The following is a 72,089-nucleotide window of genomic DNA, read 5'->3' on the forward strand; positions in this document are numbered from 1 at the left end:
TTTAAAAAAAATATTTGAAAAGTCTTTGTAAGAAAGGAGGAAAGATGATGGTAACTGCAGGAGGCCAGCATTTCACAGAATTATAGGTTTGGTTGGTTCTTAGGCACACCAGAATACCCCAGACTTTTCATAGGGTTCGTTACTTTAAATTGCAATTCTACATGTTACTCAGAGTGGGGTCCATGGACCAGCAGCATGTGCATGTTATCTAGGATCTTGTTAGAAATACAGTCTTGGCCTGGCCCACACACTGAAGGTTTAATTCCTGGTCAAGGGTACGTGCCTGGGCTGCAGGTTTGATTTCTGGCCCTTGGGGTGCATGCAGGAGGCATCAATTGATGTGTTTCTCTCACTCTCTGTTTCTCTTTCAGTATGTGTGTGTGTGTGCATGTCTCCCCCTTCCTCCCACCCTTCTACCCTTCCTTCCACTCTCTAAAAATCAGTGGAAAAAATATCCTCAGGTGAGAATTAAAAAAAAAATAAAAGAAATGTTATCTCAGGCCCCACCCTAGACCTACTGAATCAGAACTTGCATTTTGACAAGATCCTTGGGTGATTCATGCACACATTAAAGTTTGAGAAGCATTTCTTTTTCTATCTCTTCAGTTGTCTTTTTCATTCTTACATTTCCTGTACTGAACACAGAGCCTAGTGGATAATTGGAAATTTATTAGTTAAAAAATTTTTTTTCTTTATTGATTTTAGAGAGAGGAAGGGAGAGGGGGAGAGAGATAGAGACATTGATGAGGGAGAACATGGATTGGCCATCTCTTGCATGCCCCTCACTGGGGATTGGGCCCACAACCTGGGCTTGTACCCTGACCTGAAATCGAACTGGCAATCCTTGGTGCATGGGTCAACGCTCAATCACTGAGCCACACTGGCTGGGAGAACTTTATGAATATTTGACTGATAAATTGGTTGTCAGTGCTTGGAGATCTAGTCTAATGGCCTCATTTAGAAATGCTAGGAAGCCTAAGAGGTACAGCTAACTAAATGTAGAACTTCATCTACTCAAGGGATCCTCAACATGCACTATACATTGGAAATATCTGGGAAGATTTATAAAAATACACTGATACCTGGTTGACGCCCTCCTATAGAAACTTTAATTTAGTATAGGTTGTGAACTGGCATTAGACATTTAAAATCTCCCCAGGTAATTTACTATGGAGCCAATGTTGAGGACTGTTGCCCTAAAAATGGTCTCCCAAAAAGCTTTTGAATAATCGAATTACTAGATACCAGGACAGAAAAATATTGAAACCAATCATGAGTATAAACATTAGTTTGTATCATTAGGACCTAATGAATCAGAACATAGTAGTACTGAGACTGAGTTTGCATGTTCAGGTTACTTTGGAATATTTGATATTTGTAGTAAGCAAATACGTTTATATATATATATATATATATATATATATATATATATATATATATATATATATCTCCTCGCCTGAAGACATTTTTCCATTTTTTTTCAGATAGAGTGGGAGGGAGAGAGAGAGAGAGAGAGAGAGAGAGAGAGAGAGAGAGAAAGAAAGAGGAACATCGATGTGGAAGGGACACATTGAGTGGCTGCCTCTCACACAACCCGACCAGGGCCGGGGACAAATTGCAACTGAGGTACGTGCCCTTAGCGGGAACTGAACCTGGGCCTCTCTGTACCGCAGGGCGATACTCTAACTGCTGAGCCAAACTGACCAGGGCTTTGATCAAGAGAAGGAAGAGTGATAATGATAAGTCTTGGGAGAAACTGCAACTTTAAAAAAAAAATGGTGCAGCCACTATGGAGTTTCCTCAAAAAATTAAAAACAGAACTGCCTTCTGACCCAGTGATCCCACTTCTGGGAATATATTCTAAGAAGCCTGAAACACCAATCAGGAAGAATATATATATCCCTATGTTCATAGCAACACTATTTAGCTAAGATCTGGAAACAGCCCAAGTGTCCATCAGTAGATGAATGGATAAAAAAGCGGTGGTACATATACACAATGGAGTACTATGCAGCTGTAAGAAAGAAAGATCCCTTATCCTTTGAGATGACATGGAGGGACCTGGAAAGTATTATCCTAAATGAAATAAACTAAACAGAGAAAGACAAGTATTATATGATCTCACTTATTTGTGGAATATAATAAACATAATACACTTACGAGAAAAATAGGTCCAGAGGCATGGATTCATGGAACAGACTGACAGATCTCAGAGGGGAGAGGGGTGGGAGAAACTGGATAAAAGAAAGTGAAGGGATTACCCAAAGGACATATATGCATAGCTCATGGACATAGACAACAGTGTGGTGAAGACTAGGGGAGAGCTAGCAGGGGCTGGGTGGAGATGGGCAAAGGGGTGGGGGGATGGGGGACATCTGTAATAGAGTCAACAGTAAAAAATCCCAAAACACAAAGTATTTTTATGTTTCATCAAACTGATTTGGTCATTTTATTCTGTTGGATGAGAGATCATTACACAATTTATCCATTTTAAAGATATTACTCATAAATAGAACAGTTTTAAACTGTACCCTTACTTTACATAAGAGTACTGTACCTGCTGGATATAGTTCACATATCTTTCTTTGCTGCTTTCTCCTCTTGTGAACTAAAAGTCTTCTGATCTAGGTTAGGAATCCATTCTATTTATGAGCATCTCTCTCCTCTTCCCTCCTTGGACAATCCATCTTGATCAGTCTAGCCTTCCACTCAGATGCAGGCGTTCAGTGACAAAAATTACATCATTTCAGATGATGTCAATGTTATCATGTGGCTAATTTGGTTGAACTGGCATTATGAGCACATTCGAGATTCGCTTGATCAAGTAGAAGTACATTTCCATTTTGTTTTCTTAGCTCCTCGGTAATTGAAAGCAAGCCTGAGGTCGGTACGCAGAGGCTGAAGTCCCTGCAAAGGGCTTCATGCATCCCTCAGCATGTTAAAGCTCGTGAGATTTGGAGATAACCCTGAGGACACTATTGAAGAGTGAAGTCGTGATGTCAGTGAGATCGGGGTCTCAGAGCTGATGACATCATCATTGTGTTGATGTGACATTTGCTTAGAGGCTCACCCTATAGTGATGTTATATCTTGACCTGCTACCTTGGGGTTGAAGATTTCTTTTGTTATTCTTTGATGATTGTATTAGGGCAAAAGAGTGTATATTTGGGTAAAAGAAAAGTGGCGACAACAAAGAGAACACAATACAGTGGCAGGACATTCCTGTTCTACCTCAACATTCAGGGACCTTTCATGTCATTGCTCTTCAGTTTCCTAAAACATGCTTCGGGTATCTGTGTGGTTGAAGCTGGAGTCTGGAACATCCATGTTCCTGATTTTAGAAAGGCTGAAAGAAAAGGAGAACTTGTGAGAACTTGTCACATAGCCACACTTGTCTACAAGGGAGACTGGGAAATGTCAACTTTATCTGGGCAGTCATGTGTGTGCGTGACTATCAGTACAGAACATACTTCTTGGGTTGTATAACTTGGAGTTAAGAGATCAGGGGTGTTTATGCACAAACTCCTGACAGTTGTTGATTAAAGCTGTACCTGGTGGAGTTTTAATTCTTTGGTACTTAAAAAAATTTGTTTTCTTTATTGATTTTACAGAGAGGAAGGGGGAGGGAGAGAGAGATAGAAACATCGATGAGAGAGAACATCGATTGGCCACTTCCTACATGCCCCCCGCTAGAAATCAGGCCCACAACCTGGGCTTGTGCCCTGACTGGCAATAGAACTGGCGACCTTTGGTGCATGGGTCGACACTCAACCACTGAGCCACACCAGCCGGGCTCCTTGGAACTTTTGACCTGCTTTGTGCATGTGGAAAGAGTGGGCTTTGGAGACCAGAAAATGTTTTCAGGCAAAGAAATGTAGATGTTGGTAGCTGGAAGTCTGCTTTCAGGAACTGATAAGGGCGAGGGATATGGGTGGGACACTGACAATATCTGGTATAGCATTTTCTTCCCAAGTTATTGGCATACCATTAATTTCACAACTTTCCTCCTCTCAACTACCAGTTATTTAGTCACCAAACCCTAAATATTAAACACTGAAGAAACACATATATATTCTGCCCTTAAACAACCTAGAGCCATAAAAACTCTTGGTTTTAAAATGAAGGTGACCAGTTGTATAATCATTATTATTATTTATAATATTGGGATCTGGGTTCCTGTGCTTTACATAAGTATGGTGAAAATTATATAGTGCTGGCAGATTTAATTATGAGTCATTTAGAAGGAATTATCAGAGGATTGAGTGGTTAAAAATTATCTTAGTTTTAATATTTGTTGGTTCTTTAATTCTTTAAATTAAAGTAACTAATTGCTGACTCATTTAGCTTGAGCTCATAAAAATGTAGTTTGGTAAAGCTAAAACTGTTTTAGTCAGAAATATTTTTAAACAAGTTTTGGTATGACCAATTGATTCTGAATGTTTTTCTAAGAATCATAGTTAATAGCAATACCTGCTCAATGGCATTGTATGCGTGGGCTAGTTTGAAAACCAAAATTTGCCTTTATGTAAAAGTTCTCATGAGCATTTTTTCTTTCTTATTGCTTTTATGTGAATGTAGCCATAAACAGTCATTGCATGAAGACAGAGAAAAGGAATAAAAATGCAGCATGTTTCTGTTTGAAATCACATTCTGAAAGGAGAGACACCTAAATCAATTACCAAAATCTGAGGTCAATATTGGGATATTTTTTCCTTTTGTAGAATTGGAGGAAATGTACATTCCTACCATGATTCCTTAACAATAAATACTAAAATAACTTAGAAGGTTTATGCATTTTTTTCCCATTTCAGTTGAAGTTAAGAGTTCTGCCAACAACCTAGTTGGGGGAAAAAAAAGCTCTTTGAAAAGAGAATTTAATTCTAGTTTCAAATAGATTGACATGCAAACCTAGCTTATTCACAAATTTCTGAAATGTGCTCAATAGAGCCTTTAAATAGAGCTCTTATAATATGAAGGAATTTCACCAGAGTGAGGCAAAGCATATTTTAGACTGAAGCAACCTCAATACCCCCAAGTTATAATGTGATTCTACTGAGTTTTGGAACACCCTGTAGAAGGAACTGCTGGAACCTGACTTGGGACCCTCATTCAGTCTTCCAGCAGAGATTCTGTTGCTAGTATTTTTCAGGTTTGAGATTTCTACTCCGCTGTTTCCACCCTTTCCAAACAGGCCTTCAGAGAAGAGCCCTGTCATCTCCAATTCCCAAACATTACAAATAACTGATACGAAGGCCTTTTATTTTTGTCAACTGAAAATTCCGTGATCCTGAAATGTCCCCCAGCCAATCTGATTTCTCAGGAAATTTGGTAGATCCCAAATACGTATTTCTAAGAACCAGATAAAAATAGGATTAGCTTGTTGCTTTATAAAAACCGTGATAAAATACACATAACACAAAATTAGTATTTTAACTATTTTTAAAAATAATTTTTTTATTGATATTAGAGAGAGAGGAAGTGAGAGGGAGAGAGAGATAGAAACATCGATTGGCCGCCTCCTGCATGCCCCCCACTGGGGACTGGGCTCACAACCTGGGCATGTATCCCGACCAGGAATCAAACTGGCAACCTCCTGGTGCATAGGTCGATGCTCAACCACTGAACCACACCGGCCAGACAGCATTGTAACTATTTTAAGGTGAATAATCCAGTGGCATCTAGTGCATTCATAGTGTTGTGCAACCATCACCTCTGTCTAGTTCCAATACATTTCATCACCCCAAAAGGTGACCCTGCACTTGTTCAGCAGTCACTCCCCATTCTTCCTCCCCCTGGCCCTTAGCAAACTCTATTCTGCTTCTATGGATTTACCTATTGTGGACATTTGATATAAATGAAATTGTGCAATACGTGACTTTTTGTGTCTGCCTCTGTCACTTAGCATAATGTTTTTGAGGTTCATCCATGATGTAGCCTGTGTTAATATTTCATCCCTTTTTAAAGCTGAGTAATATCCCACTGTATGTATATATTCAATTTTGTTTATCCATTGATCCATTGATGGATAGTTGGATTGTTTCCACCTTTTAGCTATTATGAATAGTGCTGCTATGAACATTTGTGTACAAGTATTTGTTTGAGCCCCTGTCTGAAATTCTTTGGGGTATATACCTAGGAGTGAAATTGCTGGGTAGTATGGTAATTCTATGTTTAACTTTTTGAGGAATCAAGTCTATTGCTTTTAACTCACAGATTAGTGATACAATAACCTATTAAGGATGCCTTGCCTAAGTATGAACTTAAAGTATTCATACTTATTGTTCTCTCCTGGCAATGGAAACATTAATTTTAAATGAAGAAAGGCTGAATCACACGATGCAAACACTTTGTTTAACATTCACCAGTTCTTACACATGTGACACCGTAACAGTAAGAAAGATGAAATAACCATGATTTGGAGAATTGTTGCAATGTGTACCAGGGGTTCCATTTGACTGCTAGCAACATAGACCTGAAATAACAGAGGTTTTTATTCTTCAATGCAAGCCTGTCAACCTCAGAGTTTTGGGTTGATGATTTTTGGTATTGGGGACTGTAGAAGGTTTAGCCTTATCCTTGACCTCTGTCTACCCACTACATGCCAGTAATACCCCTCCCCCAAACTGTAACAATAAAAACATTGCTACATGTTAGCAGACATTGCTACTAAACGTCCCTTGGGAGGCCACGTAAAGGAAGTTCGTGTTGCTTTGGTGGCTCCACAGTGTCACTGATATCCAGGTTCCTTCTACATTTTTACCCTGTCATCCTTGATGTGCGGCTTTTATTCTTATGGTCACCTCATAGAAAGATGGCTGCTGCAGCTCCAGCCATATGTCCCAAGCAAGAAGGAGTTGAGTCAGGTCTCTGTTTCAACATCTCTGCTTCAGCATCTCTACTGAAAGACTTGTGTCTACATCTCATTGGCAACCCTGATCTGAAATGAAAGCTTGGACAAAGATGTTATTGCTGGGCCTATTTCTACACCTAACAAAATAATTGTTTTGTTACCAAAGAAAAGGAGACAATATATATTGATGGCATAACCAACTCACAGTCTCAGTCACAAAATCACAGATTCAATTTTTGACTGTTGAGGCCATGGGACAATATCACCTTCTAATGAAAGTATAGCTGCTTTTCAGTGCAATTGATGTTCACAGTGTCTGTCTCCTTGGAAAAAAGTTTAATCTTCAGCCCGGCCAGTGTGGTTCAGTGGTTTAGCACCGACCCATGCACCAAGAGGTCGCCGGTTCGATTCCTGGTAAGGGCACATGCCCAGGTTGTGGGCCCAATCCCCAGTGGGGGGCATGCAGGAGGTGGCCAATCGATGTTCTCTCTCATCGATGTTTCTATCTCTCTCTCCCTCTCCCTTCCTCTCTCTCTAAAATTAAAAACAAAAGAAAAAAAGTTTTATCTTCGATAAGGAAAGGAGGTGGGTTATTCTTGTGTATAAATGAGACTTAAATTGGCCTAGACTCCAAAACATAAAGGGGACAGGTGCAATTTTAGTGCTGTAAATTCAGGTCCCTTGGACATAGGGAAATAGAACCAAGTTGGTTAACCCTTTGCCTCTATTTGTTACTGAAGGCAAAGGTAGTAGTAGCAGTATGCCCAAAAGGATTTGGCCAAGCAGAAATTTTGGAGCCTCCAGGCTCAAATGGATGCACCTGAACTTCAGTTACATCAATAGTATCCCCAGACTTGAGGCTAGAATGGGAATCGGTAGCAATCACCAGCACAGGTAGCTATATGCGATAGAGTGGTGTTCCCACAAGGATCAGAACCCAAGGTAACCCTATGGCAACAAGATGGGAAAGCCAGAGCAGAACTAAAGGGAGGCCTTTTTTTTTTGTAGTACTTTGTCTTCTAGAATACAAAGATCTCAGGGACACTTGGGTTAGAAGCTCAAGACAGGTCTGTGGGAAGCAGCGATGATTACACTTGGAATATAAAAAGAGCTGGAACTTTGTCATCACTGGGAAGGCTGGTATTGTTGGTTGAATGGTGCCTGTGAATGTGACCTTGGTAGGAAATACGGTCTTTGCAGATGTAATCAAGTTAAGATGGTCCTAATCCATTAGAGTGGGCTCTGATCCAATATGATTTGTGTCCTTGTAAGAAGAGCAAACAGACACAGATACAGAGACACAGGGGAGAATGCCACGTGAAGACAGTGGTGGAGGTGGGAATGATTAATCTGTAAACCAAGGAAGGCTGAGGATTGCTGGCAACCACCAGAAGCTAAGAGACAGGCATGAAATAGACTCTTCCCCAGAGCCTCCAGGAGGAACCGACATTGATGACACCTTGTTTTAAGATTTCTAGCCTCTAGAACGTTGAAAGAAATACATTTCTGTTTTAAGCTACCCAGTTTGTTGTACTTTGTCGCAGCAGCCCCATGAATCTAATATAGTTGGGAATATATGTCTGACACACACAAAATCAAAACTTGCAGTTACTCAGTATCTGTCTATTCACATTTGCCTTTGATTTATTGTCTAACGTGCACCATTGTGATGGGTAGTACAGATCCCATCTCATTAGCTCATCCCTGAAATACCCTAAATTATTTCACTTGTGGGGGCTTCTAACAAATGTTTTTTTTTTTGTTTTTTTTTTTAATGGTAACATTTATTGAATAAGCTTCAACCTCTGGGATTTTCCATGAGATGATGCACATGAAAGCACCTTATCGATGATAAAATGCCATACAATTGTTAGTTCCAATTGTGTTGTCAGTAGAGTTTTATAATTGTGCACCTGAAAAATAAGTGGTTGAAGGAATGTCAACAAATGTAATTAGATTTTGAGCCTGTGTGATTCCAGGGGGTAAAGCAAATAATGGTGAGAAATGAACATCTAAGCACGTCCTTTCAAGAAACAGTCAGCTGTTATAATTGCATCTTGTTATAAAACTCATCGGTCAAATAAAATGGTCAGAAAAACATCTGGAGTGGCAGGATGCTAAACAGAGCACGCTGGGGCTTTCCTTCTCTGTGATGTTGAAACAGTCAAAGCCTGACATTCCATGTGCTTGACAGATCATTTCAGAGCCACCTCAGGCTACCAGGAATGCATGGGCTGCCCTTTCCTCTAATGGGAAGGTGCTGCTGCTTTCTCTCCCAGAAATAGTCTGGTGAGCAGATACATGTTTAGGCAAAAGACTCATAATCTCAGCCTTGAGACAATGTTCTCCTTAAGTGTGTTGTTAAATAAAATAAAATAAAACAAAATAAAATGGAAGAAAACAAAGGGTACGTTTTAAGTCCCCAAATTCAGGCTCAGACATGTTTATGCCCTGAGCTGAAAGGCCCCAGTGGCATCGGCTCTAATAATATGGTCTAATGACTTGGAAAAATGATGGCTTGGTTGTTGGTTTGCTGAACCCTATGGCTGACAACCCAGGCAGAGCCCTAGCCAGTGGAGTATTCGGAAAGATCTATAAAACAGGCAGAACAGAATCATGATGGAAGAGCTCCTTTAATAAAAAAAAAAAAAAAAAGTGAGTGATGTTTTATTTTTCATGGTTTGGTTACTTTCTACAGGCTATCTAAATCTATTTTAACCTTTCTGGAGTCCTTTAAAAATTCAAAAGGGTCACTGCAAATTAATTAGCAAATTCTCTAAGAGGTTGATCATATACACTCTTCCTATTATTTATATTAATGATATAAACATTTATTGTGCATCTGTTACATGTCAGAGGTTATGCAAAGAGCTTTATATACATTATTTCAATTAATACTCAAACACATATGATAGGTATGTTTTTTCAGCTTTATTGAGAGATTACTGACAAATAAAAACTACATATATTTAAGGTGTACAATGTGATGATTTGATATATGTGTCCATTGTAAAATGGCTACCACAACCAGGCCAATAAACACATCTATTACCTCACACAGTTACTAGTTTATTTTCTTGTGGTGAGAACACTTAAGATCTAATTTCTTTTATTAACAAAATTCAAGTATACAATCCAGTACTGTTAGCTGTAGTCACCAGGTTGTACATTAGGTCCCCAGAACTTATTCATCTTATAACTGGAAGTTTGTACTCTTTGGCCAACATCTCCCCATTTTTCTCACCCCCATTTTTATTTTCTGATGAGAAAATCAAGGCATAAATACTGGAAGAAAATCCAAGTTCTTTACAACATCTCTCCTCGGCTTGATTACTTTTGGAGAGCTCACTAACTCACTGGGAACCATTTATGGACAGCTCTGACTCACTATTACAAAAGTCTTCCTGCTCTGGCCGGTTTGGCTCAGCAGTTAGGGCATTGGTCCCAGGACCAAAGAGTCTCGGGTTCGATAAGGTCAAGGGCATGTATCTCGGTTGCAGTTTGGTCCTCGTCCCTCGTTGGGGTTGTATGGAAGGCAACCAATCTATGTGTCTCTCTCACATTAATGTTTCTTCTCCCCACCCCCACCCCCCGCTCCCTACCACTCTATCTGAAGATAAAAATGGAAAAAAAGTATCCTGGGGTGAGGATTTAAAAAAAATCTTCCTTATGCTGTTTAGAAATGAATTATTCTATAACCAATGGCTTATTATTCTTCCTTTCACATGATGGTCCTCCAAGTATTGGGAGACTTTGCTCATGCAGATCCTTAAATACTCTTTTCCATATTAAATGTCCCTTGATGCTTCTACTATTCCTCATGTAAAAAAAAATTCTGACCTCTCACTATCCTGGCCCACTCACCCCTGAGCTCTAACTGATCAGATCCCCAACCCCCTGCAGTATACTTTCCATGATACTGTATAAGTCTCCACATTGGGATGATTCTCTTCCTTGTTCTGGATGCTAGATATTTTTCAGCGTAGGTTGATTTTGAATGTTGGCTACTTTGGAAATTTAGTCACTTTTTTTGAGTAATATGGAGCTTACATTATACTCAACTGAGACCTTTGAGTATTTCATATGTGGGTTTCTATGTTAGATCTACTGAAATTGTTTGACTGATTTTTAAAAATAAACTTTTAATTTGAGAGAATGGTACTTTCACATGCAGTTGTGGAAATAGTACAAACAGATCCCACGTACTGTTCACCCAATTTCCCCTGATGGTGACGTCTTGCAAGATTATGGTACAACATCACAACCAGGATAAATTGATACAGTCAAAATACAGAACATTCCTATCATCACAAGGATCCCTCACTTTGCTTTTTTTTTTTAGCCATACCCACCTCCCTATTGTCCCACACCCTCCTTAACCTCTGGCAGTAGCTAATCTGTTCTGCAGTTGTGTAATTTTGTAATTTCAGTAATACTTTATAAATTGTAGGTTTAATGTTAGTTTCAGTCCTGGTATCCTGCTTAATTGACATTTATATTTCTGTTGTCACAAAGTCCTCCTCCTCAGCTGTATGTAATATTAAGCATTTTCTTGGTCTTTATAAGCAGTACTGATGAGAATGAAATAGAAGGAGACTAAGTAGAGAGTGATGTGGTCCAGATGTAGGGACCTCCCTGTATGGTGACAACAACAAATTCATGTAGATTCAGTTCCATATGATTTATTATTACATAGTATACAGTTTTCCAATTTTCTCAAAGGAATTTTATTCCAATTCAGAAAATACTTATTGAATAGAATAGGGGTTAGCAAAGTACTGCCAATTTCAACCAGCTTCCTGTTTTTGAAAATAAAGTGGGATTGGAATCCAGCCATGCTCATTTATTTACATGTTGTCTAGGGCTGCTTTTGTGGGCTACAGTGGAGTATTATGGTCCATGAAGTGTAAAATATTTACTAATTGGGTCCTTTACAGAAAAAGTTTGACCTATGAAATAGAAGGACTTCATTTCTGCAACTGTCTTTATTTCTGCATAATCAGTTTTCTCATCATTATCAATAGCATGTTATAGTATCTTCCACCTTAAAAAAACACACTTATTTTTCCCGGCCAGTGTGGCTCAGTGGTTGGGCATTGACTCATGCACCAAGAGGTCGCCAGTTTGGTTCCCAATTAAGGCATGTGCTCAGGTTGTGGGTCCGATCCCCAGTGGGGGACATGTGGGAGGCGGCCAATCAGTGTTCTCTCTCATCAATGTTTCTATCTCTCCCTCTCCCTTCCTCTCTCTCTGAAATCAATAAAGAAAACACACTTATATTGCTCGCTCTCCTTCCAGGTATAATCCCCCTACCATTTTTCTATTACCCTTTAAAAAATAAACAAACTTGTGTTCTTTCTATCCTTCCTTTCTCCCCTCATTCTCACTTGAACATTCGAATGTGGCATTCATCTTTAACCACTCCTCTGAAATGACTTTTTTCAAGTTCCCTGAGTGACTTCCACAGTGGCAGCCTGAGAATGAAACATTCTCAGTTCTCATCTTACTTGACCTATCATGTCCTTTCAGGTGCGGTGGAGTCTTTCTTAAATTACTTCCTCCCCTTGGCCTTCAGGACATGGCTTTCTCTCCCTTGCCTTTGTGTTCTTTTTATCTTGCTACTTTTAAACATTGGAGTGCCCTAGGGCTCCACCATTAGATCTCTTCTTTTCTCCAACTTCATTCACTCCCTAGGTGCTCTCCTTGCATTTCACAGTTTTAAAGACAGTCTCTATATGCGACGACTCCCCAATTATATCTTTAGACTGATTCTATGGACTGAAGGCTGATGCCAAGCAGACATCCCCACTTGGATGACTAATATGCTTCTCAGACTTAGAATATTATAAAGCAAAGTCTTGAGTTCTCTTAAGCCAGCGGTTCTCAACCTGTGGGTTGCGACCCCTTTGGGGGTCGAACGACCCTTTCACAGGGGTCGCCTAAGACATAACAGTAGCAAAATTACAGTTATGAAGTAGCAACAAAAATAGTTTTATGGTTGGGGGTCACCACAACATGAGGAACTGTATTAAAGGGTCGTGGCATTAGGAAGGTTGAGAACCACTGCAAGCAAACCAGTTCCTCTTATAATCATCCTCATTTTAGTAAATGTCAATCCCATGTGTTCATTTTTCATATCAAGCACATAGGATTGTTTCTTTTGTCTCTTGTATTCCATATCAATTCATCAGCAAGTCCAGCCAGTTCTAACTTTTAAAATATGCCCTACCCAATTTAGACTATTTCTCATCTTCTCTGCTGCTGCTGCTGCACTGATATAAACTACCATCATCTCACATTTGAATTGTTTCAAAAGTCTCCCGAGAAGTTTATCTACTTCTACCCTTGACCCATGCCCTATTCCAGCTCCATAATCTTTTCTAAACATGGCTGTCACATTGATAATATTAAAATATAAGGCAGGTCCTGTATGTTCTTTGTTCAGAGCCCTCCAATAGTTTTCCTTCTTATTCAGAATGAATTCTCAAATCATCCTGTAGCCTACAAATGCTTACCTGATCTAACCCCTTTCCTTTCTGATGTTATCTCCAGCACTTTATTTATTTCTTTTTAAAATATGTCTTATAATTTTCTAGAGAGAGAGAGGAAGGGAGAGATAGAAACATCCATTGGCTGCCTCCTGCACGCCCCTTGCTGGTTCTCGAGCCCACAACCCGGGCATGTACCCTGACTGGGACTCAAACCAGGACCTCTCAGTCCATGGGACTATAAATCCATTGAGCCACACTGGCTGGGTGATCTCCAGCACTTTATGAGTTGCTCATTCCTCTGCATCCACACAGCCCTTATTGTTGGTTTGCAAACAAACCAAGTGTGTTCTAGTAGTCACTTATGCTTTTCTCTACCTGAAACACTCACTCCTGCATATTCACATGTCTTCTATGCTCACCTTATTCAAATCTATGCTCAAAATTCACCTTAGCAAGAAGGCTTCCCAAAACACACCTCCATGACTTTTATTTATTTATTTATTTATTTATTTATTTATTTATTTATTTATTTATATCTTTATTGTTGAATGTAGAATGTATTACAGATGTTCCTCATTTCCCCCCCATTGACCCCTCCTCCCCACTCCCGCCCCCCTCCCGCCTTTTCCCACACTATTGTCTGTGTCCATTGGTTATGCATATAAGTTCTTTGGTTTATTTCTTCCCACCCCGCAAACCCTTTCCCTTTGAGGTTTGTCAGTCTAGCAATGAATTTGTGCTTCTTAATCCCTTCACCTTTTTCACCCATTCCCCCACCCCCCGCATCTGGTAACCAACAAAATGTTCTCTGTATCTATGAGAATGTTTCTGTTCTACCTGTTCATTTTGTTTGTAGATTCCATTGTTGATAGATATATATTCATTGCCATTTTGTTTGTTGATATATTTTATCTTTTTCTTCAAAAAGACCCTTCATCATTTCATATAATAACGGTTTGGTGGTGATGAACTTCTTTAACTTTTTCTTGTCTGGGAAACTTTATATGACCATCGATTCTAAATGACAGCTTTGCAGGATAGAGTAATCTTGGTTGTAGGTTCTTGCTTTTCATCACTCTGAATATTTCTTGCCACTCCCTTCTGGCCTTCAAAGTTTCTTTTGAGAAATCAGCTGATAGCCTTATGGGAACCCCCTTGTAGGTAACTAGCTGTTTTTCTCTTGCTGCATTTAAGATTCTCTCTTTGTCTTGAACCTTTTGAATTTTGATGATGATGTGTCTTGGTGTGGACCTCTTGGGGTTCATCTTATTTGGGACTTTTTGTGCTTCCTGAACTTGTATGTCTGTTTCCTTCACCAAGTTAGGAAAGTTTTCTGCCATTATTGTTTCAAACAGGTTTTCAATTTCTTGTTCTCGCTCTTCTCCTTCTGGCACCCCCAAGATGCGAATGTTGGCACGCTTGAAGTTGTCCCAGAGGCTCCTTACACTATCCTCATTTTTTTGGATTCTTTTTTCTTTTTGCTGTTCTGATTGGGTGTTTTTTGCTTCCTTATATTCCAAATCAATGGTTTGCTTCTTGGATTTACGTACTCTACTATTGAATCTGTGTAAATTATTCTTTATTTCAGTTAATGCCTCCTTCATTTCTGACTGTGCATCCATCATTTCTGACTGGTCCTATGTTATGCTCTTGAGGCCCTTATTAAGTTCACTCTCACTAAGTTCATTGAGCATCCTTATAAGCAGTATTTTGAACTCAGCATCTGTTAGGTTGCTTATCTCCATTTCGCTTAGTTCTTTTTGGGGGGTTTTGTTCTGTTCTTTCATTTGGGACCTGTTTCTTTGTCTCCTCATTTTGGCTGCCTCTCTGTGTTTGTTTCTGTGTATTACTTAATGAGAGGTATGGGGCTCTCTGAGACCAGATGCTGCTTGTTTGAAAGAATTTAGGAAAATCTGAAGCAGGATCCAAGACAGGCCAATCCTATGGTTAAGCAAGTGGCAACAGCTTGGGTGGGCCTGAAAGTTGGGCGGGGCGGGGCCTCAGGGAGTCACCAGGGTGGGGCTACCAGTGTGAGCCAGGTTGCTGGAGTCCCAGATATGGAGACTGTCTACTGCCCCAGGGAAGGGCTCACGAAAGGAACAAAGGCCTCTGACAGCACGTTTGTCCCAGAGAAAGCCCCCTCTCCAGCCCTCGCTCCAGTGCCAAACAGCTCAGTTCTTCCCTGTATGTCTCTGGTGCCCCTCGCGCTGCCTCCTCTCCAAGCTTAGAGGGAGAGAGTCCGATAAGTCAGTGCGCGGGCCCTTTAAGGAGCTGCCTGGGGCTCCAGCCGCATCAGCTTCCCTGAGCCTTAGTTCCTGCTGGTTTTTCCAGCCAGAATTATGAGGGCTTCTCTTCCTGGCACTGGAACCCTGAGCGGGGCACCTGGTGTGGGACGGGGACCCCTCAGTCCTCAGGATGGACCTTCCCAGCCAAGGTGTCCTCCTGATTTTTATCCGCCACACTTGGGTGTGGGACCAGCTCGTCCTGCCTCCGCTCCTCCTACCAGTCTGGATGTGGCTGTTGCTTATTTTCATTGTAGGACTTCCACATATTTGTAGGACTTCCATTCAGCTTGATTTCAGGTGGTTTTGAATGATGATTGTTCTGTAGTTTAGTTGTAACTTTGATGTAGTTGTGAGAGGACACGATACCTTGTTTACCTACGCCGCCGTCTTGACCGGTCCATGACTTTCTATATGCTTAGCCTGCCTTATGTCCATAGCACATATTATTTCTATATTTTATAAGTATTTTTTCTTTATTAATTTTAAAGAGAGAGATACACACATCAGTGAGAGACATTGATTGGCTGCCTCCTGCATGCCCCCAACTGGGGATTTGGCCCACAACCTGGGCCTGTGTGCTGACCGAGAATCGAACCAGTGACCTCTTGGTGCTGGGGTCAATGCTCAGGTAGTGAGTTACACTCACTGGCCGGGCTATAGTGAGTGAGTGTGTGTGTGTGTGTGTGTGTGTGTGTGTGTATCACACCAAGAGTTTGAAACAAAAGGCTTAGTAAGGGAAGATCATTACATAAAGATAAACTGTTCAATTCATCAGGAATATGTAACCAGCCTCAATATATGCAATTAATAACATGGCCTCAATACAGCAAAAGTGGGTAGAAATGCAATAAAAATTTAACAGATTTTAACAATAAAATACTCTGATAGTAATTGATAGATAAAACAGGCAAAAACTATTAACAATGGAGAATTTTAATATCTCAGTAAATATTAATGTGGTCTAATAAACATATAAAATCATACACTCAACCATTGTAGAATGTAGTCCTGCAGAATACAATTTAAACAAAACATATCCACTTGCTAATTGATAAATCACGCTTCACTACAAGGCCATTAAGTTAAGAATTAATAAAAAGATCACAATTTTAAAAAGTTCTTCAGAGTCATTGTGTTTACAATGAAAGGAATGTGATGCCAAATCATCACGCATACCTAGTTTTTGTCCACTCAAGATCTTTGGGTTGATTGTGCTAACTACAGCAAAGCTGGTTTTTCAAGAATCATACAGGAAATTGAAGAATGATGTAGTTGTTAGCAGCATAGTGTTATTTTGAGGTTCCCATACCTTCCCAAAGAGAAGAAACCAAGTAGATGCCTGTGGTTCTATATGTTCTGAGAATGGGACCATCAATCTACGAGTTTAATGGATGACTTTTTGTTGTTGTTTTTATCCTCACCTGAGGACATTTTTCCATTGTTTGTTCAGGTAGAGTGGGAGGGAGAAAGAGGAAGAGAGAGAGAGAGAGAGAAGCATCGACGTGAAAGGGACACATCGAGTGGCTGCCACCCGCACGACCAACCAGGGCCGGGGACAAACTGCAACTGAGGTATATGCCCTTAGCGGGAACCGAACCTGGCTCTCTCTGGACCACAGGCCGATGCTCTAACTGCTGAGCCAAACTGGCCAGGGCTTTTGTTGTTTTTTAATACTCACTCGAGGACATTTTTTCTTTTATCTTTAGACAGATTAGGAGGGAGGGAGAGAGGGAGAGAGAGACAGAGACAGAGACAGAGACAGAGACATTGATGTAAGAGAGACACATTGATTGGTTGCTACCTGCACGACCCTGACCAGGACCGAGGATGAACTGCAACCAAGGTACGACATACCCTTGGCCGGAATCAAACTTGGGTCTCATTGGTCCGCAGGCTCATGCTCTAACCGCTGAGCCAAACCAGCCAGGGCTGGATGACTTTTTATTATTAAAAGATAGCTGTACATATATAGGTTCATAGTCACTAATGTCATCATATTCTGATCTCATTTTTGTATTTTATTGTAAATTTGCTTTCTATAATATTTTATCAATCTATAATTTCAAACTTTAGATCACTTTATGCCTCCAAATATTTAAGCTAAGGTGGGCACCATGGTCTGGAATCAATGAAGGTGAAAGATCTGAATTCAGCTCCTCTATTTATTCATCACTGCCTTTAGCTAAATCTCAACTTCGTTGGGTTTCAGTTTTGAAATATATACAATGATAATATCACCTGCCCTACCTTTCCCACATTATAGTTGTAAGGATGGAAGAAATATATGTGGAAGAGTTTATTAGCAGTAAAGTGTTAAACAAGTAGAAAGTTTCCCCATTGACTGATGTAGCAGACAGGATTTCACTTCTATCTCTGTGATTTAAAGGACTTCACAGTCAGTCACATGTTTGAGAAGAAAATGCTAGGCATGTTTTATGGTCCTTGCCCTCAGGGTGGTTTTGTCCCAGCTCAAGAATCAGGTAGTCAGAAGATAAAGTTTCAGAAGATCAGTGGTGTACTTCATTGGCATGGTGACCTAATTCTTGGCATGAAGAAAACATTACCATCTGTACTCCAAAATAGGCATACATTTATATATAATGCAATATACCTATTCCATTCAACAAAGTAGTTTGAAGCTCTCTGAGATGTTTTCTAAATATAGAGAATTATTAAAAATAACTATTTCTGGTTTTAGTAAGAACAGTTCTAGTGTATTTTTCAAATAAAATAAACTTCAATTGAATAGTGACCATGATTATATCTACATTTCTGAATCATTATTTGCTTTATTATTCTTGGAAAATTTTATGCCATGTGTTTTAGGAAAGCACCAATAAAGCTTCTATGTAGATACTAGGAAAAAAAAACACTTCCTTATATTTGAAATTTTGAATACCCTTCTAAGTAATTAATAGGTTAAAAATGAATTATGGATGACTTTTACTTAGAAATGAAATGTAATAAAATTGAATAAATCAAAACATGTAGGATGCAGTTGAATAGGTATTAAGAAGACAGTTTGTAGCCTCAAATGCTTATATTAGAAAAAGAAGAAAGACTGAACATCAATGAAGTAAGCATTTGAAGACAATAGAATATTTTTTTAAAAGAGAATAATCTTATAAAAAGTAGAATGAAGGAAAGAGTATAAAGATAATCCCATAATTTAATGAAAGAGAAAACAAGACATTAGGGAATGAAGAAAAACTCAAAATTAGTTCTTTGAAAAAATAGATACATAAACTTCAAATAAGACTGACAAAAAACAAAAAGAAAAATATCCATTATATTAGGAATGAAAAAGAAGATATGACATAATATTGACATTAAATAAAAATATACTTGAGTTGCTTTATGTCAGTAAATTTGTATATTAGACAAAATGAACAATTTAAAAAATGTTTGCAAAAACTGACTGAGGATGAAATATAAACCTGAATAGACTTGTCAGTATAAAAAATTTAAATAGTAGTCAGAAATAGACATGCTCAGGCTGGTTTTGCAAGTGCAGATACTTTTTTTTTTTTAAAGATAAATACGTTGAGTATTCTATTTTTTCAAAAGCAAGTTCTAATGGAATTCCATGTGCACAGAGGTGATAAAGACCAAGAGTAGGGTCTCTTGGGATATATAAAATATATAGCTTTAAATTGATGATGGAGTGAGAATTTAGGCTGGTGTTACCCTCAATTATTCCATGCAATTAAAAAAATTTTTTCCTTTGTTGATTTTAGAGAGAAAGGAAGGGAGAGGGAGAGAGAGATAGAAACATCGATGAGAGAGAACATCGATTGGCTGCCTCCTGCATGTCCCCCCGTCAGGATTGGGCCCACAACCTGGGCATGTGCCCTGAGTGGGAATCAAACCGGCAACCTCTTGGTGCGTTGGTTGATGCTCAACCATGGAGCCAGACTGGCTGGGCTATTTCATGCAATTGTTGTCACATTTCCTTACATCATATGATCCTTAAGCTTTGGGAAGATGAAACATATGTGAAGTTTCATCTTTGTATTGTTCATCAATTCACCTTCCAAAAGAAGTATGGGTGAGTGTGTCTGTGCTTCTGTGTGAAACATTTTTTTTACACTAAATTTAGAGCTATGCACAATCTAATTTTATATTCTATTCTCTTTCTGTGAAAAAAAAATCTAGTTGTACTACCAAGTGCTGAGTTTTAAAATAGAGCAGAAAAGCTGACAATTGGATCGGAAGACCTGCTGTTGTTTGATTGAAGTAACTTCTCATCTCTACATATACAAGCACCAAAATAGAGTGATTGGAAATTTATATGTGAATCTTGCCTAGAGATTGTATAGGAAAATGGAATGTAAAAAAATTAGGCTTATGTTCTAATAATGATAATCCCATGAAACCTGGAGTGAAAGTAGTGGCATTGTGATCTAGAAAATCTGAGACTCCATTTCATTATACATTTTTAAATGTCAGGTTGATATTCACAGCTATTGAATGTTGTTGAGGAGGAAGTGCTAAGACCCGTCCCTTCTGCTCTTGGAGGCCTGTCAGTGAAAGTGGACAGAACGGCAGCCAGCTACTGATGTGTGTTTGAACATGAAGTTTAATGGTCACTCTTACTTCCACCCTGAATCTGGACTTAGCCGTGAAGAGATCTGGATCGGTAGAGCAATTTTAAAGGCCATTGGAAGGGCCACAGGTCTGTTCCACGCATTATAACCAGCAGGACAGTGAGTGACAATGGTCAATCAACTCCCTTACCTAAACACAGAAGGGACCCAGCTGGTGTGGCTCAGTGGTTGAGCGTGGACCCATGCACCAAGAGGTTGCTGGTTTAAATCCCAATCAGGGCACATGCTCAAGTTGGGAGCCTGATCCCCAGTGGGGGCATGCAGGAGGTGGCCAATCGATGTTTTCTTTCATTGATATTTCCATCTCTCTCTCCCTCTCTCTTCCTCTCTCTCTAAAACCAATAAAGGAAAAAAAACAAAACACAGAAGGGTCTGCCATAAGGAATTAGGGGGCAGAAGCGGAGGAGGGCTTGTTTCACTTGAGAGCATGAGCAGCAATCGACCACCTTTAACCTTCTTTTCCCCATGGCCAGAAAATGTAACCCAACAAAGGTCAAACTTTTACCAATCAGGGTAGCTATGCCTATTCTCTTGGGATGGAATGACTAAGGGATAAAAGAGGGGTGAAAGTTTCTTCTCTAGGGACTTTCCAAAAGTGTGAAAATCTTGGTAGAGGCTCTTTTCTGAATAGGAATATGGAATTTTTCTTATTCTGGTGTTCCTTCTATGCATTGATTAACTTTTGCTGTGTGACAACATACCCCCAGACTTATGAACTTCAAAAATGACTACTTCTTTAGTTCATGATTTTGTGGGTCAGTAATTTGGGCTGATCTCAACTGAATTTTCTTATGTGCCTGTGGTTAGCTGTTGGACCATCTGGGTGCTTGATGGCTGGTTTGGGATTTCCTCAGCTACAACATCTTGTCTCTGCTCCATGAAGTCACTCAACCCCCGTTAGTATAGCCTGGGCTTGCTCAAATGGCAGCCACTTCCAAGACAGCAGAGCCCAGGCTCAGTCCTGACACCGTGTCACTTCTGCAACATTCTGTTTGCCAGATCAAGTCACAGGGACAACCCAGATTCAAAGGCATAGGGAAATAGGCAACACCTCTCGATTGGAGGAGTTTTCAAACCATACTGCAAAGGATGTGAAAGAGTAAAGGGCAGGAATTTGGGACCATTCTATAAGCAGTCTACCATATCCAAGCAGCTCTGCTCATGCTCAGTGAGTATGCTACTACCCTGAAACTACATTTACTTTCATCAAAATCAATTACATTAGTATTTATTGAGTAGTCATTGTATACTTAGGACTATATTAGGAGCCACAAATAGTCCCACAAGGCATATATATATATATGTATATATGTGTGTATATATATATATGTATATGTGTGCTTATATGTATATATATAAATAATGGTTATATATGTACGTGTATATATAGTGGTTTTATATATATGCATATATAATGGTTTTTTATATATGTATGTATATAAAATGGTTTTTATATATGTATAAATAATGTTTTTTTATATACATATGTATATATATAATGGTTTTTTATATACGTGTGTATATATAATGGTTTTTTATATACATGTGTATATATAATGTTTTTTTTTTAAACCTCACCCGAGGACATTATTTTATTTTTTGTTCAGATAGAGTGGGAGGGAGAGAGAGGAAGAGAGAGAGAGAGAGAAACATCGACGTGAAAGGGACACATCGAGTGGCTGCCACCTGCATGACCCAACCAGGGCCGGGGACAAACTGCAACCAAGGTAAGCGCCCTTAGCGGGAACCGAACCCGGGTCTCTCTGGACCACAAGCTCATGCTCTAACCGCTGAGCCAAACTGGCCAGGGCTATATAATGTTTGTTTTTATATATATGTGTACATATATATATCATGGTTTTTAATACATATATATATAATGGTTTTATATATATATGTACACACATACATACATATACACATATATATATAAAATGGTTTTATACACACACACGTATACATATATATACATATATGTATGTATGTATATAATGATTTTTCCCCTTGTAGGTGAGATTTGTAACCTTAGTGTAAAATGGAAGCATTTTATTTCTCAGAGTCCACTGTAAACAAACCTGAAAATAGTGTCCGTTTTCTGGAGGTCTCAGAGGTGTATAATTTCAATCAGCTTTTCTATCCTCCACCCTGGGTCACATCTTGTCAGGTGAAGCACAAGAGATTCTAAATAAACCTTATCCTATGATATGAGGGAAGCACCACTTATGGGCCTGTAGAAATTTACTAGCCTTTGGCAAGTCCCAAATGCGCCATTTAGCCATAGAGAGATCAGTGGTATGACCACAAAAAGAAAAAAAAGCATGTCTTGGTGGTGAATTATTATTTTTCCAGTATATGAAACATTTGTTGACTAGAAACAATAAAAGAAAAAAATCATTCATTCTCACTGCAGTATATGTAGCATTTGTTGACTATAAACAGTGGAAGAAACAAGAATTCCTTCTCCTTCTGTTAGATATTTTGGAACAGAAGAAAAAACAGTAATGCAATTATTTCAAGCATCTTGAACTCAGTTTGCCTTTGAAATAGGGCAACCCTTTCATTGTGTAATTGAAACCATTTTATCTCACCACTTGTTTTTAATGACAGCAGTTGAATATTGCATGAGATCATAAGTCTTTCTTGATTACAGACTATGCTTATAACCTTGTTATTTGGGGGAAAGTAAGCACAATTTAATGGAAAAATTAGACAATGAACCCACTATCAGACTCTTTATGAAAAATAAGAATATGTACCATTTTATAAGGCCAATATGAAACCAAATATTTCAAAATGGCAGAAAGTCTGTGATATTCCATAAACAACACAGGATTGGAGGTAGGAGACCTTAATTTTTATCTCAATTCCATTACTAACTTATTGTGTGGGGTTTAGGGAAACTAGATCACTGCTCTAGATGCCATTTGAATCCATCTACAGTGGAAGTTATAACTCCAGCCTTAACCCCTCACTGGAGAGTTTTAAGTGCAAATTAGCAATTGTGGAAGGACTTTGAATTGTACAATACACTGTGCACATATATGGCCTAATTACAGGTGGACTTTCCTGGCACATTTTCCTTCCAGATATGACCTTAAAATGGAGCTAAAGCTTCAGTTTATTTTTTATTTTTATTTTTTATTCTCACCTGAGGACACTTTTGCACTTATCTTCAGATAGAGCAGGAGGTAGAGAGGGAGGAAGAGAGAGAGAGAAACATCAGTGTGAGAGACACATCGAGTGGCTGCCACCCATATGACCCCAACCGGGGCAGGGGACAAACTGCAACCGAGGTACGTGTCTTTAGCGGGAACCGAACCCAGGACTCTCTGGTCCGCGGGCTGATGCTCTAACCGCTGAGCTAAACCAGCCAGGGCTAAAGCTTCAGTTTTATAGAAAGGAAGTCAAGCTAAACTTTTCAATGTGAAATAAAATTTATGAAAAGTTTATTTTTATTTGGTTTTTATTGTTTGTTGTTGTTTTTTTAAATCCTCACCCGAGTATATTTTTCTATTTATCTTCAGATAGAGTGGGAAGGAGAGAGAGAGGGAGAGGGAGGGTAAAAGAGAGGGAGGGAGGGAGGGAGGGGGAGAGAGAGAGAGGGAGAGAAAGAGAGAGAGAGAGTCATTGATGTGAGAGAGACACACCGACTGGATGCCTCCCACAGGACCCTGACCAGGGCCAGGGATGAACCACAACCAAGGTACGTGCCCTAGACAGGAATCCAACCTACGACTCATTAGTTTGTGGGCCAACGCTCCAGCTACTGAGCCAAACCGACCAGGGCAGTTTATCTTTATGTGTAATTTTTGTGGTGAAATTTTAAAAGAACTGACTATCATTGCATTTCAAAACTGTGATTCTTTAAAGCATCACTTTTTTTGAGAGGGAAAATTATACTGTTCTTTATTTTATTCTACCCAGTGGATTGTTAAGCCATCCCCTTCTTGGAACTCAAATTTGGGATGATTCGTAAGTAGGACATGAATGTTTTCTCTTCCAGCAATATGCCTTCCTGAAGAGGAAAGAAAAAAAACGAGCTCGCCTTTTTCTTTATTCTGCATTTTCAGTATCGTACCCAGATTTCTTACATGGTCACTAGCTCAAAAATTATGAATCCATTACCTTCTCCTTGAAAACAGACTTAAAAAAATGTATCTACTTTTGAAAATGCTACCAACATTCTTGGATTCAGGGCTCGAAACCTTAGGCTCACCTTTGAGTCCCCCTTTCCCTCAACCCTCATCAAGTGCTATTGTGCCATCTCTCTTCCTTGTCTCACCAAAATTAGGTTCTATTTACTTTTCAAAAGCACTGTCAAATCTATTTCCCCACATCTCAGAAACCTCCTTGCCTGTAGCAGAGTTAGCACATATCCAGCATAGAACAATGCCTCCCTCATTAGCCCATGTCAGACATTGCTAATTGATCATGGAGATGTTTCTTAGTATTACATAGTATTACTTGAGAATCTTTCCCAAATTAGTTCAAAGCTAGCCCTCCCTAGTAATTGGCATTAACATAAGAAATAATATCTGTTTGTCATAGTGGTTCTGCCTGACAAAGTTGAACACCCTTGGGTTGACATTGAGGGTTCTCTGTAATTAAGTTCTAACCAACATTTTCAGAATTAACTCCACTGCTTCTTAAAAAACACTCAACTCCAATGGTCTCATCTATTTAATATGTTTACTTTTCTGACTACACACTTTACACTCACATTTCCTCTTCATATAATCAAAACTTGACTAGCTCCATCCCATCCTTTTATTTATTTTTATGTTTGGACAATCCTATACTTTATTTTTTTAATTTATCTTTAATGTTGAAAGTATTACAGATATCCCTCTTCCACTGCCCCCTCCCCATTGATACCCTCTTCCCCATCCCATCCTTTTAATGAAATTCTTCTGGGGGTGGGGGTTTCTTCCTAATTTCATTCCTACAGTCCTGTCGGGAATGTCATACACATATACTGCGTTGATCTCTTAATTTTTATATGCATATTCTATTTTCCTAAGTTGTATGGAAGTAGTCACCATAGGCTAACTGCAGCTACAACTCCAAAATCTCTGAGGCTAAGCTCAATAGAGGTGAATTTCTTCTTCAAGTCACAGTCCAGCAAAGGAAGTAAGAGAGAGTGAGAGAGGAGGTTCTCATCAAGTAAATTTTCTATGCATTTAGTGACTTGGAAGGTATATGTTTATTATACTATTTGTTAAAGTTAAAGAATTATTCTAGGTTGCAAGATTCACATTGAAATGCAAAAATATGTATATGCTTACCATAAATACATTTTCAAAAATTATGTAAGTATAAACTGTTGGAAAAAGGAGACTCTCCTCCATCACCAATCTGGTCTCAGATGTAACCATTAACAGCTTAATCTATATGCCTCTGAATTTGTTCAGTATTTACACAAGTGTGTATACACAGTTTTTTCCTTTGTATTGAATTCATTAGGGTGACACTGGTTAACAAAATTAGATAGGTTTCAGGTGCACAATTCTACAACACATCTTCTGACACTGTATGTTCCCCACCCCAAGTCAAGTCTCCATCCCTCACCATTTATCCCCCCTATATCCTCCTCCACCTCCCCCCACGTACTCCCCCTGGCAATCAAGTACCATATGATTTCACTTATATGTGGAATCTAGTGAACAAAATGAACTAACAAGCAAAATAGAGACAGACTTACAGATAGAAGAGCAGGCTGACAGCTGTGTGGGGTGGGGGTAGGATTAGAGGGCTGGGTGGTGGTGGTGGTGTGGGGGTGGGGGGATTGAGCAAAAAAGAAAAAAAAGAAATAAATTAATGGACACAGACGTGTATGTAGTTTTAAATCTAGAGAAAATAGTATTTATTTTTCATTGGGTGATATCATGCATATTTTTTTCAATTTCCTTTTCTCATTGTAACTATTCAGTCTATACATTGTTGGCATTATTACATACAGAGCTATTTCATTGTTTTAAAAAGCTACATAGTATTCCATCATATGGATATACTTTAATTGATTCACTCTATATCTTATTGATGGGTATTTGGAACAAAGGGTTGACTTTTTAAGTTAATGGTGTTAGGACCATATGCTACACATTTGGAAAAATATAAAGTGATATATTCAGCTCATGCTATAGCCCTGGTAAATTTCAGATAGAATGAATATTTAAATATTTAAAAAGTAAAAGTACTAAAAATGACTCAAGGGAATATTTTAATTAATTTATGGAAGGGGAAGACTTTTACAAAAGTTATGTGAAACACCAAAGTTCAGAGCAAAAGAATGAACAGATTTAATTTCATGGAAATGAAAATGTTCTGAATTATAGGATCACCATGAGTTATAGGAAAGGATACATGATCTGGAAGAGTGGATTTAGATTTTGAATAGTAGACAATTCATGGAATGCCAAGAGGAAACCATACATTGTGCTCTGTGGAATTCTGAGAATATAGTGCTTTTTAAAAATATGTTTTTATTGATTTCAGAGAGAGGAAGGAGAGGGGGAGAGAGAGAAACATCAATCAGCTGCCTCCTGCACGCCCCCTACTGGGGATCGAGACGGCAACCGGGCATGTACCCTGACCAGGAATTGAACCAGTGACCTCTCAGTGCATTGGATGGTGCTTAACCAATTGAGCCACACTGGTCAGGTGCATGTAGTGCTCTGAATGCTTGCAACAGCTCATCTGGGTTGGCCTATCACCGCATGATCAGTCATAAGCTAGTTGTTCATATATCATGATTTGTGGGGCCCCCAAAGACCAACATAACACCAAAATTCTCTCCTCATTTCTAAGCTTACAAATTAAAATGTGGTTATAATATTGGGGAAGACAAGCTTTCATCAAATTGTTCTCGGTTGTTAATATTTGGGTATGGTTTGATTACTGAGAGTGGCTAGTGAAGATCTAGATTCTGAGAGAATGGGATGCAGGAGCAGTAAGTTTTGTAAGAAGTCTGAGGAAAATAAATGACTGGAGGTCCATTCCAGAGAAAGTAGGCCTGAGTGGGGTATTTGCTTGAAGGACTCTGGGAAGCTTCACAGGACATGTTTATGTTGAAGAAAGCACTAGGGCCTGACCGGTGTGGCTCAGTGGTTGAGCATCAACCCATGCACCAGGAGGCTGCCAGTTTGATTCCAGTTCAGGGCACATGCCCAGGTTGTAGGCCAAATCCGCGGTGGGGTGCATGCAGGAGGTGGCCAATTGGTGTTCTCGCTTATCAATGTTTCTATCTCTCTCTCCCTCTCACTTCCTCTCTCTCTAAAATCAATAAAGGAAAAACAATGAAAAAAAAAATGCACTAGGAAGAGATCCCAAGATTCCAAAACCAAACTCATTGCTTCACAAGTATTCCTGAGGTGGATATTGCATTCCTTAATTTAAAAAAAGAGTTGCATTTAAAAAGAAATATTGGAAATGAGTGAAATTCAAATTCAAATTCTCCGGGATATAAAATTAAATGTCTTGCGTGAGTGAAACATGAGAAATTGAACAGGTGGTTGTGGAAGGGTACTTAATTTTATAAAATGTCTGATGGACTATCAATTCTGGATATTAAAAAAAGTGCAGTTCATCTTAAATGCCTCCATGCTTACAAGCCAGTGCCAAATAGTCCCTTTCAGGCATTTGGTAATATATATGATGAAGAATATTTTCACCGTTCCAAGGATTTATCCCGAGCATGATTAATGTCTTGGAATTATCTGTAACTAATTATGCTACTTAGCAGTTTGAATTTCCCATCGGTGTGAAATCATTGGCACACATCAGAATGCCCTGATTTATTATCTGTCACTGATAAGTTTAGATTCACACCATCTGGGATGATTAGTGATTATTTACTGTCCCAGGAGGAAGCTGGTGAAAATGTCCTTTGTGTGGAAATAGATTACATTGGAGATTCACAGGGCTAGCTCCCTGCCTATCCCTGTGGATGTGACTGTATTTTCCAGGTAGCTTGACAGAACTTTATTTATAAAGGTGTAAGCAAACATTTCACTTCTGCCTTAGGGAGGAATCTCTTTTAGCCTCAGAGCGATTTACATGCTTGCCTTTTGACTTGGACTTGACAGAACAGTGATTTATAACTCCTCCCTTGCTTCTTTCTCCGTGGTCTACTTTCAGGTAAGACTTGAGGCAGGTGGAAAGGACTTTCACTTTATACTTTTAGGAGAATGAGCATATAGTATGGAATCTAGTATTTTGACAGGGTTGGTACCACTGTATTGCTTCAAAAATAAAACACCTGGACAGTTAGGCATTTGGGGATTTATCTGTTATTGTAAGGGTGGCAAGTGGCCAACATTTGTCTTTAAAGCATGTCTTTTTGTGGTTGTGTTTTAAATGGAAATAATGTTTATTTTCACAATTCCTGTCATTTTTCACAAGACAATTTCACCTGAACCGTATTTGTCTGAAGAACATTATTTGATTCATCTCGTGACTCTGAAAATACTTTGTGTTGGGTTTTTGCATTAATGCTAATGGATTGTGTCAGAGATTTTAATAGAAAGCAAATGTTGTATGTTTAGCAAATTATCTAAATCCTTTTGACACCACCTCCTTACTTTTTAAAGGGCAGATGCCGTTTCCTTTACAGATTACCATAATCTTATTTTATGGTGCTTACAGTGTTCTATTTTATACCAAGTAGCATTTTCTGGAGGGTTCATAGAAGTGTAAAAAGTTATTGCTCTTTGTTTTGAAAAGCAGTGTCTCAGGATCCTATTTCATTTACTGTTTCTTATATTAGTGGTTGACCCAAGTCTTAGAGGATGGGTAATATAATATTTTTACTTTAAAGCTCTTTGAAATCTCTTTGGTGTTTAAAATTCTTCTAAGTTAGCAGATCCTCTTTTATACCCAACTCCCAATCCTTCTGGTTTTCAATTAATTAGGTTCACTTACTTCAATATTTTTGTCAAACTCATTTTGATGGTGGTAGTTAAGGAACAGAGAAATAACCTGCACTGTAGCAATTAATGCTTTATGTCTCTGGACTATAAATCTTTATCCACATGCTAAAAAGGTAAAATTTGCCTTGGCCGGTTTGGCTCAGTGGTTAGAGTATTGGCCCGTGGACCAGAGAGTCCTGAGTTTGGTTCCCGCTAAGGGCACGTACCTTGGTTGCAGTTTGTCCCCAGTCCCCGATGGGGATGTGTGTCTCTCACATTGATGTTTCTCTTTCTCTCTTCCTCCCTCTCTCCCTCCCACTCTATCTGAAGATATAAACAAAAATGTCCTCGGGTGAGGATAAAAAAAAGGTAAAAGTTAAATACCTGTTATTTTTTTCCTTGAGTGTTTTGCTTAAACTTTAAAATCATGTGGAGTGGGGCCCTTATCTGTGGACACTTATTTAGGGCTTTCAGGCATGGAAAGCAAACACATTAAATCCTAAGTTTTCTCTTACAATTTTATCAGTCAATCTCATGCACGAATTCACTCCCATGGTTGAGTCAGTGTGTCTATCTGAGCATGTGTGCAAACAGTGAGTGAAAGGTAAACGCAAACATGAGAAATTTAACTGAAGGGTGACTGATTCTCTATTCCTTTTACTATTAAACACTGGTAAGACCAATACGGCCTTGATGTAAGCTTAAGGATGACATTGCCACCTGGCCATCTGTGTATCCCATTTGTTGTTGAGTCCTTGCATTTTAAAGATACAGTGGATCTGTTTCGGGATGTAGTTAGGAGTTTGCACTTTTTTGTTGACCTTCAGGAGCACCAGAATCTGTCTTTTAAACTGATGGAAGATAAGATCCCTCTCTGCAACAGGCAACCAGACAAATAACCTGCAGCAACAGATTGAGAGAAATCTTTTTCTGGGCCATGCGGCAGATTAGGTCGCCAGAACCTCAACATTAACTCACATGGGCAGTGTTAGTCAAAGAGTGACTGCAGGGGTGGAAACTATATTATCAGAAGGAATTGCCTCCAGGGCTCTATGTGTAGAGGCTATTGAGTGCAGGCTTTTATCGAGGTGTTGGGAGTGAATTGCAATATTTTATTTTAGTAAAACATTTTTTTCTTTATTGATTTTAGAGAGAGAGGAAGGGAGAGAGAGAGAGAGAGAGATAGAAACATTGATGAGAGAGAACATCGATTGGCCGCCTCCTGCATGCCCCCCAGTGGGGATCAGGCCCATAGCCTGAGCATGTGCTCTGACTGGGAATCGAACCAGTGACCTCTTGGTACATGGGTCAGTGCTCAGCCACTGAGCCACACCGACCGGGCGAATTGTAATATTTTAATAGCAGCATATTTATATAAAGTTAAGAAATATTAAAACATTTATGAATTATGGGTATATATCCAGACATTGATTGTCTTTTCCCAGATAGTTCACATTGACTGGAGAATATCACCTATTCAGAAATTCTGTCTTATAATCAGTTTAAATAGCTTAATGATGAAAGTCCACTGGATGTGGGCCAAGATAGAATCCTGTGTGTGTGTGTGTGTGTGTGTGTGTGTGTAAATTCTTTTCTTCTTTATTGATTTTAGAGAGAGAGGGAGAGAGATAGAAGCATCGATGAGAGAGAACATTGATTAGCCGCCTCCTGCATGCCCCGCACTGAGGATCGGGCCCACAACCTGGGCATGTGTCTTGACTGGGAATTGAACCGACCACCTCTTGGTGCATGGGTCGATGCTCAACCACTGAGTCACACTGGCCAGACAGAATTCTGTATATTTATTACAGTATATACTTTGGCTTCAAAATAGTATTTACTACAACTAATATATATGTTCTTATATTATTAAAAAAGCTGTGCATATATGATAAAGTAAAAAGGCATAGGGCAGACATTGCAAAATGCAATTGTGTTAAGGTTGCCCCACCCAGGATCTAAGTGTTTCTTTAGGAAGAGATTAATGTATAGCTTTGTGGACAAAAACCACTTAAAATAATTCTATTTTTTCCTGTTCTGACATTAGCAATACCAGTTAGGTAAATTAAGATATTATATATCAGGTAGGAACACTCTATTTAATTTTACATTCCTATTTAGAACAACTTTCAAGTTCATTTCTGTTTTACTAAGATCTTGAAGGCGTAAGAGCCAAGTTGGGCAAGTAGGCTGTCAGATCTGATTGGAGAGACACCTTCATAAGAATCATGCTAGAAAGCATTAATTATGATCCAGCCAATTCACATTGTAGATTCTAAGAATGAAAGCACTTATACACTCAATAATTAATTTTCTAAAGTGGATTGTTTTTCTTAGATGGATGAATAATTATGTATTCAAATTATTGCAAAATGAAGGTGACATTTTTGTAGAACATTTCGCTAGTTTATAGATGATCTTAATGGTGAAAAAAAAAATGCAACCCAAGGGAAGGAAAGTGTTAGGGTAGGAGAGACAGGAATATTTTACCCTAGATTTAGTCAGTTGCACAGCAATGCTTTGGGTAGTCACATGTCTTTTCTCTGTTTAGTTTTTACTTATAACAAGTGACAGATGGTATGGATGCCTGTGATTAAAAAAAACTGCTCAGAGCACGGTGGCTGTGGGACACACACAACATAACACTTTGTCTTTGGTTCCATATCATTTGGGCTGCATGGATATCAAGTCACACACAAAAAAATCCAGTTCTACCAGGTGTATACTATACACTGAAGAAATGTACTGACTCACACATGGAGAAATGCCCCAGTAAGGTGGGCCACAGGGATGCTTCATGAAGTGACTTTTGCAACTTCTGTGATTCTCTTTGCTCTGTCTCCTTCTAAGAGTTGGTGTCTTCCTGTGACTGGACTGGACATCACATTTGTGCCTGACAGCGTATGGATGGAAAAGAAGGAAGAATTCCTCTGAAAGCTCTCCCAAACAAATGAATGATTGGCCTGATATCCCCCACACCCCAAAGGCCTCTCATTGGAAATCTCATTGGTTCTCAATGAGTCATGTGCCCATTTCTGAACCAATCACTTGAAAGGAGGAAGACTAGATTACCTTGAGTCCAGTTAGGCCTGTCTAAGGTTCTGGTAGTGGAGTTGGCACACCCTAGGGCACATGGACTCCACAGGGGGTAGGGACCAAATCAGGATGCTCTTTGGAAGGAAGAATAGGGAATAGATGCTGGATAGGAAAACAACACTGTATCTTATGAGTTTTAATGCTATCTTCTCTTTTGCTGCCTTCTTACTAAGACACCCATATATACACACTCTTGGAAGGGCCTTACATTCTAAATCTACATCACTAATCTCCAAAATTTCAAAAGTGCCTCTCTGCATCCCATCTTGACAGGATATCACTTAAAAGCCATGTGAGTTAAGAACAAGGCATGATAAAAAATATCTTCAAGGAACTGTTGTATTTTTATGTAGATGTTTGTTTAACCAAAGCTACAAGACTTATGCTGGCCAAGAGAAGGAAGAAATTATATGACAGGTAAAACCTCCTGGGGTTCCTTAAATCTCCACCTCACAGTCAGATGAATACATACCATCAAAGTTGGAGAACATTAACATTGTGAGACAAATTGCCAGATGTCTGCCCTAAGGACTGTTGAAGCATGATAATCACTGGGGGAAATGGGATGGAGTTAATAAACTTGATGGGTTTATACTTTAGAAGTTGGGTGTATGTATAATATATATATAATAATGTATACATGGATCTATCTAAATCAACAGCAGTATATGTTATCATAAATGCTAGGTGCTTTCTTTGTGATCAGGAAATTCAAGAGAAAAACATGTTTTGAATACTTTGAAGTCATAATTCCAAAGCTTCCTAGATAATTCTCAAAGTTATAAAAATGGATTTTATAACACATTCATTATATCAGATGAGTTGCTTTTTCTTTGTAATGCTAACAATAAATTGTAAAATTTATGAGGCTCCTTCTAGAATAACAACATTGGTAGAGGAAGTAACTTGATTTTAGAAGATAAAAGCCTCTAAAAGCAACCAGCTGAAAATATTAAGAATAATGACCACCCCTTTCCTGAAATGAAGTTTTATCTCATTTTATCTTCACTCCAACACTGGAAATAAAAACTTCCATTCTTCAGATGAGGAAATGGAGGCTTGGAGTCACTTGGTCTTGTTTATTGTTGGTCACACAGCTTATATGTGGTAGAGCTAAACCTTATTTTCCTCTGTGCACTTGACCACAGCTTGCATCCCAGATTGGTGAGAATGCGGAATGAGATCGGCTTCATAGGTCAAGTAAATGACCCTGCATTTGTATGATTTGAAGGCCCCCAAAGTATTTATTTTCCTGTTTTAAGCAGTTCTAGAAATATCACCATTAGTTCATTTCCTTGCTTTTTTATTATGGTTTATTTTGAATCCAATATGATTTTTATTTTATTTTTTGTTGACTTTATTGGGGTGACATTGGTTCACAACAAAACATCATCTGCACACTGCATGGTGTGTCCATTATGCCAAGCAAAGTCTCTTTCCATCCCTGTTTATCCCTCCTTTGCCCACCTCCACACACCCCTCATACCCCTTTCCCTCTGGCTATCACCACACTGTTGTGTGTGTGTGTGTGTGTGTGTGTGTGTGTTTGCTTAATTGCTTCACCTTCTTTCATCCAGCCCCCAGTGGCTCTCTCCTAGCATTTCCAGTGCAAAGGCAAACAATGGGGGCATTGTCAGTATCTTTCTAACACATTTGTGTGAAGGAGTCTTCTCAGAGAGGGAGGAGTGTCAGGGAGAGTATTAGGAATTCTGGGTAGGGAGGGAGCTGAGAGGAGAGTCAAAGCTGTATCTTAAATAAGAATTTTTCTGGAAACGATTTTTCTTCTCTAATCACATTGATGTTATTTGTGGGAGGCAGCAAGACATACAAGTGGCCTGGAGTCAGAGTCCTTGCATTTAAGTGTGGACTCGATTACTTTGTAGCTCAGTGGCGGCTGGTTGGTTAAATTCTTTTTCTCTCATGTGTAAAATGTGAATAACAGTGCTTGGCTGATCTCCCCAAAGGATTCATGAAATGATTATGTGGGATAAAATACGTGAATGTATTTTGAACGCTATAAATTGTTCTACAAGATGTATTTACCAGCACTATTATAAAACGTGTGTGTTATGGGCGCTAATCTTGGATTTTAAATGTTTTTCAAGAAAAAAATATAAAGTGTGGAGAATGGCACATTAGTTCTATTGACTCACCACAACTATAGATGTGTGTGCATTCTATTAAGTATGTGTGGACTATAAAATGATAATTTGGTGTTCATTTTCCCATTGGTTTTTGTCTTTCCACAAGGACAGAACCTAGAATCCTCATCTTTAGTGCTGTCAGTGTGGCATCCATTCATTCAAAGGTTTCCTTCTAGTGAGCTTTTGGTATTCCCTAACTACTCTAAAGCAAACAAAATCTGGGTCTCTGGTTATAAACCATCACCAAATAGCAACCATTTTGGTAGTGGAGGTAGAACTCCTCCACTGCATTAATCTACGCTTGCTCCTCTGAGACACGTTACATGTAAGCACCAAGATGACAGTTCACTTTATGTTATTAGTCTCTGAATTAGGTTGATTCATTGTTGGCCTCTAGTCTTATCATTTTCCACAAATGCTGAGCTGACATTTATTTAGTCTTTGACTGTTGTAGGATCACTCTCCCTGTTTAATGAAAATAAAGTTTAGAAGAAAACAGAATGACAGAATCTCTTCCCCTGTCTCTGATGTACAAATATATTACCCCTGACCCCCTCATCAGTTTGGTATGCCTTTACTTTTTTATACAAAGTAACAGTATTAGAAAAAATTGAGAAAATAGAGGATATTTACCCCAAATTTCCCTCTCCCTAACACTGTAACTTATATTTTCATATTTGTATATTCCCATTCAGTTATCTGACTATATAAATAATTTTAAATAATTATAATTATAATATGTGTTTAATTTTTGCAAGTGTTACTTCACATGGTAGAATCATCTTTCCGTGTTGTGTATATACTTGTAATTATTGTTGCTCACATAAAATGATGATCTTATGTGTGGATGAACCAGTTTTTAATTTGTTTTTCACTTTTATAAGTAACACTATATTGAGGAGTCTATAGTTTTAAGCATTTTCCCAACCCAACAGGAGTGATTTGTATTTAGATCATTCAAGCAGTCCTATCCAGTTTTTATGATCAAAGATATGTAATTTCAAGATGGCCGACTCAGTGCAGGGTGCAGTTTTGAAACAAAGTGAAATTTATCCTCATTTTAGGGGAATAATCCCATGACATTTGCTACAATAGCATCTTTTCTAACTAGTTAATTAGCCTTAGATTTTTAAATAAAGGATTATTGGTTATATTGAGAACCAAAGAGACTTAAGGAAATCAACTTTGAGTTTCAATTAAGAGTCTTGGCTTTGACTTTAAACAAACCTTTTATCCAGATATGTCTTTCCTCTTACCTGTACATCTCACTTATTTAGGAAGGAGCACATTTTGAACTTCAACATTGTCACTCTCTTCTTCTACAAATTACCTATTATTTTTTCTGTCACTGCCATTTCTTTTTATTTTATTTTATTTTTTTTTATCCTCACCCGAGGATATTTTTCCATTTTTTGTACAGATAGAATGGGAGGGAGAGAGAGGAAGGGAGAAAGAGTGAGAAACATCGATGTGAAGGGACACATCGAGTGGCTGCCACCCGCACGACCAACCAGGGCTGGGGAAAAACTGCAACCGAAGTACGTGCCCTTAGCGGGAACCGAACCCGGGTCTCTCCAGACCGCAGGCTGACGCTCTAACCGCTGAGCCAAACTGGCCAGGGCCCATTTCTTTAGTTGCTCACATAACTATAATGGGAGGAAGAGCTCCTGTCTATAAGCAAGTGTAATAAATTCAGCTCTGTAGTAGTTTCATTTCCAAACACTTTCAAAGACACAATGCCAAGTTCCTTAAAGGATAAATGTTATTAAAATTCCCAGAAGCCCATGTGATGACATATAGACTTTGGATCCTTACTATGCATGAACAACATAATCTTTATCTTTTAAGTATCTCATTTATTCCCAGCTGGTATAGCTCAGTGGTTGAGCATCGACCCATGCACCAAGAGGTCACTAGTTCGATTCCCGGTCAGGGCAGATGCCCAGGTTGTGGGCCCGATCCCCAGTGGGGGGCATGCAGGAGGCAGCCAATCGATGTTCTCTCTCATCGATGTTTCTATCTCTCTCTCCCTCTCCCTTCCTCTCTCTCTAAAATCAATAAAGAAAAAAATATTTTTAAAATATCCCATTTATTGAATGGTTCAAGGCTTCTCATGCAACCAAGAGACAACAAATTTTTCCTAGTATATGGCAATAATTAAAAAAACAAAAAACATTGAATTCAGTTTTTTCCTTTGCATTTGGGTTTGTTTGTGGTTTGTGTGCTGAAGTAGGGCCCCTAAAGTGTTGTACAGATTCCAGTTGTTGACATGGCCCTATCACAGCTTCAGTTTTTTTCCCCAACCCATCAGTCTTTTTTCTTTCTCTCCTCTTCCAGCTTAGATCCCACAGTACACCATTCCTGAACTTCCTTATTCCCCTTTCTTTTGTTACTCTTATCTGGAAAAAAAAAAATCCATCCCTGGATGAACTTGGTTCTTGCAGTTGCTTCTCTAAACATTAGTGATAACTTTTCTTAAAAGGGTCCCTTCGTATTGTGTGACACTAAATTTAATTCAGTTTCTTTGATCAGCTCATTCCCTGACCATTTCAATAGTTTACCACTCTCCAAAAACTTTTGCCCACCATGTTTCTCCCACCCACTTATCAATGGATATCTTGCCCTCTATTTTAAAGAAAAAATATGTTACCAGATTGGAACTTATCTTTCCAGTTCAAAATAAAGCCACTGGTATTTGCTCTTACACACTTTTCTCCTGGATTCATGAAAAAGGTGTTCTCCTTATTAAGGTTAAGTGCTCCACTTGTTCATAGGATCTCACAAAGATTCCAAATTTTCAGGAGCTTTATGCTATCTTCTATTTATTCCTTTCTTGCATTTTGATTTCTTTCTTTCTTTCACATGAATACATTGCATTGACTTTTAAACTCATTCAGGGCTGCCTGGCCTGTGTGGGTCAGTGGATTGAGTCGTCCCATGGACTGAGAGGTCCCAGTTTGATTCCCTGTCAGGGCACATGCTCAGGTTGAGGGCTGGATCCCCAGTAGGGGGCATGCAGGAGGCAGCCAATCAATGTTTCTTTCTCTCCCTCTAAAAAATAATCGATAAAAACATATTTAAAAACTGTCCTAAAAAATAAATAAACTCATTCAGGGCTATCATGTGTAATAAAGCAGAACACCTTACTTGACTACTCAGCGACCTCAGCTCTCTCTCCAACTAAGAGTTGTCCTTACCATCTTCTTCATTATTCACTACTAACTTATTCCCAGCCCACTTCAATCTGACTTTTAGTCTTATCAGTAGACTGAAATAATTTTCCATGAGGGCAACAATATCACCATTTATGATAGACATTTCTTAATTATCTTCTGAGCTTACCTTTCAGCAATCATTTGGCAAAATGGACCATTTTTCTCCCTGTTGAAACAGCCCTGTTTTGGTTTTCATGATATTACCCATTGTTTGTTTTCTCCCTATCTCTGCAGCTGCTTCCTCTCTCATTTGTCAGCTCATCTTTTTTTTTATTTTTTTATTAATTTGTTTTTGTTACAGATGTTTCTCATTTTTCCCCCATTGACATCCTCCTCCCCTCCCCCCCTGCCCCATCCCAGCTTTGTTGTCTATTTCATTGGTCATGCATGCATGCATGTAAGTTCTGTGGTTTATCTCTCCCCCCCAAACCCCCTCCTCTGAGGTTTGTCAGTCTGTACCCCACCTCTATGTCTCTGGGTTAATTTTGTTCATCTGTTTGTTCAGTTCATTATAGTCCACAAATAAGTGAGATCATGTGATATTTGTCTTTCTCTGCTTGGCTTGTTTCACTTAGCATAATACTCTCCAGGTCTTTCCATGCTATCTCAAAGGATAAGATATCTTTCTTTCTTACAGCTGCATAGTATTCCATTGTGTACATATACCACAGCTTTTATATCCACTCATTTATTGATGGACACTTGGGATGTTTCCAGGACTTAGCTATTGTAAATAGTGCTGCTATGAACATAGGGGTACATATATTCTTTCTAATGGGTGTTTCAGGTTTCTTACGGTATATTCCTAGAAGTGGGATCACTGGGTCGATTTTTTTAAAATGTTGTTGCAAATGGCAGGAAGTTCAATTTTTAACTTTTTGAGGTGCATAGTGTTTTCCACAGTGGCTGCACCAGTCTGCATTCCCACCAGAGACCCCTTTTTTCCATACCCTTGCCAACACTTGTTTGATGATTTGTTGATGGTGGCCATTCTGACAGGTGTGAGGTGATAGCTCATAACTGTTTTAATTTGCATCTCTCTGATGATTAGTGATATTGAACATGTCTTCATATGTCTCTTGGCCATTTGTATGTCCTGTTTGGAGAGGTGTCTACTTAGCTCCTCTGCCCATTTTTGATTTGGGTTATTTGTCTTCCTCTTGTTGAGTTGTGTGAGCACTCTATATATTTGGAAATTAACCCCTTATCTGATGCATCATTGGCAATTATCGTCTCCCATATAGTGGGATCCCTTTTCATTCTGATGGTTGTTTCTTTTGCTGTACAGAGCCTTTTTAGTTTGATGTAGTCCCATGTGTTCATTTTTTCCTTTGGTTCTCTTGCCTTAGGTGTTGTATCAGTGAAAATTCTGCTGTGTATGATGTCTGAGATTTTGTTGCCTGTATTTTCTTATAGAATTTTTATGGATTCATTGTCAGCTCATCTTATCCAACCAGTAAATGTTGAAGTTTTTCAAAATTCAGTTTTGGTCTTGTTTTTTCATTCCATATGCTTACTATACAGTAGCTCTGAACTTGGGATGACTGTTAAAATCATATAGAGACATTTTTCTCCCAATTTTATTGAGTCCAACATATAATATTATATAAATTTAAGGTGTACAATGTGATGATTTGTTATATGTATTATTATGAAATGATTACCACATTAAGTTGAGTTAACATCCATTGCTCCACATAGTTATGAAATATTTTTCCTTGTGATGATGACAACTTTCAAGATTTACTCTGTTAGCAACTTTCAAATATAAAAACAGTATTGTTAGCTATAGTTGTCATGTTGTACCTTATATCCCCATAACTTGTTTATCTCATAACTGGAAGTTTGTACATTTTGATCTTCCCTATTACCCAGAGCCCCCACCCCATACCTCCTGCCTTTAGCAATCACAAATCTGAACTCGGTTATTACAAGTTTGGTTTCTTTAGCTCCCATATTTAAGTGAGATCATATAGTATTTGTCTTTCTCTGACTTATTTCACTTAGTATAATGCCCTCAAGGTTCATGCATGTTGTTGCAAATGGCAGGATTTCATTTTTTATAGCTATATACCACATTTGCTTTATCCATTTACCTGTAGATGGACACTTAGGTCTTTTTTTTTTTTATGTCTTGGCTATTGTAAATAATGCTGCAGTTAACATGGGGTTAAAGAGAACTCTCTGGGGTGGTGATTTTATTTCCTTTGTATATATATCCTAAAGTGGAATTGATGGATCATATGGTAGTTCTACTTTAAAATTTTTGCGGTATTTACTGTTTTCCACACTGGCTGTACCCATTTACACTCCTACCAACAGTGCATGAGAGTTTCCTTTTCTCCACCACTATGCCAGAATTTGTTATCTCTTGTCTTTTTTTTTTTAATTGCTTTTAGAGAAAGAGAGGAAGGGAGAGGAAGAGATAGATAGAAACATCGATGAGAGAGAACATCGATTGGCTGCCTCCTGCATGACCCACACTGGGGATCGGGCCCACAACTTGGGCATGTGCCCTGACCAGGAATCGAACTGGTGACCTCTTGGTGCATGGGTCGATGCTCAACCACTGAGCCACACCGGCCAGGCTATCTCTTGTCTTTTTGATGATAGCCATTCCAACAGGTGTGAGGTGATATCTCATTGTGGTTCTGATTTGTATTTCCCTAATAATTACTGATGTTGAATATTGTTTCATGTACCTGTTGGCCATTTGAATCTCTTTGGAAAAATGTTTATTCAGGCCCTTTGCCCATTTTCACTTTGGAATTTTTTTGCTATTCAATTGTATGAATTTCTTATATAATTTGGATATTAACCCTTGTCAGATGTGTGGTTTGCAAATATTTTCTTCCATTCCGTAGGTTGCCTTTTCCCTCTGTTGATTGTTTCTTATGCTGTGCAGAGGCTTTTTAGTTTGTAGTCCTACTGTTTAATTAGTTAAATACATTTTTATTGAATTTATTGGGGTGACATTTGTTAATAAAATTAAATGGGTTCCAAGTGTACAACTCAGTAAAACATCATCTGCACACTGCATCATCTTTTACTACCCAAAGTCAAGTCTCTTTCCATCCCCATTTATTCCCCCTTTACTCTCTTCTACCCCCATTCCCTCTGGCAATCACCATACTATTGTCTGTGTCTCCCCCACCAACTAATCCCTTCACCTTTTCACCCAGCACCACCCCCCCACCCCTGTTTAATTTAGATTTTGTTGCTTATGTCATATCCAAAAAATTTTTGCCAGGAAGTTTTCCCCCTATATTTTCATCTATGAATTTTATGGTTTCAGCTCTTATATTTAAGTATTTAATTTATTTCTAATTAATTTTTGTGGGTGGAGTAAATAGGGGTCTAGTTTCATTCTTTTGCATGTGAATATTCAATTTTATGAGCACTATTTCGTAAAGAGAAGGTCTTTTCTCTATTTAGTATTTTTGGCTCCCTTGTCAATTATTAGTTGACAGTACACAAATGGGTTTATTTCTGGGCTCTTGATTCTGTCCATTTGGTCTGTATGTCTGTTTTATGCCACCATCATACTCTTTTGATTGTTATAGCTTTATAGTATAGTTTGAAATAAAAAAGTGTGAGGCCTCCAGCTTTATTCTTCTTTCTCAGAATTGTTTTGGCTATTCAGGCTTGTGAGTTTCCATACAAATTTTAGGATTTTAAAAAATTTCTGTAAAAAATGCCATTGGACTCTTGATAAGGATTGCATCAAATCTATACGTAGCTTTGGGTAGTATGTACATTATAACAGTATTCTTAATTCATGAACATGGGATATCTTTCCATTTATTTGTGTCTTACTTAATTTCTTTCATCAGTGTCTTTTAATTTTCAGTCTAGAGATATTTCACCTCCTTGGTTAAATTTATTTTTAAGTATTTTATTGTTTTTGATGCTATTGTGAATGAGATTGCTTTCTTATTTCTTTTTCAGATAATTCATAATTATATATAAAATTCTATTTTTTTTATTTTTTATCCTCACCCGAGGATATTTTTCCATTTTTTGTACAGATAGAGTGGGAGGGAGAGAGAGGAAGGGAGAGAGAGTGAGAAACATCGACGTGAAGGGACACATCGAGTGGCTGCCACCCGCACGACCAACCAGGGCCGGGGATAATCTGCAACCGAAGTACGTGCCCTTAGCGGGAACCGAACCCGGGTCTCTCCAGACCGCAGGCCGACACTCTAACCGCTGAGCCAAACTGGCCAGGGCTCTACTGTTTTTTTTACATTGATTTTGCATCATGTGACTTTACTTAGTTTTTTGATTAGATCTAACAGGTTTTAGTGGAGTCTTTAGGATATTCTCTATATAAAGACATGTCATCTACAGAGATAATTTTATTTCTTTCTTTCCAATTCCAATGCCTTTTATTTTATTTTGCCTGATTGCTCTGACTAGAACTTTTGAGTACTATGTTGAATAAGAATAGTGAGAGTGGGCACCCATGTCTTGGTCCTCATCTTAGAGGAAAACCTTTCAGCCTTTCACCATTGAGCATTATGTTAGCTGTGTGCTTATCATATATGGCCTTATTATATTCCTTTTAAACCTAATTTGTTGAGGTTTTTTTTATCATGAAAGGATGTTGAGTTTTTTCAAATGCTTTTCTGCATCTGTTGAGATGATTGTATGTTTTTATCTTTCATTCGATTAATGTGATGTATCACATTTATTGATTTTCATATGATGAACCATCCTCGTGTCTCAGGGATGATTCCTACTTGATCATGGTGTATGATCCTTTAGATGTGCTGCTGAATTTGGTTTTCTAGTATTGTACTGAGATTTTTTTTGCATCTATATTCATTAGGGATATTGGCCAGTAGTTTTCTTTTCCTGTGGTGTCATTATCTGGCATTGGTATCAGGGAAATGTAGGCCTCATAAAATGAGTTTGGGAGTGTTCCCTCCTTTTCAATTTTTTGGAGTTGTTTGAGAAAGATTGACATTGATTCTTCTGTAAAATTCTTCTTTAGTAAAATTCACCAGTGAAGCCTTTTGGTCTTGGGCTTTTCTTTGTTGGGAGGTTTTTGATTACTAATACAATTTTCTTACTTGTTACTGGTGTGTTCAGATTTTCTTTTATTTCTAAAAAAAAGTTTAATCAAATCACCTAAGGCAACAGAAACAAAGGAGAAAATGAACACATGGGACTTCATCAAACTCAAAAGCTTCTGCACAGCAAAAGATACAATCATCAAAATGGAAAGGATACCCACTGTATGGGAGAGCATCATTGCCAATGATATATCAGATAAGGGGTTAATTTCCAATACATATAGAGTGCTCATACAAGTCAACAAAAGGAAGACAAAGAACCCAATTTAAAAATGGGCAGAGGAACTAAATAGACACCTCTCCAAACAGGACATACAAATGGCTAAGAGACATATGAAGAAATGCTCAACATCACTAATCATCAGAGAGATGCAAATTAAAACAACTATGAGGTATCACCTCACACCTGTCAGACTGGCCACCATCAATAAATCATCAAACAACAAGTGTTGGCGAGGGTGTGGAGAAAAGGAGACGCTAGTACACTGCTGGTGGGAATGCAGACTGGTGCAGCCACTATGGAAAACAATATGGCGTTACCTCAAAAAATTAAAAATTGAACTTCCATTTGACCCAGTGATCCCACTTCTAGGAATATACCCTAAGAAGCCTGAAACACTAATCAGAAAGAATATATGTACCCCCATGTTTGTAGCAGCGTTATTTACAATAGCTAAGATCTGGAAACAGCCCAAATGTCCATCAGTAGACGAATGGATAAAAAAGCAGTGGTACATATACACAATGGAGTACTATGCAGCTGTAAGAAAGAAAGATCTCTTATCCTTTGACACGACATGGAGGGACCTGGAAAGTATTATCGTAAGCAAAACAAGACAAACAGGGAAAGACAAGTATCATATGATCTCAGTTATTCGTGGAATATAATGTACACAACAGTCTGAGGAATGGGGTAGTCCCAAAGACGTGGAAGTGGGATACAGACTGACAATCCCCAGAAGAGGGAGTGGTGGGTGAGAGATAAACAACAGAAGTTATATGCATGTGTGCATGAAAAATGGACATGGACAACAAAGCTGGGGACAGGGCGGGGAGGAGGGATGAGGGGGGAATCAGTGGGGGAAAAAGGAGTAACATCTGTAACAAAAATAAATTAATTAATTAAAAAATAAAAATAATAAAATAAAAATAAAAAATGTTTAATCAAATGACTTCATATTTTCTATTTCTTCATGATTCAGTCATGGTAGGTTGAGCTAGTAGAAATTTATACATTTCTTAGGTTTTTGGTGTATATTTGTTCATAGTAGTCTCTTATGATTCTTTGTGTTTTTGTGGTATCAGTTGTAATGTCTTTTTTTCCATTTATAATTTTATTGATGTCAGTCCTTTCTCTTTTTTTCTTGGCTTGTCTAGCTAAAGGTTTGTCAAATTTGTTTACCTATTTAAAGAGTCAACTTTTGGTTTTGTTAATCTTTTCTATTATTTTTCTTTTCCCTATTTCATTTATTTCTGCTCTGCTCTTTATTTATGTAGAGTTGTTTAAATGTAGTAGTTCCACAACAACCAAGTCAATCAGGAACTCTAGGCCCAAGTATTATCTTTTGTAAAGACAGCTCCTGGAGTGATTCTAATGTTCATCCAAGGCTAAGCACTAAAATAGGTGATCTCACCCCATCTATGGCTTTTATTTTTATTATCTGAGGAAGATGTCATGCAAATATAATTCTAGCTCAGACTACTACTTAATGCTCCTCCTTATGTGTGTTCAACTGCTGACCCAATTCCCTTCTAGAATGTCTCAAAGGAAGCTCAAACTCACATATCTGGTTCTCTTCCTGTGTCTTCTGTTATAATTAATAGATTCAACCTGCATTCTATAGATGAACCAAAAATAGAAATCATCTTTAATATCTATGCCTCTTTTTAAAAAAATCTTCACTCAAGGATATGTTTTCATTGATTTTCCCCCCCTTTTTCTTTTTTTGCTTTTTAAAATGTTTTATTTTTATTTGCTTATTTTGCAATTTTTATTAATTTATTTTTGTTATAGATGTTTCTCCTCTTTCCCCCCTAGACACCCTCCTCTCGATCCCCCTGGCCACATTGTTGTCTATGTCCATTGGTGTTTTCATTGACTCTTAGAGAGAGAGAAAGGTGAGAGAGAGAGAGAGAGAGAGAGAGAGAGAGAGAGAGAGAGATGCATGTGAGAAACATGGATTAGTTGTTTCCCGTATGCACCCCAACTGCAGATCGAACCCACAACCTGGGTGTGTGCTCTGGCTGGAAATTGAACCTGTAGCCTTTTGGGTGTAGAGAATGATGCTCCAACCAATTGAACCACCTGACCCGGTCAGGGCAATGCCTTTTTTCTTTCTGTATCAATTCCACCACAAAGTCCTGTTAGTCCTCTTAAATTTCTTGAATCCATAATGTCTCCCTATCTTCATAACCCATATCCCAGTCTCTTGCACAATCTGCTATCAAGCAGACTACTGCAATAGACCTGCACTAGCTTTCTAATTTCTAGTCTCATCCCTTCTAATTCGTCTCTGTACTATAACAACTGCGCAACTGCTCTAAAAATGCTGATATAATTCCTCCCCTCCTCTCAGTAGATTTAAAACCTTTCCATAAAGGTACATCGCTATTAGCATAAAACAGATCCGCTATAACCTGGTTGTATCAGTTTAGGATTCTTATGTTGCAAGTAACATAACTTGACTTGAATTAACTTAAGCAAATGGAAATGTATTAAATTAATATTGGATGCTCTCAGAATTGATTGAAACATGAGATAACTTGAAAGCAGAAAGGGAGGAAAACAACTCTTTATGTGTTGAGGGTGAATGTGGGTGAAAGGCTAAGAAATTGAAACAGCAGACATTTTTTTTTCATATGAGGAGTAATATGCTCTGGATATAGCTTCTTAGCTATATCCAGATGAACATGTTGTACAATCAGGACACTGTTGAAAATGAAATGTTAATTATAATTATGCCACAAAAAGACGTATAACCAGAGTTGTCTCAGGGGAACCGAAATCTCCAGTCAACCTAACAAATGACTACAACCCTGGCTAATACTTGGACCTCAACCTCATGAGAAACCCTGAGTCAAAACCATCTGGCTAAGCCATTCCTGAATTCCTGATCCATAAAAACTGTGAGATATTAACTATTTATTTCTAAGTAACTAGGTTTTGAGGTAATTTGTTCTGCAGCAATAAATACCTAATAAATTTATTTATTTATTTATATGATTGATGCAAAAAAAAAAAAAAAAAAATTCCTGACCAAGTTGCTGCCTCTCTGAGGGCATAAATTGTGCTCCTCTTGTTATTTTATTTCCAGGATTTTTGTGAATGAATAAATGAATGGCAGAGTCACTGTAATTTGATTGTATCTTGAGAGCCACTATGCTAGAATTACTAGCTGGTTATCTTAGACTCACATGGAGCCTTTCAGAAAGTAATTCTTTGAGACTACATGGAGGGACCTTGAAAGTATCATCCTAAGTGAAACAAGCCAAACAGAGAAAGACAAGTTTCATATGATCTCACTTACTTGTGGAATATAATGAACATAGCAGTCTGAGGAATGGGGTAGTCCCAGAGACGCGGAAGCAGGGTACAGACTGACAATCACCTAAAGAGGGGGGAGGTGGGGGAGGGATGAACCACAGAACTTATACGCATGTATGCATGAACAGTGGACATGGACAACAATCAGGGGAAGGGGCAGGGAGGGAGGGGGAGGGGGGAATCAGTGGGGGAAAAAGGAGAAACATCTGTAACAAAAATTAATCAATAAAAAAAAAAAAGTAAGTAATGAACCATCCTGCCAGTGTGGCTCAGTCATTGAGCATAGACCCATGCACCAAGAGGTTGCCAGTTTGATTCTGGGTCAGAGCACATGCCCAGGTTGTGGGCCAGATCCCCAGTGGGGGGCATGCAGGAGGCGGCCAATTGATGTTCTCTCTCATCAGTGTTTCTCTCTCTCCCTCTCACTTCCTCTCTCTCTAAAATCAATAAAGGAAAAAAAAAAGAAAGTAATGAGCCTACAGATGTTTGGAAAATAAAATTTGATAATTGTGAAAAGAAAAATAACCCAGCTTTTCACCTGTTTAACTATCAAGTTGATCTAGACTTTATTTTAGAGAGGGGTATTAAATATTCAATGACTGAAAAAAATGTTCCCATCATGCAGAGGCTGTCATTTTTAAACTATAAAGGTTTTGGAAAGGAAAACACTGTCACAAACAGGAGGTATGCTGTGAATAATGCAATTTGAAGGATTCTCCGGCAAAGAGCTGGGCCCAGTTAAACTAGACAGTAACCTTCTCCTTGCAAAGGTGTTTTTCATGAATGACTTTTGCAGCTTTGGCGCCTTGATCTTCATGCAAAATTAACTTAACTGTCATCAAAATTTCATGGTCTATAAACTAAACCACTTCAGCTTTGTGTCACCCATATGACACATTGAAGTGTGACCAGAAAAGAGAGAATAAACCATGGCAGAAATGAGAAAATTGTAGTGGGAGAACTATGACATAAATAATAAACAATGGGTGTAACGATATAAACAAAGCATTTGCAAATTGGCATTCTATTGCAAAGACTTTCTTCCCCACCGTGGGAGAAGTAGTGAGTAGAAGCAAGAGGAAAAGTAAAAGACTTTATGAGGTTCCTTATTCAGGACAGGTACGCCTATTAATGAATAGAACCACTGTATTGGTTAGATAGTGGCTATATCACTTAGGAAAATGTCACATCCACGTAATTTTATCATAACAAAGGAAGGAAAGCTCTGAATAAGACAAAACCACTGAATGCATTAAGGAGAATTGTCTGGTTTATTTCCATTTGTTTTTCGTAGTGGAACACACCAAATTTCAAAATGCAGTGAACCCTTGGGTTGCCTGTTGTAATTTGATGGAACATTAGTAAAAGGATTGATTTCATATACCACCATATCTTATGGACTTGTCATCTCATATGATACTAACCTTAGGCTGTTCCCTGTGTCATTTTGTACCTTTCAGAAAAATGCAGCATTCAGCCCCTCAAAAGGCCTCTCAAACTTTACAGCTTATGCTCTTAGTGTTATATGGCATTTGCTTATGAACACGCATTACTTATGAGCCAATGTCCTACTGAAACAAAATAAATTAGCTTGTCTCTCTGTTTAAAAATAAAAAGGCATTGAGCACCACACTAAACTCATGATCTCAAAGTGTGATAGTTTCTTCTGTTAGGCTGATCATGCTGAGAGCTACAAACTGAAACCACCATGTATTAATTGGCAAAACTCATGTGTTGTAAAATAAATTCCCATTTAAAAATCATTGTGCTTCAGAGAAAAACACATTTTGAAGGTCATATAGTCTACAAATGAAACTATAACAACCTATGATGTTTTGATACTTTGTTTTTGTTATTAAAATCAATTATGAGGAATTTATTTATTTTTCCTAGGAAAAAATTAAAACAATATTTTTTAACGGCAAAGCTACCAACTAACTACCCAACTTACTTGAATATTCAGTATGGAATTCTTCTTCTGTAATAAATTCTGACTATTATAGTCATTCTTTCCATCAGTGCCAAACAAGCTAGTATACGTTGTAGCAATGTGCCTGCATGAATTCCATGCCCTGGCTTCTTACCTTATTAAACATTGAACCTTATTCGTGCTAGTCTCAGAGATAGAAGTGATGTTTTCCCTCCATACCTTTGCACCCGGGGAGCCTTTATTAGGGTTCCTTGAGACCATATTTTGCCATACGATATCTTTTTTGTGTGTGTCAGTTATTCTTTTATTTATTTTTTATTAATTTATTTTTGTTACAAGTGTTTCTCCTTTTTCCCCCATTGACACCCTCCTCCTGATCCGCCCCCACCCTGTCCCCAGCCTTGTTGTCTATGTCCATTGGTTACGCATACATGCATATAAGTTCTGTGGTTTATATCTTAATAATTTTTGTATTTTGGACAACTTAAACTCTGAATTTGAACATCATTTGTTTTTGTTTTTTTTTTTCTCTTTGAGTAGAGCATTGAGGATGATTTCTAACTAAAATGATGAGGAGAAGAGGAGAGCAGATAGATGGAGAAGACTGTTGACTAGAATACACACCCACATACCAAAATCTAACCTAATATGCTCTTGGAGCACAGGGGAGAGGAGAACTGCGCTCATCCTGGAAAGAGCAGGAGACTCCACAGAAAGCCTCACAAAATAAGATTGGACAGGAGGGAAATGGAGGGAATGAGAAGAGACTATTAAATTAGTCCAGGTCAGGTCAAATGAAAAAATATGTTTGGTTTCTGGAGCATTTTGAATTTCAGCATTGTGGAGTAGGGATTATGGATCTGTGATACCTTTGTAAGTAAGAAAGCTAAAACCTGGGAATTTTTTTTTAAATCCTCACCTGAGGATATTTTTTCAATTGATTTTCAGAGAGAGAGAGAGAGAGAGAGAGAGAGAGAGAGAGAGAGAAACATCAGTGTGAGAGAGATACATCAATTGGTTGCCTATCACATGCGCCCTAAACAGAGCTGGGGATTGAACCTGAAACCCAGGTATGTGCCCTTGACTGGGAATCGAACCTACAACCCTTTGGTTCGTGGGCCAATGCTCTAACCACTTGGCTACACCCGCCAGGGCAAGCCTGGAAATTTTAAGTAACTTTCTTGGAAGAGTGATACATAACTCAGACAGTGGTTATGGAAAACAAAAACTGAGAATGTTATTGACCAATCAAATCTTACCATAAAAATTTAGCCAATTGCTTCCATCTCTCTTCTAGAAATGTTATTTTAATGGGGTAGTATTTAATTGTGATTAAGAGTACAGGTTCTAGCCTGGCCATTGTGGCTCAGTGGGTTGAGTGTCATCCCGTGGACTGAGAGGTCCTGGTTTCATTCCCAGTCAGGGCACATGCCCGGGTTGTGGGCTCGATCCCCAGTAGGGGACAGGCAGGAGGCATCCAATTGACGTTTCTCTCTCACATCAATGTTTCTCTCTAAAAAATCAATAAAAATATATTTAAGAAAAAGAGTATAGGTTCTGTACTAGAGTCTCTCTTGAAGCTTAGAGAACCTATATTGTAACACATTTCTTAAAAGTGGTCTCAAAAAAAAAAAAAAGAGTACAGGTTCTGGAACTGGACAACCTAGGTTTGAATCCCTGTTCTACTACTTACTAGCTCTTTGACCTTGAGCACGCTATTTCATGTCTCAGTTCCTAAGGTTCTGTAAAAAGGGGATACCGATGGCGCCATAGGGTGGCTGTAAGGGTTAAATGAGTTTATACATTAAAGTACTTAAAAGATTACGTGGCACATAGTTAAGTACTTAACAAAAGTTAATGCGTATTTATTAGTTCATTTTATTATCACTGGGATTTTTCTTTTAATTACAACTACCAACCAGGAGAAAAATGCACATTGCGGAATTTCTCTTTACCTACCTCTTGATGCATCTTTTCTTGAAGAGACCCTAATGTATACATTACACTTTGAAAAATTCTAGTAAATATTAAAGAGTAAAGGTAAGATTATTCATACTGGGCTAAAAGATGTGGGAAACGGGTTTTTTGGGGGAAAGTTTCAAAAATGTATCTCTCCTTTATGCATTATACCAACACAAATTATTTTGCTGTTTGGGGGAAACTATTCAATATTAATCTCTGCTAAAAGGAGACAATCCAAAGTATAAGGCCACTCATGAAATGTTAAGTTTTCACTGGGAATGCACGTTGGATCTCCTGGACCTGCTTGTGTTCAATTGGAGACTTCACAAATGTTCAAATACCAGCACTTAGAAGCACTGAGCTGCAGTGGCATTTAAAAAAGAATTTTATTACTAAGGCTAACTCAGATCTATGTGTTTTTTTTCTCCTCCTCCCATTCAGAGTACTAGAAAGTAAAAATCAGTAAACAAATGTTACTGTCAGTAACCTTGAGAAAGAGGTTCAATGCAGACTATTCATTGTTCTCAGGTTCTGTATGGGAAAGAAGAAGGGGTGTAGGGTAGTTTTTGTTTTCCAGCCTCACCAGGATGTCTCTGGGGGTTAGAAATTAAAGTTAGCCTTTTGTTAAATCTGTGAAGGGAAACCTAGGGCCATGTTTGACATTTGAATATTTCCTTTACCCCAAAGAGCTAATATTCTCATAGCATTTTAGTTTAGCTTCAGCTCTGTCTCTTGTGACAGTATCTCAAGTTTTCCAGCTGTGACTACATTATTAAATCAGAGTACCAAGCAAAGAGAGGCACACACTACTTAACGAATACTGAACTTAGATGTCTAAGTTAAATCAAGGAAGTCAAATAAAGGCTTTGACTACTTCCCAGCATTCTGCCTTCAGAACTGTGGTTGTTTTATTATTGTATTAAATCAGATTCAATCCCTGGACTTCCTACAGATTACAATATTTTCATTAATATAGGACTAATTGAATGTTTAAAATATCAAACTTTTCTCTTAGAAATGTAATTATTTTGCTAAATTATATATTTGCCTAATTTAAAATCTATATGTAGATGTGACAATTTAATTAGTTAATGAATTATTCCCCCACCCTGTACTTATCTCTCATTACCCTATAGGCAGCCATTTTAATGTTTATTTTTTATTGCAACATGGGTATTGCTGTTTTGCATATGTCTATTTTTACCTACTTTAAATTTTATTTAAAAATCTTGTTCATTTTTTCGCTAAGCACCATATTATTAGGAACCTTCATGTTGTTACAATGTATTTTTTCAAATACTCATGTTCTAGTCTTAATTAAAGTGACATCTATGTGATACATTAACTAAAGACTTCTGAGAAACCTCTTCTCCCTGAAAAAACATTTCTCATTGATACCTGGTCATTGACTATATTTCTTGTTTTGTTTTTTTTTCTTTATTGATTTTAGAGAGGAAGGGAGAGGGAGAGAGAGATAGAAACATCGATGAGAGAGAACATCGATTGGACGCCTCCTGCATGCCCCCCACTGGGGATTGGGCCCACAACCTGGGCATGTACCCTGACTAGGAATTGAACCGGTGACCTCTTGGTACATGGGTCGATGTTCAACCACTGAACCACACTGGCCGGGCCATTGACTATATTTCAAAATGTATTTTGAAAGATTAATAAGGTGAGTTACAAAACTATCTGCAACTAGGCCAGTGTCACTCTCAATTTCTAGAAAGTTTTCGACTAAAACCCTATCTAGTACACCCAGTTGTGCTATGCTGTTGGAGATTGTTATTAAATCAGAGTTAATTATACTCCCCAGTTTAGGCACATGTCCCTGTCTTGCTCACTTGACCTCTTTACTTTCCTTCTTTTTTCCTCCAGTCCCTACTCCAAGTCTTCTCCTCTGCACATAGGCAAACATTTAATCAGTTGAAGTCTACCCTTCGTTTCTGTGTGCTTTTGAAAAAAGTACATTGTTCGGTGTGCATGAATTTTAATAAACAAAATTATTGATAATACTGTGCTATGAATCTCATTCTGCTTAATTTTCAGCACCATCATTTTTTTATTCATGTTACTGTGTGCACATCTACTGTATTGCTTCAAATCTGTTGTAAGCATTCATCACATTTCACTTATTCCCTTGGTAATGAAACATAGATGATCTCCAACTCCTTGCTACCTCAACAGTGTTATGATAAACATCCTTGTGCATGGCCTCTTATAGTAAGAAAATTTCTCAGGGATATATATATATATATATATATATATATACACACACACACACACACACACACACACACACACACACACATATATATTAATCTCCAAGAGTGAGAATTATGAGTCAAATGGTATAGATATATACTTAATTTGTTTTAGCACTGCCAGATTGCTTTCTGGAATACCCATGCCTGTGTATACTCTATATTACCATATGTACCCAACAATGGAATTACCCAGCTGTGTCATATTGCATTTTACAAAGATGGCTGTGACAATATCTTTCATCCTGTATGCTTTTCTAGACACTTGCCACTCACTATCAAGAACTAAAGTTAATAGCAGCGCTATTTACAATGACTAAGATCTGGAAACAGCCCAAGTGCCCATCAGTAAATGAGTGGATAAAAAAGCTGTGGTACATTTACATAATGGAATACTAAACAGCTGTGAAAAATAAAGATCTCTACCCTTTGAGATGACATGGAGGGACCTGGAGAGTATTATGCTAAGCGAAATAAGCCAGTCAGAGAAAGACACATATCACATGATTTCACTTATATGTGGAATCTAATGAACAAAATAAAATGACAAACAAAATAGATCCAGAGACTTGGAAGCAGGGAACAGACTGACAAATCTTAGAGGGAAGTGGGGGCAGGAAGAGATAAGCCAATAATTTATATGCATATATGCATAACCAATGGGCACAGACAATAGTGTGTTGAAGGCATGGGGTAGGGACAGGAGCAGGGTGGGGGGGGGCTCAATGGTCGTAAAAGGAGGACATCTGTAATACTTTCAACAATAAAGATATATTTTTTTTTTAAAAAGGAAATTAAGAATGGGCATATATTTTATTTACTTATTTTTTTATCCTCACCCAAGGACATTTTTCCATATTTTGTTCAGCTAGAGTGGGAGGGAGGGAGAGAGAGAGAGAAACATCAATGTGAAAGGGACACATCTAGTGGTTGCCACCTGCATGACACAACCAGGGCCGGAGACAAACTGCAGACGAGGTACGTGCCCTTCGCAGGAACCGAACCCGGATCTCTCTGGACCGCAGGCCGACACTCTAACTGCTGAGCCAAACCAGCCAGGGCGGTCATATAATATATTTAAAAAAAAAGGCAAGTCCAATTTTCCCCCACTTCAATGTAGGCAGGCTTTTGTGACTGTTTTGGCCAAAAGAACATGACAGAAGTAACACTACGTGTGACTTTTGAGGCTAAGTTCTAAAAGGTGATTTAGCTTTTACCTTTCTCACTGGAATCATTTGCCCTGGAGCCCTGAGCTCCCAAGTATGAGATCTGACTTTTCTGACGCCACCATGCTGTGAGGAATCTCAAACTAGTTCTTGTGATAGACCAGGAGGAAAAGGCTACACCAAGGGACAGAGATGTCTGGTTATTCCCTAGTTTCTATAGCTCCACTGCTCTCTGACCCTGGGCCAGAACCTCCCCACCAAGCTCTTCCTAAATTCCTGTTTCACAGAGACCATGAGAAATAATGACACAGTTTTTGCTGTTTTAAGCAACTAAGTTTTGTGGAAATTCATTATATAGCAATATTAACAGGCATACCAATTTTTGCTAATCTGATATAAATAAAGTGTACATTTGTGTAATTACTAGTGAGCTTGAGTATCTCTTAATATGCTTGAGTTAATTGCTTTCTTCTTGAGTTAATTGCTTATTCATTTCCTTTGCCCATTTTTCTTATGGGTTCCTGTTTGGTAGGTATTCCTTTTATGTGACAGATATTGGGCCCTGTCAATTTTAGATATTACAAATTACTTCTCCTGTTCTTTCATCTATTAACTTTATCATTGAACAGAATCCTTCATTTTGATATGATAATATACACAAGTATTTTACCTTATAGATTGTGCTCTTTGAATTTTGTTTAAATCCTCGCTCACCCCAAGGCTATTTTTTCTATGTTCTCTTTTATTACTTTATAATTTACTTTTTATATTTAGATATGTGATCCTCTTAGAGTCAAACTTTTATAAGGTGTTATATAGGAATTCAGTTTTTCTTCAAAAAGGGTTTCCAATACTGTGTGCTACCTAGTTCATCCTTTGTTCTTTGGTTTGTGTATGATGCCATATTTATTGTCATATATTAGGGATGTGGGTCTGTTATGACTCTTTCTTCTGCTCCACTACTCTATTTGTTCATTCTGGCACCAAGACCAGTTTTTATGATAATTTTTAGTTTGTATTAATATCTAGTAGAGCAATTCCTTGTTCCTTGGTCATCTTTTTCAAAGTCGACTTTGGCATTTACAGACTTTGAGACTTCTAAGTACATTTTAGAAGAGGTTTATCAAATTCATCAAAATAAATCCAATTGGAATTATGATTGGAATTGATTTGAATATAGATAATTTGGGAAAAATGAAATCATCCATTCAAGAGCATAGAATACTCTTCGTTTACTCAGATTTTATTTTATGTTCTTTCACTGAATTGAGAAAATTTTCTCTATGGTAGTCCTGCATATTTTTGGTGAAGTTAATTCTTAGAGATTTTATAGGATTTGATGCTCTTATCAATGGTATTATATGTTTGACTATATATTGCAGTTGGTTGTTGTTGATAAAGAAAAATTTGATTGATACTATATGGAGTTGCTTTGCTAAAGTCTTAGTAGTTTTGAGTTTGTCTGTGATATGATTATTTTTTTTATGAGGTTGGTGGTAACATCAGCAAATTATGACCATTTTAACTATTTCCTTTATAAGAAGGTAGACCAAATTCATTTCACATTTTATTTTATTTATTTTTTACCCTCACCCGAGGACATTTTTGCATTTATCTTCAGATAGAGCAGGAGGGAGAGAGGGAGGAAGAGAGAGAGAGAGAGAAACATCGACATGAGAGAGACCCATCGAGTGGCTGCCACCCACATGATCCCAACCAGAGCCGGGGACAAACTGCATCCAAGGTACATGCCCTTAGCAGGAACCGAACCTGGGACTCTCTGGTCTGCAGGCCAACGCTCTAACCGCTGAGCCAAACCGGCCAGGGCAGTTTCACATTTTACAACATCATGTATTTGAAATACATTTCAATAAGAATGTTCAGTGCTACTGGGCTTAATAATATTTAAATAAGAGTTTTCCTAAATCAAAACTTACATGCAGAAACACAAGATAAAATTTACTGTTCTAAGGTTTTCTTCAATTTTGGACCATGGAAATATAAAATAGCTTCTGGGACTTCCACAGCATTTTATTTAATGCCAGTAAATGCTAATCGAATATTATATGTTAGAGGACACAGACAAGAAAAGAAGACAAAATTCCCTGCTCTAAAGTTGTTTCCAGAGTAGAGCGAGGGGTTGGAGAGAGAAACAATTAAACTCTTATCATGGTGAAAAATGCTATAGAGTGCTATCTGATGAGGGATGAGAAAGTGCTGAACATTCTGGCTATTCGAGAAGGATTTTGAGGACATATTTATAAAATGTTAAGGTTTTAGTAATCCTCATTCTTTATCATGGTTTCCTTTGGCTTGACCACGAAGGTGATAGGCAATCAGGTAATAAATCTTTCTAATTACTTTTTGTTAATTTTGTAGATGACATTTATTAAAATTCTAAACAGCCCTTTCATCACTACAAACATACTATTGATTAATAACCTCTCATTAGGGACAGAGAAAACTTGGCTAAAGTTCATCTGAAGTTGTTGAAGATTCTGCCAAACAATTCAGAAATTTTGCTGATTCTTAACTTTCAGATTGGAGCAGACATAGAAGTTATAAAATGAAATAGCCAACCAAATGAGTTAGGTGTGAATGAAAGATTCACATTTGAGTTTTTTTCTGTTATTATTCCAAGTGTGCTGTGATGGGAAATTGTTACTCTCAGGAATATGTGCACAGAAGGTGAACTGGATTGATGGAATCTATCAGTTACACCTAACAATGTAGGTTGAAATCCTATACAAATAGTAGTATTGAAAAGGGTACTTTCCAAATGCAAACTACAGGCAAAATAAATAGCTCTGAAGAGTAGTTATTTCCAAAGTGCACCCCAAAGAGTATACCTGGGGATGCATTGAGTCTATTCAACTTTATACCTTTTTTTTTTTTTCAAATCTTTATTGTTGGATATAAAATGTATTACAGATGTTCCACATTTTCCCCCCATTGACCCCCTCCTCCCCACTCCCGCCCCCCTCCCACCTTTTCCCACACTATTGTCTGTGTCCATTGGTTATGCATATACGTTCTTTGGTTTATTTATTCCCACCCCCCAACCCCTTTCCCTTTGAGGTTTGTCAGTCTAGCAATGAATTTGTACTTCTTAATCCCTTCACCTTTTTCACCCATTCCCCCAACCCCGCTCCCAACTGGCAACCAACAAAATGTTCTCTGTATCTATGAGAATGTTTCTGTTCTACCTGTTCATTTTGTTTGTAGATTCCATTGTTGATAGGTATGTATTCATTGCCATTTTGTTTGTTCATACATTTTATCTTTTTCTTCAAAAAGACCCTTCATCATTTCATATAATAACGGTTTGGTGGTGATGAACTCCTTTAACTTTTTCTTGTCTGGGAAAGTTTTTATATGTCCATCAATTCTAAATGACAGCTTTGCAGGATAGAGTAATCTTGGTTGTAGGTTCTTGCTTTTCATCACTCTGAATATTTCTTGCCACTCCCTTCTGGCCTGCAAAGTTTCTTTTGAGAAATCAGCTGACAGCCTAATGGGAACTCCCTTGTAGGTAACTAGCTGCCTTTCTCTTGCTGCTTTTAAGATTCTCTCTTTGTCTTGAACCTTTGGCATTTTGATGATGATGTGTCTTGGTGTGTGCCTCTTGGGGTTCATCTTGTTTGGGACTCTCTGTGCTTCCTGGACTTGTATGTCTGTTTCCTTCACCAAGTTAGGAAAGTTTTCTGCCATTATTGTTTCAAACAGGTTTTCGATTTCTTGTTCTCTCTCTTCTCCTTCTGGCACCCCCAATATGCGAATGTTGGCACGCTTGAAGTTGTCCCAGAGGCTCCTAACACTATCCTCATTTTTTTGGATTCTTTTTTCTTTTTGCTGTTCTGGTTGGGGATTTTTTGCTTCCTTATATTCCAAATCGATGGTTTGCTCCTTGGATTTACATACTCTATTGTTGAAGCTGTGTCAATTATTCTTTATTTCAGTTAATGCCTCCTTCAATTCTAACCGTGTATCCATGATTTCTAACTGGTCCTTTTTTATGCTCTTGAGGCCCTCCCTAAGTTCACTGAGGTTCTCACTAAGTTCATTGAGCATCCTTATAAGTAGTATTTTGAACTCAGTATCTGTTAGGTTGCTTATCTCCATTTCACTTAGTTCTTTTATTGGGGTTTTGTTCTGTTCTTTCATTTGGGACCTGTTTCTTTGTCTCCTCATTTTGGCTGCCTCCCTGTGTTTGTTTCAGTGTATTACTTAATGAAAGGTATGGGGCTCACTGAGACCAGATGCTGCTCGTTTGAAAGAATTTAGGAAAAACCTGAAGCAGGATCCAAGACAGGTCAATCCTATGGTTAAGCAAGTGGCAACAGCTTGGGTGGGCTTGAAAGTTGGGTGGGGTGGGGTGCAGTGGGGCGGGGCCTCAGGGAATCACCAGGGTGGGGCTACCAGTGTGAGCCAGGTTGCTGGAGTCCCTGATATGGAGACTATCTGCTGCCTCAGCGAAGGGCTCACCAAAGGAACAAAGGCCTCTGACAGCACGTTTGTCCCCGAGAAAGCCCCCTCTTCAGCCCTCGCTCCAGTGCCAAACAGCTCAGTTCTTCCCTGTATGTCTCTGGTGCCCCTCGAGCTGCCTCCCCTCCGAGATTAGAGGGAGAGAGTTCGATAAGTCCGTGCGCCGGCCCTTTAAGGAGCTGCCTGGGGCTCCAGCCGCTTCTGCTTCCCTGAGCCTCAGTTTACGCTGGTTTTTCCAGCCAGAAGTTATGGGGATTCTCTTCCTGGCATTGGAACCCTGAGCGGGCACCTGGTGTGGGACAGGTACCCCTCAGTCCTCAGGAAGGACCTTCCCAGCCGTGGGAGCCTCCTGATTTTTATCCACCACACTTGGGTGTGGGACCAGCCCGTCGTGCCACCGTCGCACCACCGCCCCTCCTACCTGTCTGGATGTAGCTGCTTTTTTAATTCCGTAGTTGCAGGACTTCCATTCAGGTTGATTTCAGGTGGTTTTGAATGATGGTTGTTCTGTAGTTTAGTTGTAACTTTGATGTGGTTGTGGGAGGATGTGATACCGCGGTTACCTACCCGCCATCTTGACCGGAAGTCCTCAACTTTGTACCTTTTAAAAGGAAAAAAAGAAAGAAAGAAAACATGACTGATGTTAATTAAAAGGAGTGATCTCGAAGCCCCCACCTATTCTGATTGCTGAATGGTCACATGTTACATCACTTATGTGAGTTTCATTTGGGGAATTATAGGCATTCTATTGAATGGAGAGCTTGGCAGTGACCTCCTCATTCCTTCCTTCCCCCAGTATACTGTTAGGTATTACGTGTATGTGCCTTAAATTTTAGTAATGATAGGTTATTGTTTAAAACCATGAAAGTATGTCACATATAATAAATTCTCATCAGTATACTTTGTATCAACTTAGAAACATCTTTAAAAATCTTTTAAATGCTTTAAATGAATTTTTATGAATTTATTCAGCCAGTCAACAAATGTTTATTTACCTTCCAGTATTTACATTCCAAATTAGTTGGCAGTAATAACTCATTTACATTGAGGAAGATATAAATATATATGCCAAATATTTAATGAAATTCTTTGCATAATTGGAAGACGAGATTTTGAAATGGTGATCATGGTTTTATAAGCACAGCCAATAATACAATTCTTCCATTTGGAGCTATATATCATTGTGAGATCAATTTTTCCACTATGATAACCATTAAAACAAAATATCTGAAAAAACTGGCTTAAAATTGGATCACAAAATATTAAACTAAGATTTAAAAATAATATTTTCCTTAAATATAATGGTAATAATTTTAGTGAAAAGTGAATAAATAATAGAAGTAACAAGAATTAAAATAGAAAATTTAAAATATTTGTCATATTTATTATATAATATTACATACATTTTGTAATGTATACAATGTGTTTATACGCTATTCTACACATATACTTTAGAAATAAATATATGTATATGTATTTGGAGTACATGCTAATTATTTTACTGGTTTTAGTAGATTATAAACTCCATGAGAAAGGGATTTTTTTTTTCTGTTTTGCCCATTGATATATCTCAAGGGTCAAAACCAAGGGTTGGCAAACTATTGCCCACAGGCCAAACTGTCCCACCTCCTGTTTTTGTAAATAATGTTTTATTGGAGCACAGCCACATTCATTCCTTTCCCTATTGTCTATGGCTGCTTTCACATTATAATGGGGGAATTGAGTAGGTGTGACAGGACCATATGGCTTGTAAGCTGCCCATTTATCTTTGGCCCTTTACAGAAAAAAGTTTGCTGACCTCTGGTCTAGAAGCATGCCTAACATATAATAGATGCTCAATAAATGTCTTTTCAATGAATTAATGAATACATTTTATGCATGATCACAAAACGCTATAGACTATACCTGAAGAGTATAGATCTGATGGCTTCTATAATTCAGGGTTTTTGTACCCATTCATTGTTTGAATTTAGAGCAAGTGTGAAGAGGTAGTGTCTAAATCTAATGCTTCTGCCCCTTTTCTGGTTACATTATAGAAGAATAGTTCTGAATTCTGATTTTGTCTTTCTAAGGAGGTAACAAAGAGTTTGCATTCTACTTCTCTGGAATACTACTTTTCTTTGAAGATGTGGGAAATGATGGGAAAGTAGCTCAGTCAAACTTCTCTAGAGTCAAAAACTGCAAAGTGGGTACTGACCAATCTAAATAGAAATCTTTAGTAAATGATTCTATATCCTTACCACTCATACTATTGAATACCATGACTTTCACCACTTTATAGAAGTATTGTGTGACATGTTAGAGGAGCTGGGCTCTGGATAGGGAGCTTCCACTGGGCACTGTAGAACAATGGATTTGAGAGAGCAAGTGCTTTCATTCATTTCTGTCTTTCAATTAGCAGAAACATCTAGACCACCTCTATAGAAAATGACTCTAGGGACTGATTTGAATTTCTTTCTGGACAGAGAACTCAATAATTTACAACAAAGCCCATCCTACCATTGGCACTTTTGTTGTTCGAATTTTTCTCCCTGGGATTGAGCCAAAATTGTAATTATACTATAATTGCATTTTCTTTGTTTAAAATTTTAAACTAGTGGCATATGATAGATAATATTTTTTCCTTCCTTCCTTCCTTCCTTCCTTCCTTCCTTCCTTCCTTCCTTCCTTCCTTCCTTCCTTCCTCTCTCTCTCTCTCTCTTTCTTCTTTTGAGATAAAGATATTTCTGTACTGATTTTTTTTGAGAAACTAAGAGAAATAACAGTCCTATCATTATATTCCGAATTGTAGTATAAAATAAAAATTTGAATATACCAAATTATAGGATGTCCAACTCAGTAGCCAGAAATTGGTACCACTGTGATAAAAGCAAAATATGTAATCCCTATCCTCCCATCTTTCAAGAGAATTAAAGTTTTCTCATGTACCTTAGGTATCTGACCTTGATATTTTGCAGAATGTTTGATATTATAGCTGCAAGATTGGGATATACTACGTGAGTGTAAGTTAGATTAGAAGACCTGTATGATTTTTTGCCCCACCTTTTAATGTCCTGGAAAGGAAGGTGAAAATCGTTAACATAATCTGCCAAAGTTGAACAGAGAGAATCCCAAAGATTGGACAGTATCAGGATGATTTGACCATAAAGCTTCTGGCCAAAGAGCAAAGAGGCCTGAGACCTACCCACAGAAGGGCAGTTGGATCAATTACCCATTTTGTAAATTAGCTTTGAAAAACATCAGTGTGTGCTATTTTTACTTTCTCATATGTAGTACTTATATTTTTAACTTGTATTTTTTTTTTAAAAATTGTCCAACAAACATAAAATAGTTACATAATCAGAAAAAAAAATGCTGTTTTCATTTAAGACAGCAGGACTCAGAACCTCCAAAACCTTACCAACCCTGAAAAAATGGTCAAAATACCTAAAGACGTGTATGTATAAATGGATACAGCAATGTTACAAAATAAAAACAACCTCTTCTATTATCCAACTCTTCTTTGTAAGAGCATAGGAATGGACAAATAGATGAAAAATATTGAATTATTATTGTTTCAAAGCTTCTTGTTAGGAGGAAAAAAGGTTTGCGGATGAAGGGAGGATATAGGGAACTCATTTAAACTAGGAACATTTTTTTCTTTGAAAGTACAGAGAAAACATGTTTTTATACACTTGCAAGACAGCATATTTGATCTTGACATACTCATGTTTCCCATTTTTAAATGTTGAATCAGATTTACATAGATGTAGAAATGACCAGTGAACTTCTGAAGTTGTCAATCCCTCCTTGCCACCAGACATCCCCATTCATTTGAAGATATTCTGGGGACTGCTGGGTAGTATTTTATTTTGTCTGACAGCACTCCACATCATTGGCTTATTTAACCAGGTTTTTCATTATAGATTGTAAGATGTATTTTAGAGAAATGTGTTTCTCTGCATGCTTGCCTAGAATATGCATGTCATAATAGCACTTTCAGGTTGTGAGGCAGGAAGGAAGTGAGCTGAGACTGAACTTCAGCAGGATCTCTAAGTTCATTGGCATGGAAGAACCAATGACTCCCAGAGAATGCTGGAGCACCAGTCACTAGGTCCAAGGGGCTGTAGTGACCACTTGTTTGATCAGAGCTAGCACTGATATTTGAGGGCTTTGATTAAAGTAGATGGTACATGCTATTGGGAGGGCATCTAAGTTGTGTATTGTTTTTCACAAAAGTTTGGATCACATGGCACTGAATCCAAGGAAGAAAACAATTATGACTTGAGGTTGACTGTAGACAGAGTATGAAATACAATTGTTACATGGTGAGACAGTCTCTTTATTATTTTCTATCAATCCATCTAATTTACCTCAAGGAGGAAGTCTCGGTTTGATGCTAATGTTTCTTCTTCTTCTTTTTTTTAATCCTCACCTGAGGATATTTTTCCATTTATCTTCAGATAGAGTGGGAGGGGGAGAAGGAGAGAGAGAGAGAGAGAGAGAGAGAGAAAGAGAGAGAGAGAGAGAGATGTGAGAGGGACACATCAATTGGTTGCCTCCCACATGACCCTGACCAGGGCCAGGGATGAACCACAACCCAGGTACATGGCCTTGGGTGGAATCCAATCTGCGACTCTTCAGTCCATGGGCTGATGCTCTAACTGCTGAACCAAACTGGCCAAGGCGCTGCTAGTGTTTCTTTACCACCTGTCTTGCTAGCTTCCATGTTTAGCAAAGAGAAAGCAGGCTTCAAACTAGGAACCTTCAGCAGGCCAAAGAATCCAGCTAGCATTTAATCTCATTGTTGCTTTTCATTGTAGCTACAGTTGAGCCTTGAATAATGCAGGTTAGAACAGTGTGGATCCACTTATATGAAGCATAGGAGTTCAAACCCATGTAGTTCCAGGGGCAACTGTATTTTTAAGGTTAGTTTCTATATATCACATATGTTACTGGCTTTCAATTTATTTATTTTATATTTATCTTTATTGTTGAAAGCATTACAGATGTCCCTCCTTCCCCCTCCACCATTAACACCCTCCTCCCCGCCCCCCTCACTCCTTCCCCCTTTCTCTCTGAGATTCATCAGTCTGTTCCCTACTTCCATCTCTCTGCATCTATTTTGTTCGTCAGTTTATTTTGTTCATTAGATTCCACATATAAGTGAGATCATGTGATAACTTGTTTTTCTCTGACTGGCTTATTTATTAAAGTATATCATACAATAAATGGTGAATATGCATTTTCTCAAAAAGAACACACTTTTGTAACCAATCATCAGCTAGAAATGGAACATTACCTGGATTCCAGACATCTTTCTAGTCACTACTTCTCTTCACTCCAAGGTTACCACCAGCCTAGCTTCTAACAGCATCCATCATTTTGCTTATTTTTGAAATTTATTAAAAATAGAATCATATGATAGGTGTTCTTTTGTGTCTGACTTATTTTGTTCAATAGGATGATTATAAGATTCATCTACATTGTTGCATACTGGGCTTGTAGATGCTACAAGTGTTCACTTTGTGGCTTTATTAACTTTATTCTGAAGTGTCCCTGTCCCTCCTCCAGCTCCAGGCAGGGAAATTCCAGGTTGAACCAATCAATTGACAGCCAGTGTTACTAATACTTCAGGGAACCTTTACATGGGAGTTGAGGGGAGAGGGAAGGAGATTAATGAGGAGGGACTTCAGGCTACTTGCTTTAAGGTGGGCTCTATGTGGACTGAACGGATGAATCAATGGGAAAAGTGAGAACTGTCTTGTGCTATCATCTCCTTGATGAAATAGATAGATGCTAAAGGTTGAATGATGGAGTTAAAACAGAGATCTTGTTTCAGTAAATACATTTTTTTCAAAAGAAATCTAGTTGGGTTTGATAGAGCCACTAAAATAGCTGCAGCAGCATATTTTACAAAGAAAGTCACAATGACAGATTTCAGGTTTGTTAGAGTTGGTGTTTCGTACCTTTGAAACTGATGGTTTTATAATTAACCTCTGGTAAGTAATAACAATATTTTGTTCATAATGCTACAGAGAACTTTAGGGAAGTGGAGATTTGTTCTTTTCATGTGCTAATTCTTTTAGCAGGTCTTTATTTGAATGTGCTGCAGGGATTTACTGTGGTGGGTAATATTTTTTAGGGCATAATGATTTTGAAAGTGCCTTTTAATTTTATTTTAGTAGTGAGGATTATGGTTATATTTTGGATCAGATTCTGAATTTTATTTTTACAGATTAATTGTTAGTAATGTACACTCCCTAAGAAGATAAATATTTTGAGTGAAAATTTCTTAAGAAAATACAGTATGTTTCCACATCCATACCCTTTTGTTAGCAACATTAATTCCAAACTCTACATTGGACAGAAATCTAGATGAATCACTATTCGCTTTTTAATTTTTAAATCTGTGATTTGTTGAAAATGTGCCTAGTTTTTAACTGCTCAGTTGAGAATACTCTGATGAAAAGCAAAACGTTAAAGCCTATAATTAGCTATTTATATTTTTCTCCTCCTTTGCAGTAATGTCCTTTAAGTTTTCTCCTGGTTTAAAACTGGCAGAAGTACCCAGAATAATGGGTAAGACTTGAAATGTGGAGTTAAGTACTGAAAAAATAATTGAGGCACAATCATTCAGGACTGTTTTGTATTCATAGTTAGTATATATTACATAATAAGATAATTGAGATACACAATACCTCCTTTCTTCCTCTTTTAGAGACGTTGGGGCCTCTATATTTAAGAAACCAAATGGTTACTTGACTTAATGAGTAGGTCGTAGAATATAATGGACATGGCATGGGCTTTGAGTAGGCAGTTTGAGTTCATTCACTTACTCCCATTCACTAGTTGAATGACCTTGGACACTGTCTTAGTTTGGGGTTCCTTCCAAAGAAGACCCTGAGACAAGAGTTTACATATATTCTGGTTATCTATTGCTGAGTAACAAACCACCCCAAAATGTCATGTCTTATAACAAGGACAGTTCTTTTGCTCACAAGTCTGTAATTTAGGCGTGGCTCAATGGGAACATCTCTCTGCTCTACCTGGCTTCAAGCTGGGGGCTAGAATTATTTGAAGAATCACTCAAATGTCTGGTATTGATTGTGGTGGCTGGCTGGGAACTGAGCTGGGACTATTTTTTTTTTCTTTATTGATTTTTAGAGAGAGAGGAAAGGAGAGGGAGAGAGATAGAAACATTGATGAAAGAGAACATCAATTGGCTGCCTCCTGCATGCCCCCCACTGGGGATCAGGTCACAACCTGGGCATGTGCCCTGACTGGGAATCGAACCAGCGACCTCTTGGTGCATGGGTCGATGCTCAATCACAATGAGCCACACTGGCTGGGCAAACTGGGACTATTGATTGGAGCATCTACATATGGCCTTTCCATGTTGCTGCTTGTCTTCCTTACAGTGTGGTGGCTGGGCTCTAAGAATGAGCCTTTCAAAAAGTTCAGGTAAAAGCTGTACCACCTTTTCAGACCAAGAAGCCTCAGAAGTCAGCAGTCGGTTGTGTCTCTTCTGCCATAATCACAGGCTCTGACAGATTCAATTGAAGGGACATATACTCTCCCTTTTTTTTTTTTTTTTTAATTTACCTTTATTGTTGAAAACATTATAGAGTTCTCCCCCTTTTCCCCATTGACACACCCTCCACCCTGCTCCTGTCCAGGCCTTCCCCACACTGTTGTCTACATCCATGGGTTATGCACATATGTATGTAAGTTCTTTGGTTAATCTCTTCCTGTCCCTCTTTCTGAGTTTTGTCAGTCTGTTCCCTACTTCCATGTCTCTGGATCTATTTTTTAAATTAGATTCCCACATATAAGTGAGATCATATGATACTTATCACTCTACTTCTTGATGTAAGAGTGTTAATATCACATTGTAAGAAAAGTATGTGGGATGGGATATATCAATGCATCTATCTTTCAAAATTTTGTTCTTTTACAGGGTACAAGTAATTTATTGGAGAAATGACCTTGGAAGTCTTGCAAGATGTGTAAAAGTGAGACAGGAAGTGAGAAAAGCCACTAAAGGGTACATTAGTGAGCAGGCTACCACTGAGAGTGACAGGTTCAATCTCACCCAGAACCTTTTAAAGTCTGTGTGGAGCACAGGCTGGAATTGCCTCACTGAAGGATATGAAGGTGGGATATTTATCCACCAACTCCTGTCCCTCATTGATTAAGGTTTGCTATTGAGGTGTTAACTCCTTGGCTCTTCAAGCCTGCCCTGCAGAGTGTTGATCATACTCCTGTAGCCAGAAAAATTCGCTGTACTGAGTGACATAACTGCTTGCTGTAGGAAGCTGTTGACATATATAGGAACCATCCACAAAGCTGTAGGTGACTCCTGAGGTGGACTTTTGTACCTTTGAAACTGATCAAAGGGTGATGGATGAGACTTAACAGCTTTCACTCCTGAAACACTTCCTAGTCTCCTGGAAAATAGCATTTCATTGCAGGGTTTATTTTGTGACATGTATCATAAAATGGATATACAATCACTTTTTACTTTTCCTACTGACATTTTCCCATATTTAACCTCATAGATGATATGAATTTGGTCTTATAAGACCATCATTATTCTGCTCGGTAGTGGAGCTTCATTATAGTCATAAAATTATGGGAACTTGTAAAAACTGTTTTTCCATTTTCTGTGAATAATCTGAATCTTTCGCAGTTATGAGGAATGAATCTCTAGCTACACTGGACTAAAGTAGGGCATATTAAAAAGACTGGAAGCATAAGATAGACTATATTCTTGGTTACTACTTGAGAATACCTGTGTCATTTTGTACATTTACTCTTTTGGAACTTCTGTTTTCTCATCTGGCAAATGGATAAAATGATGCCTGCTGTACACGGCTATTGTGAGGAGTATATCAAATAGAATGACGTGGTCTAGATGGGGCAACATTAAAATACCCACTCAGTAAATATCAGATAGACATAAGACTGGATCATTTATCCAGTAAGTAGCATTTATAAAATATTTGTGGTTTGTTCTGTTTATGTTCAGTGTAATGGTTAACGTGCTTGATTTTCATATTTCAATAGGCCAGATTTATTTTTAATGTATATGACATCTTAGATGTGAAGGTTTTAAGAGACTTGGCTATTAATAGCATATCTAAATGCTTAGTGACTTAACATTTTGATAGTGTCTGATGGCTTTAACAGTAGAAGCAGGCCTGAAGCTCCTGCCTCTTTTGCTACCATTGTTATTGCTTTGCATGCCTCTGTGTATGTGTGTGTGTGTGTGTGTGTGTGTGTGTAGGGGCTGTATGTGCGTGTGCGCATTTGCAGTGTGTGTGTTATTGTGTACTGAAAAGAAATAAAGGATAAGATCAGGCAGAGGAGGGAAAAAAATCTTAGAGGTAGAATAGGGGTGAGATTTGTGTTGTGAGGCTGCATAAAGTCAGAAGTTATTTCAAATTCTCCATCCATAATTGAAGAAGGTCATGGGGGTTTAGACAGGAGAGAGGCAAATAGGTTCATTAGCCCTGAGGCAACATCCGCAGCTCCTACCCAGAGAGGTATGGACACATTTTCATTTTGAGAAATGTAGCATATGTAGATGTAGTTAATATTAACATCGCTACACCAATTTAAATGTGCTTTGGTGTAATTTAAATCACCCACACAGTTTTCCTTTGAAAACACAAACATGTGACCCTTTCAAAATTCTCACCCACGCTCACTGCTTGTGCTCTGGACTCCTGCATACTCATTTAGCAACCTATGAAGTGACCTTCCTGGACTCACGGACCTTTGAATGCCTCTAACTTTCAAGACAAAAGCATACCATTCAGTAGATACATTTTTCACTTTTGTTATTTAAAAAACACAAAATTTAAACAAGATGGTTTAAAAAACAGGCTCCCTGTTTACTATTTTTTTCTAGTGGTATAGTATTTTATTCTAGGGATTACCTTTCCATGCCCAGATGTGTCGTGAGGAATAGGAGACCGTCTCTTTTTTCATGACTTTGTGGGTCAGGAACTCAGGCAGGCCTCGGCTGGATTATTCTTCTGCCCCCTGTATTTTTGATAGAGGTCACTCAGTGATATTTTGCTGGTAACTAGTCTGATCTGGAGGGTTCAAGACAACTTTACCCATACCTAGCACCTTGACAGGGATGCTGGAAACAGGGGCTCAACTTAGTCACTTTCCCTTTCCAGTCTCAGTGCATCTCTACATGGTTTCTCCATCACAGTAGTCAGACTTCTTCCATGGTGGCTCAGGGCATCAACAGACAGAAGTGGAAGCTGCCAGATGTCTTAAAGACTAGGCCAATAGCTAGCCCAGTGTCACTTCTACTATTTCTATTATTTGTGAAAATAGGAAGAAGCCTGCCCAGATTCAAGGGATATGGAAATAGATTCTATCTCTCAATGGGAGGAATGTAAAATAATTTTCACCCATCTTTAATTCACCATAGCTGCAGATATAAAAACTCACAGAATCCTTGTCCTTCTTAATCCTAAGTGTGTAGTAAACATCTCAAAAGAAAGATCACAGACAGATTTATAATTACAGAAGTGAATCATATCATGTGTTAAAAAACAGAATCTGAAGCCAATATGTTGGGTCTTAAATCCTGGTTCTGCCACATTCTAGCTGTGGGACTTTCAGCAAGTTGCATAATCTTTAATGCCTGAATTTCTTCCTGTGGAAAAGGGAGTGATAATACTTGAGCTGAGAGAATTGCATGAAGTTACACATGTAAAGAATTTAGGGCCCTGGCCAGTTTGGCTCAGAGGTTAGGGTGTCGCCCCACAGGCCAGGGAGTCCCGGGTTCAGTTCCTTCTAAGGGTACGTACTTCTGTTGCAGTTTATCCCAAGTTCCGTTTGCAGTCATGTGGCTGGCAGCCACTCGATGTGTCTTTCTCATATCGATGTTTTTTTCTCTGTCTTCCTCCCTCTCCTCCTCCCGCTCTATCTGAAGATAAATGCAAAAATGTCCTTGGGTGAGGATAAAATAAACAACAAAAACCAGAATTTAGGAATTGTACCTGGAACATGATAAATGTTCTGGAAAGGAAACTGTTCATCAACCGATCTGCAATTCATTTCTCTCTCGTTACTGGGGAATTTGTGTGTGTGGGGGGGCATTTGCAGGAAAGCAAGAAGGGCACATGAATGACCTGGCCTAATCGTACAAATATGCTAATAAATGATCCAGTGAATAGATTAATGGTGTTTGCAAGGGGAAGAAGTCATGTTTATGGACTGCTTTCAGAAGGGTGTCTCTGGTTTAGAATTTTTTATAGTAAACACATCTGGGGTCCATGGATTTATGGGGCATGGCTCTCTGGACAATATCATGTAAGTTATGTAACCATCTGCCTGTAAATGGAGATGTTGCATAACCTAAAACAGTCCTTGCTGTGTGAGGTGACTGCACACCCGACTTGGAGAACTCATCTTGGAGCACAGGTCAGAGTGTATCTCTAATTTGGTAAAGGCACTGAGAAGCCTGTACTCCATATCCTGAACCTCTCCCTGCTTCACCTACGCCTCTGAGTGCTTATAGCCCTGAATTTATTAGCAAAGAATGTTCCTGGACTCACATGAGTCAGATATGGTAATCTGATCCTTTATATTAACTCGTGCTTGGTAAATGTTAAGTAAAACAATTATTAGGATGATATACAATTTTAATTTTTGGTTTTTCCCCATGGAGAAACAGAGGAGGAGGAGCAGTCTGAAATATTTTTCTGCCTTTGCTAATTTTATTTTAATGAAGTTACTGGAGGCACCACAGGATTGTGTTTACTTGAGGACAGAGCATTTTACTCTTTGGTGGATATCCTCAGTGTCAGGGACCATACATTTATTATATTGCTGACGTGCTTTACTTTGATCTTGAGCTGGTTGGCATATTTCAAATAACTCAGAAAGACCAGTTGTGGTATTAAGGGATTCATTTATATGATCTTCCTCAATCACATTATTGTCTATACTTTAGCCAAAATTCTGAAGTAAGGCCTTTAATTTAGAGTATCTGTAAGGACAGTTCCTATGTTTTCTTTGTTGTTCATAATGCCAAATGGTTTCTAATCCAAATACAGGGTCTTTTTTGTTTGGGAATTTGCATTAACATTTGCATATGGATATGCCAGAATTCCCAAACCCTCCACATGTCAAACAAAGACAGGCTGATTAAATGCAGCCCATGAAGAAATTTTCTGTTGCTGCAGTTTTCAGAGTGCTTCTACATTCATTTACAAAGCAGTCCTATGTGGGCAGCTGGGAACCCACCTTGGTCCCCCCACACTTTTTTCCCCCTTCTTGCTGATGGTCTTGAATTACTGCTGCTAGGGGACCTCTGCAGATGCATGGGATGTCTCTACTTGGTCTCTGAGCTTACCTGATATCTGAAAGAGGAGGTGATTATAAGCAGGAAGCCTAAATTCATTTCTCCTGTGAGAAGGGCACCAGTGGTCAAGTGACTGCAGTTTCGTGTGGGTGGAATTAACGCAATGACTGTGCTGCAAGATCGTCATTTGTTGGAGGATATGATTTCACAAAGTAAAGATTCACCAGGGCTAAAGGGGAAATCTGACAGGAGGGATGAGATAAATCAAAGAACTTATATGCATGTATGCATAACCAATGGACACAGACGTCTGTGCCTTGAGGAGAGGGGCGGGATCTGGAGGAGGGTGTGGGGGGGGGGGGAGAAGGAGAAACATCTGTAACAAAAATAAATGAATGAATAATAAAAAAAGAACTTGGAAACAAAATTATTTTGGCTATACTTCCCTGAAGAGACACATATAACAAAGAATAATATCTTCCAAAATGTTTCGATATTTAGAGATTTACCTCATTTGACCCACCCAGTGACACCAAGAGATGGGCTGAACAAAATGTGTTGTTGAGTTTGTATTAATGAAAAACCAAAGCTTAGGGAGATTGATATACTCCAGCTTACGTGGGTGGTAGTGAGTGGCAGAACTGAGGTTCTCTGTACCTTTAAACCATGTCTGTCTCTTGAATAAAAGTTACACATAAAGATGCTAAATAATTGAGTGAATTCAATTGAAGCAACTTTTACTAAGGTGTCTACAAGGCAGAGAGCTAGATGCCTTTGGGAATAAAGTAATAATTGAGATGCTCTTTCTGTCTTTTAAGATCTTGTAAGTTTGTAGAGAAAAAGTGACATTCATTCAAATAACTGCAATCAAAGGCAGAATGTGAGGGATTATGCAAGCGACTTGATTTATTCAATTTTTAAATAATACAAATTAGAAACCATATGTATGTCATGATATCCCTTTGAATATAGAAAAATGGAATAATTTGTATTCTATTCGCACAGATGCCAGCTCATCACAATAAGAAGAATGCTTTTATGTCTGAAACTGAGTGGGACCAGGGCTTAGTTTGCTGATGCATTTAAATTAATTCTAGTCCAGCATGATGAGTGGCTTTCCATTGAAATCTGACATAAATATTTTGAGAAGAAATTGGAGTAGCTGCTACTAGATACTGTTATCACTGTATGAGGACTGGGTGCTTGAACTAAGTGTGGCTTTGAAATGCAAGTTTGTCCTTATTATGTAAATCAGGTCTCAGACTTCTCAGCTGTTTTCTCTGAGTACACACAAAGCTGGACTGCAAAGCTCAATGAGCTTTCCTAGTCTTCTCCAGCTGTCCTGGCAACATGAATTCCTGTAGAAGCCAATAGAACGTGTTCTGGCTTTGCCCGGAATAGTAAAAAAAAAAAAAAAAAAAAGAAAAGAAAAGCAAAACTGCACTTATGGATGTTAATTAAGATAATGGGACAGGGAGTTTGATGTGAAATCATCTTGAATATAATGATGCGATGTCTTATTTGACCCAAGTTTAGTTTTATAAAATAGGACCTTATTAATGAATTTGAAACCTTTATTATATAATAAAGTCTGGAGAGTATATTAGCACTACAAGAAGACTGAAAATGGATGCTTGGGGGTTGCAGTCCAGGGCACTGATGCTGGTTTCAGCAGCATTTCCTATCATTTTCCTTGCTACCTTAGTCCTTGGCTTTCACCTGGAAAAGATGGCTGTTGCAACTTTGGTCTTCAC

The sequence above is a fragment of the Molossus molossus genome, unplaced genomic scaffold (genome assembly GCF_014108415.1).
Source record: "Molossus molossus isolate mMolMol1 unplaced genomic scaffold, mMolMol1.p scaffold_m16_p_2, whole genome shotgun sequence".
NCBI lineage: Eukaryota > Metazoa > Chordata > Mammalia > Chiroptera > Molossidae > Molossus > Molossus molossus.